This window comes from Balearica regulorum, chromosome 24 (assembly GCF_011004875.1).
Source record: "Balearica regulorum gibbericeps isolate bBalReg1 chromosome 24, bBalReg1.pri, whole genome shotgun sequence".
NCBI lineage: Eukaryota > Metazoa > Chordata > Aves > Gruiformes > Gruidae > Balearica > Balearica regulorum.
In genome coordinates, this window is record NC_046207.1 from 3761740 (window position 1) to 3812314 (window position 50575).

At 56.0% G+C, this 50575-nt stretch overlaps 4 protein-coding genes across 6 annotated transcripts; 1 reads left to right on the plus strand and 3 right to left on the minus strand.

Annotated features, from left to right (window-relative positions):
- Positions 1–568: 568 nt before the first annotated feature.
- Positions 569–21803, minus strand: RND2 (Rho family GTPase 2). Its single transcript, XM_075775115.1, has 5 exons — positions 21573–21803; positions 21345–21432; positions 7039–7148; positions 2850–2984; positions 569–2032 (listed from the first exon to the last, which is right to left on the minus strand). The coding sequence occupies exons 1-5, from the start codon at positions 21672–21674 to the stop codon at positions 1784–1786; spliced, it is 684 nt and encodes a 227-aa protein (XP_075631230.1). The 5' UTR covers positions 21675–21803; the 3' UTR covers positions 569–1783.
- Positions 21804–30378: 8575 nt separating this feature from the next.
- On the plus strand, positions 30379–40060 carry VAT1 (vesicle amine transport 1). The gene is made up of 6 exons (XM_075775445.1): positions 30379–30771; positions 32404–32611; positions 32966–33136; positions 33223–33312; positions 34251–34492; positions 35680–40060. The coding sequence occupies exons 1-6, from the start codon at positions 30439–30441 to the stop codon at positions 35779–35781; spliced, it is 1146 nt and encodes a 381-aa protein (XP_075631560.1). The 5' UTR covers positions 30379–30438; the 3' UTR covers positions 35782–40060.
- A 374-nt stretch (positions 40061–40434) lies between these two features.
- On the minus strand, positions 40435–46615 carry LOC142605123 (uncharacterized). Its single transcript, XM_075775444.1, has 5 exons — positions 46345–46615; positions 46037–46140; positions 42129–45041; positions 41594–41802; positions 40435–41113 (listed from the first exon to the last, which is right to left on the minus strand). Exons 1-5 carry the CDS (start codon positions 46520–46522, stop codon positions 41044–41046), a joined length of 3474 nt encoding a protein of 1157 aa, XP_075631559.1. The 5' UTR covers positions 46523–46615; the 3' UTR covers positions 40435–41043.
- Positions 46616–47005: 390 nt separating this feature from the next.
- On the minus strand, positions 47006–50342 carry IFI35 (interferon induced protein 35). Of its 3 annotated transcripts, none has more exons than XM_075775152.1 (9): positions 50126–50342; positions 49936–49992; positions 49492–49650; positions 49061–49171; positions 48614–48758; positions 48263–48396; positions 47856–48045; positions 47472–47578; positions 47006–47276 (listed from the first exon to the last, which is right to left on the minus strand). In XM_075775152.1, exons 1-9 carry the CDS (start codon positions 50138–50140, stop codon positions 47085–47087), a joined length of 1110 nt encoding a protein of 369 aa, XP_075631267.1. In that variant the 5' UTR covers positions 50141–50342; the 3' UTR covers positions 47006–47084. The 3 variants fall into 3 exon arrangements, with proteins under 3 accessions (XP_075631267.1, XP_075631266.1, XP_075631268.1); XM_075775151.1 differs by having other exon boundaries at positions 49936–50031; XM_075775153.1 differs by lacking the exon at positions 47472–47578 and having other exon boundaries at positions 47006–47471; positions 49936–50031; positions 50126–50312.
- Between the last annotated feature and the right edge of the window lie 233 nt (positions 50343–50575).

Below are 50575 nucleotides of genomic sequence, written 5' to 3' on the forward strand. Positions count from 1 at the left end.
GCAAAGGTTCTGGGGAGCCTGCAGAGTAAGAGAAGGGTTTCGTGGTGCTGAAGGCTGTTCTTGGCACGGCGCCTCGCCCAGTTTCTTCCCTCCCAGACTGCGTTTTCATGTTCTTGCAACCCGCACCCAGCACAACGGCATGCAGTCGTTGCTTGAGCTTTTCCTGTGCTGGTAACTCAGCTGCTCCAGTTCCCCAAATAGCCTTCCCGACGCAGCTGAAGATGGGAGAGTAGACCCAAAATATTAAGTCAAAAGCTGTCTTCACTTGCAGCTACTGACACAGTTAGGACAGGAGCAGCTCGTGGCAGCTCAGACTGGTGGATCGGGCACAGACAACCTGCAAGTGCTCCACAGCATTCAAGGATTCAGGATGGAGCGAGGGGTTATTCAAGGCAGGTGTTTCAGCTCCAAAATGAATACTTGCAGCTCAGTCCTCTGCATTTTTCACTCAAGTGTATGTGTGAGTGTATTTTGAGAGAGACACGTTAGGACACAAATAGAAGTTAGGCAGTAAGACATTTTGAGAGGACGCCTGATCCGACTATTAAAAATGAAGAGTCAAGCACTATGCATTTTCCAACCATGTTTATTTGTTTTCCATAGCCCACTGACACAGCTGGATCTGGCAATGGAGCAGATTCTTTTTTCCTTAAAGTGTCTATGTGACATGAAGTCAAGGCTAACACTGTAGTCAAAGGCATTCAGAGAGGGCAGCAGCAGAAGCAATGAGAGGTGTTGGGAGGAGGCTGTACAGCAAGGCAAGAGGGGCAGGGAGCACCTTCCTTCCCACCGCCACAGTGGAGACGGTGCGGATACGCGTATCATCTTTTTGGTTATCTGCACCAAACACAGCACCATGCAATACAATCTGCAGCTGGAAATGGGTGGAGAGCAGGATATGGATAGTTATTGCAGTCTGCTTTTTCAGGAGCTATGTTCCTCGGAAGCGCAGCAGGGAGCAGCCCGATGAGTAACCAGGCTGTCAGCAGCCGGGACACAAGCTCCCGAGTGGCATTTGCTTGCTGAAGGGAACCACAATTCTCAGGATGTGTCTACTGGGATAGACCTCTCCCTTGGAGCCAGATCCACTCTGCTGCATTTCCAATGGAGTTCAAGTATCTAAAATATCGTGTAAAGAGCCGCCTATCTATTTTCTTCGCAGGAGGTAGACTACCGTGGTGTCTCGACAGGTTAAGGTTCCTTCCCAGGTGCCTTCCCTCCCAGCTCTGGCCCAGACCTGCACCTTCCATGGCGACCTGCTGCCCAGCCTAGCTGAAGGCAGCACTACCTCAAACACAATTTCTCTTCTAAAGAAAGATTGGAAGATTACCTTCTCCTGATCGCACTCTGCCGCTAGCAATTCCACCCACCTCCCACCCTCCAGCCCAGGTCCCACACAGCCCACGGCCCCGCGCTGCGTGTGCTGTACAGCTGCACGCAGGCGCAGAGGCTGGGCCGCGGGTACAGGAGGGTGGCACACGCACGGCATCACTCCCTTTTGCTTTGTTTCACCCAGTCACTGACCTTCCAGCACCTGAATACTCCTCTGCCAAGTGGTTCCTTCACCCCAAGCAATCCGCACAGCAGCACCCAACCCAGAAGTCTCCACAGTGGGGGGTGACTCGTGCACCCCGGTTTGCAGCTGGGACCTTTGCTCAGCCCTAGAGACTGAGAGAAAGGCTTTGGAAAGGCGGGCTGGCTCCTGCAGCCAGCACCATGCCCTTGTCTCAGCCAGTTACTGTACAAAATGGACAACACACACACGTTATTTACAGCCTGTTTTTCACATGATGGAGCAGCTCTTGGCTCGGTCTTTCCTGATCTCTGTGTCGTTCAGTAAGTCCGTCCTGCCAGACATCTGTGATGCCCGCTTCAGTCCCCGTTTGGAGTTGCTGCGCTTCAAGTTCTTGTGCACCCTGTTGACCGAGGCAAGTGTGGTCACGTGAAACACATCCCGTACGCTGTTCTCCGAGACCTTGGAGGAGCACTCTGCATAGGCCACTGCCCCAATCTGCCGCGCCAGCGCGCTGCCCTGCGGTCCAGAGAGAGCGGGAGGAAGAGGGAAGAAGGTTAGGACACCGGCGCGCTGCAGGGAGCGTCCCTCCACGTCACCATCAGCCCTGTCGGTGCTGGCAGCCCGCAGCAGACACCGTGGCACAGCCGGGAGCGGCTCTCTTAAAACATTTACCCGTCACCTCTGTAAATAAATGCAAACGTCTGTGAGAGCACCAGAGGTGAGGGTGGCCTCCCGAGCAGACAGTGCTACCGGGCGCTGAACCGGCACAACACAGAGCCAGGCCCAGAGCGCAGCCGCCCCCACGCTGCACCACAGAGACTGGGTGTCCGGTCCAGCCTGGAGACACTGCTGGGTCCACAGGTGGCCACAGCAGCCGGGCAGCAGACCCTCAGCCCCCCGCCCCGGCTGTGGTTTGCCCTCCCCACCCCACCCCGGGCAGCGTTGCCCCAACACAGAACCCGAGCAGGAGAGGCAGTCATAGCAGAAAGAGTTGCACTGAACTAGGAGATGCAGAAGCACGACACTCCCCTTTAGCCAGTCCAACCTGTCAAATCAGGCATCTCCACCACCTTTGAGGAAAGACTTTTCAGCTCCTAACCAGGAGGCTGTTCACCGGAGCATCAGGAATAAGTCAAGGTCTGCCAGAGCTGGGGAAAAGAGTGCCGTAAGCATGAGCAGCACAGAATCCATGAGCCAAGATCAAACCAGCTTCAGACCGAGACCTGGCCACAGTGGGTCATTTGCTGCTGAGCTTCCTTGTACTAGTAGTCCTGCAGAAAAGTCCCTGCCTCACCTCGCCGAGCCCTGCGGGGACGGCTGCTAAAACACACACCTGCTCGTGCGTCACGGGGATCAGGCGCTGCTTGGAAAGCTCCCGGAGCGTGTTTAAGTCCGTCCGCATGTCCAGCTTGCAGCCGACCAGCACAATCTTCGCGTTGGGGCAGAACTCCTGAGTTTCCCCTTGCCACTGCAGAGGAGACAAGAGGGAGAAGGTGCTCGGGGGCTGCTGGTGGACGAGACACATCAAGGGGCTCAGCGGCACCTCCGCATCAAGTTAATTTTGGCAGCAGGCAGCCTGGAAAAGGGTCAAGGTTGGAACAACAAAGGCAATCGCGGGATCTCAGCTCACCGCTCCCAGCCCCTTTCCAACCAGGCCAAGAGCCCCGTCCAAGAACCCCCAGCACTGGGGGGAAGGACAGGCCAGGCGAGTCACGACACCCGTTCCTACCGTCCAGCACCATCCAGACAAACGTCTCCAGGCCCCACCGCCACGGCAGAACCCACGAGTCTGGTCCATAGCTTCTCCTGCTCCCACCAGCAAGCGGCACGTCCTTCTCCCACCGAGGAACGACGGCTGCGGCAGCCCGGCGTCCCAGCACCTCCTGGCCATCAGCACGCGATGCCAAGCTGCCCTGGCCTGGCTCGTCTCCGCGCAGGACTCGGGACTGGAGCAGTCAGGGAACCAGGACTGCTGCTGGCAGCCACCACAACACCGCTTTGAGGTCTCTTGCCCGGGACCCACGGTGCCCAGTGCCAGCACCGAGGCCGGTTTTGGCCCCGCCGCAGCCTGCGTGCCCAGATTTCAGGAAGAGGGGAAGGGTCGTGGGTGATGGTGGCTACCAAGTCAGCAGGGGCTCTTGGTGAGGACGCGGGCCGAGAGCAGCTCTGGAGACCGTGCTGAAGACGGGAAACACGGGGACAGCCGGCTCTCGGTGTTCTGACTGTAACACGAGGCTCGAATTGGATCGGGTTTGGAAAGCAGACTTCGGAGGCCAAGACCGTACACTCTGGTGTGGATGGCATTTCCCAACGGGGGTCACAGCTGTTCAGAGACCGATTAGCTCATCAGGGCACCTTAATGACTGCCCCAGGCAAGGATGGGAATGCTCGGAGCACCTCTCCAGTAACATTATGCTCGCTTGTTCCAGAAACACCCTGCAAACCTGCTAAACCCAAGCTGCGGTACCCTGCACTCGGCCACGGGAGACCGCTCCTGGGTATGACCGTGGAGAAATAACGACCACACAGTCTGGTGCACACATCTGGGACTCCAAAGGTCAACCTCACTGGGCCTTTTGAACCACGGGGAGCTCTTTGCACAGCACACTCATTATTTATTTATTATTGGGAGCCACATGTTAAAGACATTAAGACCTTCAGAGCGTAGCTACAGCCGGGGAAATAAAGAATTGAAGCAATGGGAGGAGAAGGCCAGGGCAAACATCCACTTTCTTCGCACTAATGGTCCCTTTCAGAGCTCCGAAAATGAATGCCCAATGTGCAGCTAAGTGTCCACAGCAGTAAATAAAACCATCGCCTGTGACCTCCCCCAGGGGAGACCTGTACAGCCCCATCAGCATGTCAACACCCTGGTTACTTATCTAGTGTTTCTGAAGCAGGAGGCAGATGATAAGGTGAGATTAACCCTGGCAAAAGATGTCACTTGGAATTAGCATATACCCTAGGCGATTCGAAGAGGAAAGAAAACCACCCCACAACCCAGTGTCCATAACCTGGGGGGGAAAGGAAGTGCCAAGAAGCACCCAAGTTTCATTCAACCAGTATCAGGCCAAAGCAACTGCAAAATACGGAAAGGCCTTATTTTCCACCAGGAGATGGGGCCAAGTATCTTCACCATGAACCCCCCTTCCCTGCTGCCAGGGACGTTTGTCCACCAAGGACTCACACGCATCCCCAGCACCCGGGCAGCACACCGGGCTGCACAGCTTCTGGGAGATTTCTGGGGCCACAGCCACACAACGTCAAGGGCTGACGCACCCGCCATAGGAGGATGGTGCAGTTCTTCTGGAGCTGGAACTCAAGCACCCTAATTTACCTGAAGGATGAAAACCCTCGAAGGGATTGAGCTGTAGGGTCTGTTCTTAGCAGGCAGAGGTCATGGCTGCAATGACTCAGGGATCCCCGGTCTACGGCGAGAGGTGCGACCCTCTGCTCACAGGAGTGACACCTTAGGGAGCCTAAGGTTTGCTGCGCAATCGAGACCCGACAGAATGAAGGCACCGCCCCGTGAAAACCTGCTTTGTATGAAATGAAGAGCTGCTTGTTTGCATTCCCTCAGATGGCTCCTTCCCTTCAACCGTACACGCTGTACAGGCAGCTCAGGCATCAGAAGGGCAGCAATAAGGAAGATTTCCTCTGCTGAATTAGCATTTTTGCCTGAGGCTTGAATAGGTTATTTTCCTTATTCGCCTGATATCAAAAGCTAAAACCCATTTCAACTTCATGGTGTCTTAGGAATTTTCTTCACCTCCATAGACTGCAAGCCTGCACCAAAGGAAACAAGGCATCTACTCAGAGGCACTTAAGAAATCCCCTGTGATTTAGGGTTTATTTTAAGTCACCGTATCAAAAAGACGTTGCCTAACAGTACTCAAAGCATCTGTGAGGCTGCACAGGGAAGACCTTGCACTGAGCAGTGTGGACTCACATGAAGAGTGTGCAGAGACACATAAATAAATCCCAACCCCAGCTAATTATCGATGGGTTTGCATCTCATTAAGGTCTAAGTGATTTGCTTGCATTATTATTCTGCTGACTCCCAAGCTGAGCAGTGAATTCTTTCAGTCCCCACGAAACACGCCTCCCTCCACCCAGCACACTTGGTACCCGGGACCCGCTTTGGAAACGAACACTGAGCCATTGACCAAGTTATCTGAAGGGTCTTTGTCCCCTCACCAGGACACTTCTGAGACACAGACCCGCTTCTCAGCCCTCCCAGAAGCTGAGTAAGAGGCACTTGCTTCAGCACAACGTTGGGCAAAATGCGGAGAGGCCAAGAGGGCAGTCGGTACAATGCGACTTGTTCAGACAGTGGCCAGTCCAGCCCTGGCAGCCTGGGGCTCGCTGGGGCAAACAGCACCAGGAATCACCATTCTGTAGTGCTTTTCACGCCTCGGTGTCTCAGAGAGCTTCACAAACGAGATGTCAGCCAAGACTCGCTTCTGGGACAGGATGCAGCCGCCAGCGAGCTCTCTGCAACTTTGCTGCGCAGCGGTGAGAGCTCCCTGCATCTCACGGAGGGAAGCCGGGAACGGGCAGGACCGAGGGATGCAAGCGGCCAGGATGCCATTTACCCTCTCCCCTAAGCAGCGTCCTGAGCTGCTGGACTTCATGCCATCTCAGAGGAAAGCCTCGCATGGGAACCTCTCCCTGCCACCTACTCCTCCCAAGCGTGGCAGGCAGGGACGTGCTGCGAAGCCAGCCTGCGGTGCTCCGCAGCGGATCCCCGGCCCCGTGGGGCTCTCCGGGACCTGTCAGACCTGCCAGCTGGAAACGTCTAGCTTTGCTGAAAGGCGCTAACCTGCAGGTAGAAAACTCTGGGCTGTTAATGCAGAGCATGGAGACAGTCAGCTCTGCCAGGGCAGACGGTGTTCAGGGCCCCGCGTCCAGTCCAGTGGCATGGTGCCATTTCATTTTATTCATTCACGGACTTGAAATTCAGTGCCACAGCTCATTATTCTTGTTGTTCAGGCTATAGGGAACTGGTTGCTGTCTGTCTGACTGTGCAGATGCTGAACTGAGGGGACGGCCAAAAAGCTGAGCTCTCTGCTTTCATGGAAACAGGCACCAGGGGCCATTTCTCAACTGCGGCAAGTAATCCGTAGCACACTCACTGGTGGTTATGCTAACAAGAGATGCACAACGCTTTCCAAGGCCTTCATGAAAAACAGAACAGATGCCCTACATTTCTCTCTGTCCCCACATTTGTATGTGTGCATACACACCGACACCCCCACACACACATGCTGCAAGCTACCATGAGCTACACCATTCACTGGGCTCCTTTCAAATGGAAATATCTTGCTTTCTGCACAAAACACGTAGGGATCAGCAGCAGCCAACCGTCCTCATCTCAGCACAAAAACTCCAGCCAAGGCTTGGCCACGGAGCCAGAGTTTTTAGCCCTGATGACAGTCTCGGGGAGCAGGGACCCCAGGGTGGCTCCACGTGCTGCTGCAGAGGACCCACCTCGCCGGCCAGAAGGCACGCCGGGCACTCACCTTCTTGAGCACACTGTCCAAGGTCTCCGGGCGGCTGATGTCAAAGCAGATGAGCACAGCATCCGAGTCCGGGTAGGCCAAGGGACGAACGTTATCGTAATACGCTGAGCCTGCAGAGAGGAGCGGGAGGAAGAGCGGTGAGCAGAAGGTCTCATCCCACCAACTGCCTGTTACCCGAACGGGCAGGCCAGGACCCCCAGCCCTCTGCCAGGCAGAGAGATCTTTAATTCCAGTAGGATCTGGAGACATCTCCACAGGATGCAAACTGCTCTGTCAGAGGTAAAGGCTGTTGACCCAAATTTCTGACCAGACACCATTAGGTTCAGCAGTTCGGTTCGCAGAGGATTTGGTCCCTTTGTTTAGGTGTTGAAGTCAGAGGTTTTGCCCTTGTGCTCTTACATTTATCCCTTTGCAGAGTGGAAAATAAATGCAAGTTTTGCTTCCCTCTCCCTCCTAGGAAGCATCTGGCGAGTAAGAGGCAGCGGAGCTGTGCTGCCGGGGCGTGCTGGCTCGCTGCAGAAAAGGAAGCTTGGAAGGGCTGTGGTTCCGTAGAGCAGCACATCCCTCTCCACCACTCGCATACGTATCCTACTACTTGTCGTGTAGTTGCTCTATCGCCAACGGTGGAAAGGTGTGCCTGAGAGAAGACGGGGAACGCTGCTGCTATTTCGTATCCTTCTCTTGCTATCTTTATACAGGAGAGCTTGCTCACATAGATTGTGAGAATTTAAGACAAGTTAAAAAAAAGCATTGCCTTTTGCTCTGGATTTCTGCTGGAAAAAGGCAAACGGGTTCTTTTTGGTTCGTAAAAGATGTGGCAGGATTTAGTGAGCAAGCTATAAATTGGAGGGGATGGTTCTGTATTCTGCAGGATTTCTCAGCGAGCAGGCAGAGAGCCCAGCCTGAATCCTGCGCAGCTTCTGCCACACACACACATGCGCGCACACACACCTTCGATGCAAATTTCAGGCATTAAAGTCATTGTCCCATAATGTTTTTATTTGAAGCGCATTCTGTCTGCAATTGTAGATGCCTCAGTAAACAGTAACGGAGCGATCAGCTCATTGCTACTTAAAGACACTGTTTCGGTTTTATATTTGGCTTTGCAATGGCTTAAACTTCCTGGAGGGATGAGAAGCAGATGTTTATTTATGAAAAGGGGAAGCAGAGACACCAGAGTCCTTGTTGAATCTGCCTCCTCCAAAAGAAGGATCGCCCACCCCGAGGCCGAGGAAACCGGACGGATGTGCTTCCTGCCGTGGCCCCTCAGGACACCCAGACCGGCACTTTCCCACCCCGGGAGGAGGGTGGAGCACCCAGCCCGGGTGTCAGGTGGCTCCTTGATAAAGTTCAGCACCTGATGAATTATGGATGATGGTGGCTTATGTTTCCGGCAGGATGGGAATCTGCCTGGGATAAGCGTGAGAGGAGAATGGGCTGATTCTCCGCAGGGGCTCTGACCCTGGCTCTTGGCTCCGTGGGGGCTCACAACCGCTGTACAGCACAGAGCGGGGCGCAGCCCCTCCGGCACGGCTCTGCAAACACCCCACATCCCTCTGCAAGATCCAGCCAGGAGAGCAGACCTGGCCACGACTGCTCCTTCCTCTGCCCAGAGCCCACGCGGGGCAGGCTGAGGGCTGAGATTTTGTCTTCCCAAACCCTGCCCGGCTCCAGAGACTGGCCACCCGCTCTCCCCTTGACACCAACTCACGGCAAGATACCAACAGCAGCCACCGCTGGGACCTCCCCAGCGCAGCGCTCAGGGCACGCTCCAACCAACAGAGCCCCAGCCGTGCCCACGCGGCCCCCACCGCTCTCGTGGAGCCTGGGGCGGGCACCCTGGGGTTCCACGCACAGATTCACAGCAAAATCGGCTACAGGTATCTCCGGCTTTTACAGCCAGCCATGCTGCTGCCAGCCCACAGGAGCAAAGGCACCTGCACCCCCTGCTCCCATCCGGGAGAGAAGCCGCAGCCCAGGTCTCTGTCCCTGCAAAGAGAAGCAGTCGGGATCTAACACAGAAAAACCAGACTCTGATCTCTGCAGAGCCCAGCCCTCTTCCCAGAGGGAAAGTCACGTTCCCTGCATGGAAAGGGTCCGGCCCCTGCGGTGCCTCGGCCAGCTCTGGGGACAGGCTGGTGCACAGGGAGCCAGGGCGACTCTGCGTCGCAGGCGTGGAGATTTCTGACCTCGCTTCAGGCTCAGGCTGCTTCAGTTCACGACTGGCAGAGCTGGCACCAGTGAACCGCTCCCTCCCACGCTCCTGCAGCACCAAGGTGACCCAGTTCCCGCTGAGGACGAGGCCGCTTTCGAAGGCGGCACCAAGCTCAGCAGTGCCAAGCTCCCCTTTGAACTGAGTTTTCAGTCTCGTGCCTGGTTTACCGGATGAGACGTGAGATCCAGCACTGATCTGCACGCTTGGATTTGCCGGGTCCTTTAGCCGAGCCATGCCATCTCCCCCATGCACATAAGGGTATCTGCCTCCGGACAGGGGCTGCCAGCACACGCTGGGGGAAAGCGTTCCCACACACATCCTCTCCCTGCAGCTCCGCAGCTTTACATAAACGCTGCAGATAAATCTGCCCCCTCCCAGCCCAGGAATGCTCCTTTTGTAGAGGTGGTTTTGGCTCCGTTCAGCACAGACATTGCCACAGCAAACTGTATCATAGCAACCTGCTGCTCCCCTCCAGCAGCCAGCCAGCTCCTCGGCGGAGAGCCTGCAGCGCCGGCGCGCAGCGGAGCACGGCCCCTCGGTTATCCCGCAGAACCACCACCGTCCCCACCCCGGTGCCCAGAACGGTGCTCTCACCACCTGGGACCACGGAAGGAAAGACCCCCGTGCTGGTGGGAGCTGCTGAGGGAAGGGATGCACTAGGTCAGGAACGTCATTTTCTTAATGACATCAAAATTGCCTTCGTATTCATTAACGTTCTGCTCCGACTAAGCGCAGGAGCAGCCGCTGGAACCTTCACTGGTAGTTCAACTCACCAGCTGCTCTGGCAGCAGGTAACAGCCAGCGCTCGTGGTCTCGGCAGCAGAAGTCTCTGCCCCACCGCAGGAGACTGATGGAGACCGATGGTCAGTGCTGCCCAGCAGAGCAGGAGACCTGCTAGCCTCCAGACTTAGGTAATCTCCACTTTTATTTGGAGAGGTCTCAACTGAATCAGGAAATTCTGTTTGGGGGATTATTAATCCAGTTTTTGCATCTATTACTTTTTCATCGAGTACGATAATTAAAAAAAAAACCCTCCAAAACACAAAAACCTCAGTTCCCTCAACTCCAGGTCTTCAATTTTATTGATTCTGAGCACTCAACACCTTTCAGATCCTCCAGCAAGACACCCCAGAGACCCGGTGTCTGGCACTTCCGAACACACACACTCCCCACACGCACACGCACCCCCCCAAGGCTTGTGTGTCTGCAGCTCCAGCCTCCCTTTACTGCCTGAGTCGTTCTCCCACTTGGCACCCAGGTTTGCAAGAAACAGGACCTATGCGCATCTGTTCATGATTATAGAGAGAAAATTGGAGCAAGCCAAAAAGCAGCTTAAAAATAAAATCCATGCGGTTGTTGTCTGAAATTCAGAGGCGGATAGAGCCATGAGCAGCTCCTCTGCCTCATCAGCTGGCAGCCCCTCGAAATGCCCGGCACTGAGACTCAGAGATGCTGCTCTCAGGCAGGGGACTGAAATGTGCTGTTTCACCTATACCAACATAGCGTTCATCTTCATTTGTTCCTTATTAGCTGTTCTGAGAGATAATGAGCCTCCTCACGTGGGCACCCTCCGTCCAACAATAGCACATTACAAACCAGGAGAGCAAACACGCATGCAGAGCCATGAGCTGCTCTGCAAGGGGCTCCCGCAACCCCAGCCAGCTCTGGCTTGAAACAGAGACGAACGCTGCCAAGACCTAAATTTTTCAGCATCGCACTTGTCTCGGAGGGCTCGCTGTAAACTCTCCCCACAGAGCCAGCAACGCTGCAGCACATGCTGCTTTCTGCAGGGACGGCCAAGAACATCCTTCACAGAATGAAGCAGAAATTCATCCCAGCTTTCCCGAGTGCTGCATCGAAAAGCCCGAAGAGCTTCGGGTTACCTCCCCGCGCAGCAGAGGAGCAGCAGCCTTTAGAGACTACAGAGGATGTCTCTCTGCTAGACAAATCCCACCAGCAGTTCAGCCAAGCCTTGGTCCGGAGGACAAAGCTATCAAAGCAGGACCAAGGTGCAGCTGTCTCAGCATCCTCTCCCCGTGCGCGGCAAGAAGCCCGTACCACCTCTCAGCCAGCATCAGACACGAGGACACTATCCCCTGGGTCCAAATCACCCTTCACCGAGCTTCACAAGCCGCACGGCCCTCCAGCGCTTCCCAAAACGGGGGCTCAAACCCTTCGGAGCTGCTGCGTTACCAGCACAGGCGCTCAGCATTTCCCGAGGTTAAGCAGGGGGTTCTGGAGCTGAATTCACAGCTCCGAGTTGCCTTTTGTTGCAGATAAATTTATCTGAGCAACTGCTTACTAGAGGCAAAGGCCCTTTGTGCAGAGGCATGGCTCTGAGCCCCCTTCCTTCCTCCCCAGGCCAGGCAGGGATTCCTCCGCCCGGCTGCAGCAGAGGTCTGGCGTGGGAGCAGGACGCTCGCCTTCAATCGCCGCACGCTTCCCCCACGTGAGCGTTGCAGACCCGATTAATATTACATGAGGTGCCAGGGAATGTAACGGCTTTCATGATTAGTCGTTCTTCTGCCAGGGCAGATGATGATGAAGGTGTTAATAATAACAATAGTATATTTTATTTATAGCACACCTTAAAACGAAATCTCTGTACAATTCACAGACGTGCTGGGCAGGGAACAACCCACCCGACTGCTCCTGGATCGGACTGCAGCGGTGCAGAAAGCGGCGGCCGAGGAAGGGGACGGCGACAGCCCAGGCAGCTTCTGGCCGTGCCAGCTGGGTGCCCCCCACCCCTGCCCCTCACCCAGCTCCTCAGGGTGCTGCTTTGAAGGGGCTCTCCCAGTGCAGGCAACCATTTGCATGAGAAAGGCACGGCATCCCCTGCTACAGCCCGGCTATTGTCTCCTCCCAGGGCCCACCAAGGGGAAAGCATAAAAATGCTGGATTGAAAACCTGGCCCTGAATGAAAGGCCAGAAGTGGCAGCTGTCCCAGACACCCCGAGCAGAGGCGAGGCCGGTCCCCATGGTGAGCCCGCAAAAATCTCGGCTGGTTTTCTGAGACATCCAGGACACTCCGGAGCTGCCATTTCCTCGGCAGATGCAACAAGAGGGCACGGAGTCACCCTAAAATATTTCCTGCTGCTAGAAAAGGGGAAATCAGCCCAGAGAAACAATGGCAGAGTTTACGGTGGAGGGCGATGAGGAATTCAGCCTCAGGGAACACTGAAGGGCAGCAGTTAAACAGCCCCAAAGGTCATGCCCAGCCCCTTTATCCTACTGGGGACAGACTAGGAAGGAAATTTTTCTTCCGTGGTCCTTTGACTCAACTCAGCTCGGCCACACAACGGCCCAGCCAGCACCTCTGGGAACGAGCAGATCACGGACCTGGCAGAGGAGCTCCCCGACTGCGCACGCAACAGGCTCGGGTCTCCGTTTGCGAGGATGAAGCCGCCTGCGCTCACAAAACACGTCACCCGTGTTCACTGCAGCCACCGAGCCCACGGCCACCTCCACCTCCCGCGTGGCCCGCGGCACAGCTCCAGCGTTGGTCTCCCTGGGGTTTCTGCAGGTGCATCCTGCTCAACACGACACCCCAAGAGATCTCCTGCAAGGCTGGAGCCCGGGAGCTGGCTCTCAGAGCCCAGGAACAGGCGTCTCCACAACAAAGGGCTTCTCAAAGACAATCTGTCACTTTGGAGGAACCACGAGCGTGGTAAACTCTGCAGACACGGGTCCCTGCCTTGATTTTAGTTGCCTTTATAAAGGCAGAAGGCAATGTTTGAAGAGCAATAGTTCAGTGTGCCTGGCATACAACAGACCGGAATATGCCAATGCCCTCCTCATTCCCCGTATCGTTAGCGCTGATGGGTTTTATAAAGAGGAGATCAGGAAATTAGCCATTGCAGCCTCCCAAACTGCAATAGCTGCACATCGGGGAGACAAGGATCTGAACCATCACGAGTTCAGAGACCAGCTTCATCCTCCCAGTGTGAAATCAGACCCTCTCTCCCGAAAGAAAATCAGAGAATTTTTTTGTTGTTGTTTGAAGATTGATAAACTGCAGCAATATTCCTGAGCACCCTGCAGGTCCCCGCTCAGCTGGGGCTCAGAGACAGGTTAAGGATCCCTGCCCCTGCCTGGCTGATTATTGTCTGGAAGGGGAGGATAATGCATATCCCACTGATACAAAAACCATGTTTCGGACATTAATACAGCGCTCATTAGAGTCCAGCCCAGAAGAGTGACAAGTGGCAGAGACAGGAATTAAAGCACTGGGGACAGACTCGGAGACACCAGTAGCGACGGACTCTGGCAGTACCGCGCTCTGAAGCCCAGACCCAACAATTCCAGGGTCACAATTACGAAAGAAGCAGCAATTAGTGACGTTGGAGATTAAAGTGAGTGGCAGTAAGAGCAAAGCAGACCTGGCGACATAGGGTCAAGCAGAGCCGCCATCGTGCCAAGTTCCACCCCGCAGCAAAGACCTGGCTGTCCACGTGTGAAACGCCAGGCTGACACAAACACGTACGCTACCCGTGCCAGCACCGAGGTGCCCCGTGCTGCTCGGGGTTCCCTGGCTCTGCCCACAGCTACAGCCCAGCCAGGCAAAGCCGGCGGCGGACTCTCTCTGAGAGGCCACCTCCACCACAACCCAAGGGGCAGAGCTTTTACCAGCACATCCCCTGCATCTTCCCACCGAAACCCCGCCGGTGGCAGGCGTTGCCCCTAAAGGAGATCCCACCATCCTTACAGGCAAGGCCTCAGGAAGGTTTTACCCAAGTGAAGGTCAGAATTTGTTCTTCAGAAGTTAGGGTATGACAGAACCTCACGGTGGGGAGGGCCCCAACTCTCCGAACCTGACAGGCAGCTAGGTCAGCGTCAGAGAGATGTCTTGAAATGACACAATGCCCTGCCTGCCAGAAAGCGGGCAAAACAAGGAGAGACGAGGCATCCCACCAAAGCTGGAAGGAGACAGAAAGCAGCGGAGGGAACTGCCGGCCACTACTGCAACGACCCCTACTCCAGCCCTCCAAGGGACATCGAACACGGCATGGCCATCGGCCCCGGGACTTCTACAAGCTTCTCTTAGGCTGGACCACGACGTTTCTCTTGCTTGTGCAACATCATTGCAAACCCCTGAAGTGTAGGAAAGGAGGAAACTGTTCCGTGACATGGAACAAGCGATCGTCTGGAAAGTGCGTGACTGAAACAACAGCTAATCAGCTCGGACAATTAACCTCTGCTCCTAATTCTTATGATGCACGTACAAAAATGAGTAAATTACTGAACAGCCCAGCTGGCATACCTTCAGGACAGACATGATCAGGATGAAGGGAACGGTATTTGCAGGGGCTGAGGTGGCATTTCTGGGCCCCTCTCCAGCTCTTATTACTGGAAACCTGTCACTCAGGAGGAGGCTGTTCCGCTGGATTTACCGGCAGAGGAATCCCCAGCTCAGGCAAGGCACAAGGTGCTTCTGCCTTACCCAGATCCTGTGCCCCATCTCACACATGCAGCTCACAGAGGTTCAGAGGAGCTTGCTCAGATGCAAACCTCACTCTGGCAATCGGGTGGAAGCTCTGGAAGCTTCTTGTAGAAGTCCCCGCTGGCACCTCCGGGCGAGCATCGCCGAGTGTCTGGGCTGGGGCTGCAGAGGCAGCCTGAGGAGCTCGCCCAGGCTTCTCACAAGCACGCTGGAAATCACGCCTGTGGCAGCTGACAAGGGAGGTAAATGGGAGCCAGAAGTCCCTTCCTGGCACTCTCGCCATGTCACAAGGGCAGCTGGCATCGCCACAACCCGCCTGTCATCCTTTCAACGGGGTACGACAAGGACTAGGAGTGGCAACAGGTTCCCACAGCACAGCCAGCACGCGCTCTGGCTTTGGGGAACACGTCCGAGGGCTGAACGAACGCAATTATCTTTATGCAATGTTGCACATTTCAGGTTTGCCGTGCATAAGCAGCAGATCCCTCCCTGACTGCTCAGCTACCAGATAAGGTTTATCCCCAGAGGGTGGCTGGGCCTGTACGCTTGTGAAGTTTAATCGAGCAGAGATTTTTATCTTCAGCTTCTGGGGCAAAAGGAAAGCTCCATCCGTGCCCTCACTGCACACACGGGCTCGGGGTGCACGCCAACTGGCTTCTTCAGAGCTCTCCGTCCCCAACAGCCGTCCCAAAACACCCCGGCACTGTTCGGTGGGGCGAGAGGGGTGTCCTTGGCACCACGCTGGGTGAGGGCTGTTAGAAAGGCAAGCCATGACAGGCAGGGGACGGGGTGTGACTGCCCCGCTCCAGGGAGTTTCTGCAGGTCTCTTTATGTGACCGCCTGGATAAGGAGCTTTCCGCTTGCCCCAAACGTGCGTTAAAGCGGCGTTAAAGTGGCATCAGGAGGTGCCACAGAGCAGCCAGAAGAAGCAGGGAGAGCAGAGCGGTGCTGTCCTTGCCCACAGGAGAGAGGAGATCAGCTCCGTGCTGTGGGAAAGGGGTCTGCATCGGCGCGGGGAACAGACCCACCCCACAGAAAGCCCTTCCTTCCCTAAGAGGTCGCAGCAGGCAACAAGGTCAGCCGGTTGTCACTAATGGCACCGTTCCTCAGCACCCCCACCGTGACTCCCAGGACACCCCACAGTCCCGCAGAGGCTGAACCTCCCCGCTCTGTAGGGGAGAAAGGACGGGTGCTGCCACAGGGCACGCTGCCCTTGCTGCAGGGACGTGCAGGAGAAGAACCCTCCGTCCCCGAGCCACGCAGCATCGCAGCACCCCCACAGCACGCCCAGCCCAGCGAGACGATCCTCCCGGGGACTGTCCTGTCCTGTCATGTCCTGTCTTCTCAGGTCCATCCTCCACCCACTCCAGCATAAGCATTTCTGCTGCTGTTTCTGCTGCAACTCTTTAAACTTCAGTCCGACCGGTTACTGACCTGCCTGAGAATGTGACCCAGCTGCACATATTTTTAGGCTTAACTACGTATTTGTGTTGAGGCAGAACACAAGTATGCTGGTTTCAGGCTCCCAGCCTCAACAGGGAGCATGGGAGGAGCTATTTTGGTATGGAAAGGGCAGCTCCACATTTTTTCTCTGCCTCAGAGTGCAAGTGGCATTGAACTCTTCCCAAGAGAGAACTTGCCCTTGCACTTTGGAAGAGGCAGCCATGGCAATCCCAGAGCCGCACACTGGGAATCCGGGCACAGCCAGCCTCAGCATCCATGGAGATGCTGTCGCGAAACTCGGCCCCTTTCAGCGCTCTAATCTCATCAACATTCCTCGGCAGTTCCCCCAAAGAAGGATCCGTTATCGCAGCCCGTAGGTTCCCACATGGGCCATACCAAGGCAGGCTGTTTGCTGAGTACAGGCAAAGAGGGAGGCGGAGGGGGATTTGCAACTCACAGTGTTATTCTTGTCTTGAAAGCACATCTGCTTAAGGGACAGACGCCCCGGCGAAGGACTGTCAGCCGTGCAACTCCCATTGCGAGCTGCAGCGCACTGGGGGGGTAAAGTGCCGCTGCTGAACACGTGGCCGCTGATCTCTGCAATGTCCAGGTTACGGCAGACGCTGCGGCTCTCAGCAGCAGTGCATCCTGCTGGTCCACAAAGGACAGAAGAATCCTCTCCAGGATCTTTCCAAGACAGCAGCGATCGTGTGCAAGGCCCAATGCCAGGCCTGGGCCTCCCCCTGCGCCACTGGCACAGATGCCCCTACCAGAAACGAGCAGCTCTGCTTCACACCGGGATCTGCACCAGCAAAAGATGCACCGAGCAGATAAATGGCCTCAGGTCACATCACTACAGGCAGAAGACAAGCAGAGTCTCCTGGGTGCGGGGTGCGAACCCAAAGCAAAGAACCGAGCCCAGGCGGCCATGCACAGGGGAGCTTCCTCCTCGTTATTACCGGTAACAAAACAAAAAACCCCCCCAGCTACGGGGCAAAGCCTCAGACCTGCCAGCACTGACGCTGTAGCACCCTGGCCTTGCCGAGGCATCGGGCAGCAGCCTTGCCTGAGCCCGTCCCTCCTCCTGCCAGTACCCAGCGCCGGGGAAGGGGCTTTGCGGGGCCGCTGGTGCGGGACGAGCATTGGGCCAGTCCGGAGTTGTGGGCAGTGGGTCCGCCGGCAATGCCCGAGTCACTGTGGGAAAGCACCAAGAGCCAGTCCCTGGGAAGAAGGTCAGCCGGCATTGAGCGCTCTCGCTGCCGGAGACCTGCTGAGCACCGCAGCAGCTCCGCTCCAGGCGCGAGAGCTTCCAGAGCGGTGCAGACCCACGGACACTCCCTGATCCCACGGGGAACACAACTATTGCATCGCTGAGGGAAACCGACCTGCCCGGTGCACGCCTAGTGGTAATTGCACTCCCTTTCACACCTCTGAAGCATGGAAATGAAACTCTCCTACTCTTCGCAAAGCATTGCTAGTAATCACAAAACCATCCACCCTTCCTCCTCCATCTGGCCACAAGGAAGAAAGCTTTTCCTGATGGATCTGGGGCACCGGCACTGCAGGTCTGGGAGGCACCCAGCCCTTTGGGAACAGCACTCCCAAGCCACCAGGCATCCCGTCGAACAGGAGTTTCCCCCCCCCCCGCCATGAGATACCGGCACCGTGCAGAGGAGTTGTTTCTGTGCCGAGCGTGTTCAGCCAACAGGCAGCAAAGAAAGAATTTGCCAGAATGGGAGCACAACGAGCAGCAGAGCACCACGTCCTCCGTACGGCTCAGGAGCAGAGGTGCCCAGGGCACAGCAGCTCCCCAGAGCCAGAGCCCTGGCCACCCCGTATGGCAGGCAGGCTCCGCACCCCTCCCCTCACACACAAAGATGTCAAACTGCATTTTAATGGAGGCTTTAGAAAAGGGCACGTAGCACAGGCTTTCAGTGGGACAGGAGGGATGGGACACCCCTGCTGTGCTGTAAAATGGCACCTGAAGCAATTTCACTCTCAGTGTGCCCGGGGAGGGTGAGACGAAAACAGAAACAAACACGAAATGAAACCAGCACCTGCACATGATGGACAAGGGTTCAAGCTCCAAGTTGGTTCACTTTTCTCCCTGGTAGGTACCCAGACCTAAGGCACTTCAGACGGTGCGGAGTCCTTGCATTTGCCCTGTCTGAGCAGCACAGATTTCATCCTCATGAAGGATTCTTAGTGCTGGAAACTCTCCAGCCTCAGAAAAACTAATCAATGAACAAAGGGTTAAAAGGCATTTAAAGGAAATCCGAGGTCCCGATACAATTTGGGAGCCATTCAGTTCTCCATCACTTCTGTCCACCCTATGGCAATATTTCTCTAACTAGATTTACTGCCTGCCTGCCAGCTGCTAATGTCATCGCCTGCGTTTGCCACTTAGCAGGAGGGGCAAATTCAGCCTGAAAGGCTGCATTTTCCAACACACTTACATCAGCTGGTACTACAAGCCCCAGGGAGCAGACAACATCCTGGTTTGTACCGAGATTATCACACTTCTGAGCAGCCAGGTAGGCTGTGACCACACTCGGTTGCAATAAAGGGAGTTTTCCAGGGAGACTGCTCTTGCCCCAACACCTGGATCATTGCTGGATGATGCTCAGCTGACCCTGCACAGCTTCCAGAGTCTCTGACCACTTTCACAACTAACTACGGTGGGTGAGATTAAAAAAAAAAAATTAAAAAAAAAAATCAATAGTCAGCTCCTCTGCCCAGAAATCTTCTGATTTCTGGAGGAGACCTTCAGTTCCAATTACTTATCTAAGAGATGGCAAGTGTTTAAATATAAAAGGCCATCCTGACAGGAGCAGGGGAGCAGTTTCCCAGCACCTCCCTTCTCACTCTTGCTGGGATGGAATTTATCATGAACAATAAGTCCCTGTATGCGAAGCTGCTTAAAAGAGACGGGAGGTAGCACAGAGACCAGGGAAAGTGCACCCCAGTGCCTGTCATTCTGCATGAGGAGGGCAATTAGCCACTCAATCCCTTCAGCTCAGCTGGCTCAATTCGCTATTGTGCAAAACTGCTTTTATCAAAGCTCCTGTTTACAAATGTCTCCGAAGGGTACTGGAAATTCAACAGCAGCTTGCAGTCTACAGCTAAAAATACCAGTTTGATTACCAGGGAAAATTGCTGTGTATTGCTTTGCAGGACTCTTTCCTGAAGAACTAGCTCCTGTGTATTTCAAATCAAAACTGCAGCAGAAGGGAATTTATCTGGAAAACTATCTAGCAAACTCTATCTACGACAAAGCCGTTAAAAAGGTCTTACATTTTTCATACGGAGAAGGGAGAAAGAATCAGAGTCCATTTTCTCTCGGCTGTAGAGATAAATGTTAGGCAAACTTATATCTTTTGTTGAAAAGAGTAAAAATGAATGTATGACAGCATCAGATGCAGGTATTGGATCCATATATACAGCTTTAAAGACTTTTTATCACATCCTTTTCTTTTAACATTTGTAAGATAGAAGCCAAACATTCGCCAGAATTCCTAGAAAGCAGAAAATGCATCCAACGTGCTGCTGCCCCCTCAAAAGATGGTTTTTCATGTCAAATACAGACACTCGGAGGAAAGCCATTCAGCGCCTAACAAAGATACCCCACCCAGTCCCTTTCGCAGGCTGCAGAAGTCCACGGTTTGGAAACCCCCACAGCCACAGGGGTGGTCAACCCGCGGGCGTACGCACAAGCGTGCCCCGGTGACACGCGCAGTCGGCCACCCCTCACTCCCGGCGCACCCCGATGCAGACTCACCCCGTCGGAGCAGCTCCAGGGAACCCTCTGCAGGGAAGGCCCCTGGGTCGACCAGGATGGCATCGCAGTTACCACATCTGAGGGACTTCACGCAGACACGCCAGCCCAGCACCGTCCACCGTGCAATGACTTCCACATCATAGCCACCATTCTGTGCTTCAAGCACAGCTCCCAGTCTAACGCTGAGAGCCGACGCTTCATCCACGGCTCCAGCACCAAGAGCTGCCCTAAGAGCCAGCATCCTTGCAGCTCACGGCACGCTTCGTGCAGGCAAAGCAAAAGACCCCTTTTTGTCTCAGGGAATAAAAAGCAGCAAAAGCAAGGTGTCCTGGGTCAGGAAGCTCCAGAGCAGAATCAACAAACACATTTTACACATTAGAGGTAGTCCAAGACTCAGTAAAGCCACTACTCTAGGTAGAGCTGTGCTGATCCTACAGCTGTAATGTGATGAATGTAAAATTACAGCAAGGAATTTGAGTATACGAGAGCAAAGAAAGTCCTAGGTCGCATTTTAATTTACTATTGCTCTTGGACACCGACAGGACCTTCATTTGTGATACGGACTCCAAAAATTACAGGGAAAGAGCATCAGCAAGGCTGTGATGTACGTACACCGACAGATCACAGCATTCAGCTGCACCATGTGCATGCAGCAGTCCGAAAAGGTCGTCAGAGGTAAATTAAAAGGTGCGCATGACCTTCGCTGGATGCTAATATTTTTTATGAGCTCTGCATCAAGAACTTCACTTGCAACTCGCACCCCCACAGAAAGACAGCACGAAGTTTGGGAAGGGTCTCGGTGGGCTGGGACAGCTGTGCCTACGGCTTCATGCAGAATAACAACTGAGGACACAAAGAGGCAAAACCAAATCAAAACAAAACACCGCCACACACAAAAAAAAAAAAAAAAATACCACCACCCAAAGAAGCCCAGACGCTCTGTCGCAGTGATGAAAGGACAGCGCATTCCCACAGCGCATTCCTCTCCAAGGTGAGGTCTCCCTTCTCAAGCCGTGCCTTGCCTCCTCCCCGTTCCTCCCCGGCCTCACCTCGCACCCCAGAGCTGGGTTAAGTCCTTTCCCGGCTGCATCCCCGCACGGGCACGGATGGAGCCGCTCTAAGGCGAATGCAGCACCCAAAGGCAGCGCAGAGCCGTACCTGGAGACTGCACCAGGCAGGCTGCAGGACGAGAGCCCAGACCTGGAAAATTCACCCCGGAGCGGCGGTGGGGCTGCCCGGGGGAGCTGCCCGCGATCCCCCCGGGCAAGCTGGCGGGCTGCTGGAGCCCCCGGGGGAGAGCAGCGAAGGGGGGGGGGGGGGGGGCAGCGGCAACCCCCTGCTCCGGTCCCGGGGCTCCGGGGAGGGAGAGACCCTCGGCCGGATGGACGAGCCCGCTCCCACCGCCCCCCGCTCAGCCCCCGACCCACCTGAGGTGTCCCACATGTTGAGCTCGGTGCGCTGCTTGTCGATCTCGAAACTGGCCGTGTAGTTCTCGAAGACGGTGGGCACGTAGTTCTGGGGGGGGGGGGACGGGGGGACACGGACACACGGAGGGGAGAGCAGAGGTGAGCGCAGCCCAGCCCAGCCCAGCCCAGCCCAGCCCGGCCCGGCCGAGCCGAGCCCAGCCCGCCCACCGCCCGCCGCCGCCGCCGCACCTCGGGGTAGCAGTCCTTGGCGAAGACGTGGAGCAGCGCCGTCTTGCCGCACTGCGTGTCCCCCACCACCACGATCTTGCAGCGCGCCAGGTGCCCCTCCATGGTGCGGGGCCGCGCAGACCGCGCCGCCGCTTTACCGGGACGGGCCCCGGCCTGGCCGCGCCCCCGGCCCCGACGGCACCAACCAGGCGCGGAGCCGGCGCTGGGCAGGGCCGCGCCGCCACGGCCGCCCCCGGCCGCCTCCCGCCGGCCGCGGCCCCGGGAGCCGCCTCCCCCCCACACCACACACACACACACACCTCTCCCCCGCTCCACCGCCCCTTCGGGGCGTCCCTCCCCGGAGGCGAGCCGGGGGGGGGGGGGAGGTTCCGTAGCGGAGCCTCCTCCGGGGAACGGGCACCGGGCACCGGCACCCACCGGCACCCGCCCTCCAGCACCGCGCCGCCGAATGCGGGCAGAGCACGGCTCCGGAGCGGCGGGAGAGCAACAGCGGCTGGCGGTCCCTGCACGGAAGGGGCCCCCCCTGCCCACGGGGACCTTCCAGCCCCGGCACTGCTGAAGGAACGGGACTCGTTCCCCTGAGGAATTTGGCAGAAACGGGAAGAGGCGGCATTTTCGCCAGCTCTACGCGAGCGTTAGGAGCCCCGCATCTCCGCTGTCCGTGAGCAAGTTGTGTTGGCGACGGCCGGAGACCCGTCTCTTGTCCAGGCTGCGTCGCTCCAGGCCTGGCTGTACAGCCTTCTGCAAAGAGAGCGGCAAGTCCTGCTTTCCGTTCCTCCCCCAGTACAGACAGGGCATCTATAAATTGCAGGCAGTGATTTTCATTAGCAGAATTATTGAAAAAAAAAAAAGGAAAGGCTCCTCTACTGCTAATATTTTGCTGGCCATACTGCAGACGGATTTACTGTAATGGCAAACTTTTGTTTGCCAGAATCAAGCTGTCTGTCACAAAACGCAGTAAAAATAGAGACAATGAAGACAAAGCAAGGCTGAAGAAGTGGAAATTAAAATGTTTTGGCAGTGAAACCGGATTTATTAATGGAATGAGGGGGCAGTTTGTTTTTGCTGAAATCACAGTCATTTTTCATATATAAATATTGGTGCTGTGCATGAAGTCGGGATGAGCAAAGAACAGAGCCGTGGTGCCGTACGGCTACCCCGTGGTTTTGAGTGCTGCTTTGCTTTCTGCCGGGTCTGCCTCGGCCAGCGTGCGCTTTGGAGAGCCGGCTGCCGACGCTGCTTTGCGTGGTCACGGGCCACACAGGTCCCACGTCTTGGGATACGCTCCCCGGGCAGGGGACAAGTGCAAGCAGGGCTGAAGGTGTGTCCTTAGCACATCGAGCTGGTCAAACCAGAATTCAGGTGTCCCCTCATCTTATCATCGCATACCAGACGAGACCTCGGAGCTGAGGGAACGAGGCAGCCCTGGAATCACGGTAGAGCGTAGCTCACGTCCTCACCTGGTCTGACTCCTGCATCATACGGGCCGGGAAACTGCTGTCAGTCAATTCCTCGCTCCGTAGCTTTGCGCTGTGTATTGCTGCAGCATCCCGGTGCCTCCCAGCCTTGCCTTAAGCAATACGATGAGTAACTGTCACATGCTTGTTTCCTTCCACCTTCCCCAGGGAAAGGAGCTTGTGCGGCACTGTGTCATGTTTCGTGAGCCCTGGAGGGGTTTTTTGCCTTCTTACGTGTTTGCGTGTCGCTCAGGGTTTATGTGGAGGAACGGAAGGAACAGTTCATTGTGCTTGTGACTGTAGGAGTGCTGGGCCGGCATCGGTGTCACCTGGAGCGAGCTGTTCCCCTGGCCAATACCCTTTTTCGCTGAAAGCTTTTCACCATATTTCTCAATAGGAATTAGGTTTTTTGCTTCCAACCAACAGATTATTGTGACCGTGCTTCAGAGGAAGCCGGAAACTTTCTGTAATGAATCCTCAAGAGCCGCATTTGACTTTCCCCCGGGGAGGGAAAGCAGCTGAGAGCGCCTTTTGCTCAGTGCCACTTGGGGCACTGTCACCGCTGAGCCTTGTGTCCCATTTGGTGCAATGCACCTTTTGGCAGGCAACACTTGCAAAATATGTTAGGCAACCTACAGTCACGGTGTAAATTTTCAGAGTAGGATGCAGAGGGAGACATGCTGTGACTATCACCAGGAATGGTGAGGCGACAGATGGCTCCCACACATTTGCTCCTGAAAATGCTTCTCCGGTGGCTAGATCCTCCCTTGCTGATCCATGCTCTCAGGGATTTTAATTGCCATTCTGAATTAGCTTTATTGTCTTGTATTTGTGTTACTTCCTGTACGAAGAAGCCAGAAGACGTCCTCAGGACCTGTACTAGGGAAATGTACCTTTACCGAAGGACGCGCAGCCTGAAATCTGGAGCTGGTGACATCTTGTTCTTGTGCCGGCACAGAGCCTCAAAGCCTGGTCCTCTCCAGGCAGTCAGAGGCTCTGGACCTCCTTTTAGACGTGATGAAGCAGGTGAATGTAATGAGTGAGGAATCTCACCCGTACGGCCGTGCCCCCCTGCGAGATGCACCCACGTACCTAATGGGAGGTGCACGACCATCACTCCTGAGGATACGCACAGAGCTCGTGCCCGTCACATTATGCAGTGACACTTTCTCTGGATTTTTATGGTGTGTGCGTTGTTAGCTTCGTACCTATCTTTCCTGTGCCATTTTTCGCGGTCTGCAACATCTTATTTCCACTGGTAAGCCTCTAAACTGGGACAGAAATAAGGGTCACGCTTTAATTTCTCATCAGATCTAGTCTAAAGTGTCTTTTTTGGACTTGTCAAATATGTGAAAGCGCCAGAAGCATGCCAGGCAAAACTGCAGAGTGTTGCTAACTGTTAACACTCAGCAGTTAAATCATTCAGTCCCAAACGGTGTGTTATTTGATGGTTTCCCCTAGAAGACGAAGACGTGGAGAAGCAGTAGAGTTTGAACACATGCAGCAAAAAGACACAAATCAACAGCAATTAGGAAGGTTAAAAGAAAGAGGAAAAAAAATGCCAGCCAAATCCCCTTTCATGTGTCCAGCCTGTTTACATTCTCTGCTAGAATAATGCTGATCTGACTCACTGCTGGCATTAATGAAGTTTGCACCTCTGGGTGAGCAATTTAATTTATCTCAGCAAGCCGAAGCTCATTATAACAGTCCATAAACGCTATCAGATGAAAGCAGCATCCTTCAGCAATCTCAGGGATTAAAGCAAGGAGGCATTCGACTGACAAGGCTTCTGCCGGAAAGACTGCAGTCGGAGCATGTGTGTTACAGGCTGAGGAGGCACAATACCTCAGTTACTGCTGCGGATTTCTCTGCGTTGAGAAAGTGGTCTGGAGCCTCTGCGACACCCCTCTGGAGGTGAGCAGCTCCCGTTTTACCCCCCCACCTCTCTCTCTGTCTTTCAGAACACCTATCCCAAGGATTCACCAGGCCCAGCACCAGCTGGAGAGATGTGGGGGGGATCTGGGGGACTCCAAAGGTTGGCTGCAGGCTGGTGGCTCTCCTGCAGGGAATGAGAGGCTCCTCGGAGGGACAGGGACTTGCAGCACCGAAGGCGCACAAAGAGGGTCAGGGCAGGAGGAGGAAAATGGCCGAGTCTCTGATTCTGTCCCCTTGGGTGTGGAAACCTCCTTGCCACACACATCCCCTCCCACGCTGGATCCAGCTACTTGAAATGCAGCTTCCACCGCTGCGCCGGCCTTCCCCTCGCCTTGCTCTGGGTGGAGGCAGTGCAGCACGCACACCGTCGTTCCCATCACGCCCTTTCTGCCAGGGCTGCCAGCGCGGCTGCGGCTCCGGCACGCAGTACCGGCTGTTGGGGTGATGGAGCGAGCCCACCTGGATGCTCCCTGGCAGAGGTGCTCGGTGGAAATGGTTTCTCCAGCAGTAGGCATGGTCTCCATCACCTTCGTGTTTGAGATCAGTCGTCAAAATGAAATATTTTAAGTTTTGCAATTCTTTTTTCGTGTGGAGAGTGGTGGAGAGGGGGAGGGCAGGGAATGAACAGAAATGAACCCTCAAAACTTCAGTTTCTTTTCCATTTAATTTCAAACGTGAATTGCATATCCCGAACACAAACTGGGATGCAAGACCAGTGGGAAGGTCCCTGCTGGGATCCAATGGATGGGGTTTCCCATGGAGGCTGCTCCAGCCGGGCTGAGTGCCGGTGAGGGTCTCAGGCTTCGCAGCCCCGCTGCCGTGTCTCGGTACCACGCTCCCTTTTCCTTGCAAAGCAGTTTACGCGCCTGGGGCGAGCCAGGGGAAGGACAAGCAGCTGGCGCTGCCGGTGCGCAGCAGTGCGGGCACTTGCCGGGAACCGGGGCCCTTGAGGAGCAGCAGAGTTTTCAGTGGTGCAGAGAAAACCGTCTCCTGTCGCAACACACGCACCGTGCCACCCGGTCCCGCGTGTCGTGTGGTTACCTAGACCCTCGAAAGCCACGATGAGCGCCCTGAGGGGAAGGTTGCACGTTTTCAGCGAGGTAAGACACGCTGACCAAATAATCGGCTTCGAATGGGCGCACAGCATGTGGGATGTGCTAAGCCTGTAATTTTGGGACTATAATTGTCAGTAAATTATTGATGCTGTGGTAGAAGGTTGAAGTTAAGGAGAAGGATTCTCATTTCGCAGGATTTCTCCAAGGACCGCAGTAGAGAAGGTGCCTGCCTCCAGCGGAGGACATGGTGGGATGCTGGTCCGTGCACACCTGGAAACCAGCCTCACGCCGGCCGTGCCGCTTGCTGGTGCCGCGCTTCCTCAGCCTCTGCTGTTTGGGTTTGTGGAGGGGAAGATGCTGGAGCAGCCTCAGCTCAGCGCAGGCAATGTTCTTTGTGGGAATGGTGCTCTGTGCCGGGAGGATTTTCTTCAGTCTGCTGTCACCATGAGGAGTGAACCGACGTTCTCTGAGCATCAGTTACCACTTGACAATCACCTCCATTGTCTCCGTGATCAAAACAGCGGCGCAGGGAACTGTGGCTGTGAGTGGCAGGTACGTCGGAGGGCTTGTGTCAGATCTCTTCCACCCGCTGCGCTACCTGTCAAATCTAAATGTAATTTACTGTGATACAGGTACGGTGTCATCAGGAGGCACAGCATTCCTGGTGTAAAAAATATAGAAGCTTAGCTGTAAGAAAACTTATGTTAACTAGAACGCTGCTTAATGCCTAGAACTGTTTCAAAGCCTATAATCGTGGGAAAGGGGGTTCTATTCAAGGTAATAGGTAATGAAGCTAACTGACCATGGCAATGTACAGTGCTGCTACGTTCCTTGTACAGTCCCTACCCAACCGGACAATAGGCCCGGGAATATTAATCTTATGAAGTAAGTTGTTATGGATGGGTGTATCCACAGCGAGGATACTGCGCACGCCTGCAAGGAGAGGGTCACCCAGCGGACACGGGTGCGAGACCACTGACGACCACCAGAGACCCCTGAGGACCACCGACTCCAGTCACTGAGCATGCGTGATGGGGAGGAGAATATGGAAATGGATTCTAAGAAATGATTATCATAGGACTGCCTTTTCTTGGAAAAATAATGAATATGTATGTTTTGATTCTATATAACCTGTGTGTTGGTGATCACCTGTATGCACGTTGGGTGGAGCTGTTTCCCCCGTGCATCCAGCACTGCAGTAAAGCAAACCCAGGGTAACTCACAGCTGATAGATTTCTTTAACACCTGGTACACCTGACGCAGCTGGGAGATCTCGCCTGCATCCACCTCCGTGTCCATCCCAACACTCGGCAGACACAGGTGAGGAAAAGGCAGAGCAGAGGCAGAAGGAATCTTTCTTTCTCTTGAGTTCCTGACAAACCCAGATAGACGTATCAAGGTCATCCCTTGCTGTAGGTCCAGGACACCAAAATATGCAAATACACAGGGGTCTCAGGCAGCCTCCCTGGCTGAGGACAAGCTTTTGTGGGCTCAGCCCTCCCAGGGTCCATCCTGAGGGAGCTCTGGGACCAAGGCCAAGCTCCCACAGGCTGCGGACTGCTGACCTGCAAACCGCCGCCAGGCTTTCTTATCTCCTGCCTGTTCATTGTTCCGGTGTCCTTGAGAGCAGTGGAGAGGGACTGTGTGAAAAAAAAAAATACAGGGAGGTGGAACAAAGAGCCGAGCAGGGCGGGCTGGCACGGCTCCTGCTGCGGGCACATCCTCCTCGCCTGCGGCCAGCGGCTCGAGGCTGCGAGAAAGCGGGCAGGGAGCTGGGGCTGAGATCAGGGCTATTGGAAAGCCGAGCGTCTGGGAGAGAGATAATGGGAACGGTTTTCTCAGTGGCCTGTGCCTATATCTGGCTGTAAATTGCAAGTCAGTGCCATTCAGAAGGCCCCGGCGCCTCGGCTGTGTGCTCCTGTGCAGCGAAAGCCCACGTTTGGAGATCCGGCTGAAAAACGGGGTGGAGCGAGCACCGATTCCACTGGGAAAACTTGTTGTTTTCTCTGGCTAACGCTTCCCCGTGCTAGCCCACGCCAGCGTCCCATCCCCGGTGAGCAGCAGCCAGCCACCATGCCGTGCTGGGGACCGCAGATCTGCAAGCTCAGAGCGTGCCAGCTGCGAAAACCCGGCCGGAGCACGTGCACCGGCACCTCCCCATCAGCTCCCCGCCGACGGCAGCACTTCACCCGCACCGACACTCCAGAGCGACCAGCCAGAACTGTCCCTCTTAAATCTGCAGCTTAAATACAGTGGGAAAACTGCCACGGCAGAACACAAACTGAACTGGGTACGGTAAGGTTTACAGGGAAAATGCTACTAAACTGAGCTGATAAGGAAAGATTGACTCAGGAGCACAAAAGAGACAAAGGCAGCAAGAGCAGCCTGCCCAATCAACAGACCTGCCGCTACGCAAAAATACCTCTATCTAATCTGCTTTAGAGCTGCGTACAGCTGGAGCAGTCTAGCAGAAGAGAAGCCTGACTCCCAAATCCCGCTGCCTTCATCTACCGTTCTCGGAGCCTTTGGGAGTCATCTCCTTATCTCAGGTGTCTATAGGGGCTCGCTCCTGGCCGGAGTGTTTCATCCATCACGAGAACCCCGATGACTGAAAATAAATCACTAAAAGGACAAACGCTAGGAAAGCTCCTAGGAAGAGCAGTAGGAGACAGAAAATTGTGCTTTGACTGTTTCATCCTAATTTCGAGCACGGGAGACGCTCACACATCAGGAAGGCACATCTGTATTTCTCAGAGCTGAGCAACAGCAAAGGTGTAAAGTAACTGGCCAAGCCAGACCGTGGTCCTGTCGTGCAACTGGACATGAGCCTCCCCTTTGTTCCCGCCATCCAAACACCCATAAATATGCCACACAGCAGAGCCAGATGATGTGCAGCCTGCTCCAGGCCCCTGCCCTCCGGGCTGCTTTCCTGCCTTTGTGCTCCGCTTCCTGAGCAGCCCCAGCCCGCTCGGCTCGCACGGCTCCGGGACCAGCCCAGCCTGGAGCACAACCCTGCGGGACAAGGCCGTATTCGTGCAAAACTCCTGCTGGCCTCGGTCAGCGGACTGAGTTGGCGTGAAGAGCAGGACTGCTCTCGCAAACAAAGCCCCTGGAAACGCTGGGGTTTGCTAATCCGTGGGCCAGCCGGAGCCTTACATCAAACGCTGTCGGGAGCGGTGGGAGCGCCCTGCCCAAAGCAGGCATCGTGCCGGGTTTTGCTTGGCTTGGGAATTCTGGAGCACTGGAGTCAGACAGAAACTTCCCCAATATATGTTTTGATTATCTTGCAGGTGGTCTTTGCTTTCTTTTCGGGGGTGGATGTTTGTCTTTTTTCAGGGGTTCTTTGACTCCTGTGCTCAAGCAGTCACCCTGCAATGGCTGCGGGTTATTAGGGACGAGGACACGTTCACCAGGCAGGGCCCAAGCGAGGCGTGGATCCGACTGCGCCCTATCACACACAAAACTGCACTGAATCAGCAGTCTGGATGGCGAGCGCGATACACGGGAGCTGGACGCAGATCCCAGGAGTGAATTCATGGAGAGGACTGCTGTCTGCTGGCAGAGGCTTCACGAGCAGGAAGGGAGGCTGGATCCATCGATCCATCTGCGCGCCCTGCCTTATTTATTTGTCTTTAGTCACAGGACTAGAGCTCTACTCCTCCCTCTTGTCTGTGAGCCAGTCCATGCCTCATCTCTGCTACACGCAGCCATTTCAGGGCCAGGAGCAGAGAGATGTTTATTAAACCTCCCCGCAAGTGACATCAGTTACACACAATAAATTGTAGAAGTAACTCAGCGAGACGACACTCCAGCAAAACAGCCATTTCAAACAGGTCTCCAGAAAAGATGCAAGCAGTTTGTTTGCTTGAAAGGAATCATTTGGGGGGGGGGGGGGGGGCAAAAAAAAGAAAAAAAGAGGAAAAAAGAAAAAAGAGGGGAAAAAAAGAAAAAGAAAAAAAAGAAAAAAGAAAAAAAAAGAAAAAAAAAGAAAGAAGAAAACCGTGGTGTGGAGGAAGAGGCGGACACCAGGCTCCGCAAAGCTGCAGATGCCGAGGGCTGCGGCCTAATGAAGCTTTTATTAACTAACGCCCAGGCTGCTGCGGCTCCGCACGCCCCGGCGGCGGGTGTACGAGCAAAGCTCCGCTCTGCTCCCTTCTCCCCCCGGCATCGGCTTCGGATCGTCGGGCGAGGCCCGCCCCCCCCCCCGGGACACCGGGCTGCGGAGGGCCGGCCGCCGTCGGGCCAGGACCGGGAGGCGGACCGGGACAGCACCGCCCCGCCCGCCGCTCCGCAGCTCCGCGCTGGCCCGGCCCGCCCCCCGTTCCGCCTCCCCCCCCCCCCCACCCCCGGCCGCGCCCCGGCTTTTCCCCGCCCGCCGCAGCCCCGCGCCCGCAGCCGCTCCCGCCGCTCCGCTTCGCCATGTCCGCCGAGCCGGCCCCGGCCGCCGCCGCCGCCGCCCCCGAGCAGGCCCCCGGCCCCGAGCCGCCGGCGGACGGCGGGGAGGCGGCCGAGCACCGGGCGCTGGTGCTGACGGGCTTCGGCGGCTACGACAAGGTGAAGGTGCAGACGCGGCGCGGCGGCGGCCCGCGGCCCGGCGAGGTCTCGGTGCGTGTCCGCGCCTGCGGCCTTAACTTCGCCGACCTGATGGCGCGGCAGGGGCTGTACGACCGGCTGCCGCCGCCGCCCGTCTGCCCCGGCATGGAGTGCGCCGGGACCGTCCGCGCCCTCGGCGACGGCGTCCGCGACCGACAGGTGAGGGACGGCCCGGGACGGCCCGGTTCGGCCCCGCCGCACTGCGGTGGCCCCGCCCCGCCGCTCAGCAGGTGCGGCCCCGGGGGGGGGCGGGGGGTGGGGGGGTGGCGGCGGCTCCGGTACCGGCAGCCCCGGCCCGGCCGCTCCACCGGTGGAAGGCGGCGGTGACCGTCTCTTCGCCGGGGTTCCCCGTCGGGGCGGTTGGGCCCCGCAGAGCCGCGCTCGCTGCCCGGAGCCGCTCGGGAAGCTCCGTGGCGATCCCTCCGCAGAGGCTCCCGCGGCGGCCGGGCGGCAGACAAAGCCCCGTGACAAAGGGGCCGCGTGGGCTGCGTGGGCAGAACGCCCTGCCCGAGCCTCCTGCCCCCGGGCTGCTCCCACCTCCCCCCCCACCCCCGAAACCCCCCGGGATGCAGGAGCATCGCACCCCGAGCGCCGGGGGTCTTTGGGGGCTGGAGCCGCGGGGAAGAGCTGGGAGCGGTGGCGTTCCTTGGGTAGTGCCAGGTGTGTTTTTTGCACGTACAAAATTTTCTTGTTGGTGGCGAGTGCTAGTAGGATGTCGGGCTAAAGCATGACTGTGCTGTTTCTGAACGCGTTTGTGACCAAGCTCTTAAACTACGCAAACATGGAAGGAAACGGCTCCAGCTGCTGCAGAGTCGTCCAGAGCCATCGAGGGCGGTGAGGTGTGGGCACGAGCAGGAGCAGGTCGGTGGCTCTTGGTGCTGGATTTGTAGCACCCATGAGCCTCCGGCTGCTGCATTTCTGGCAACTCAGGGGACAGAGCAGTTGGCTCTGGGTGTCCTAGACCTTTGAGTCGAAGGGCAATTACGGTGCTTTAAGATGACTCGTGGGTGCACAACTAGCAAAACAAAGCGTCTCCAAAAAAACTAATGTATCAAAGATTATTCTGTCCCCTCCAGGAAAACATCTTGGTTTATTCTAGTGTAAATGCCAAACCCACACACCGAGGAGCCTTTCTGCTCGCTCCCTTGGCTCTGCCTCTTGTCTGCTTGCTGATACGACTGGTCGGTGTTTTGCCGTCTCCTTCCCGTTGCACAGCGAGCAGATATTTCTTGCCCAGTGGGATAAGAGCAGATTCTGGGGCGTGCCTCAAACTCCAGGCCTGAGGCTTAGACCTGGTCGGTTTTCCTAAGGTTGGACAAGTGTTTTCCAGGGTTGATCATGTTAAGCATCGCCCCAAGCCTCCTGCCTGTTGGCAGAAAGATTCTTGCAAGGGGCAGCAGCAGTACTTCACGGTGTTCAGGTTCCTGCTCCCAGCTCGGGCGGGGGGGGCAGGACGTGGCCCCCCCATCCCTCTTAACCTTGTTGGGGGTCTGTTGGTGCGGGCGGCTGGGCAGCACGCTTGGTGCAAGCCGGAGCCCGTGGCGCCTGCGGTCCCTCCGAGACTCCTGGCGTGTGCCCAGGTCCGTGGTGAGAGATGCCGCACCGTGATGCAGTTTGCCCGACACGTGGGGCGCAGGCTGCAGGCACCTCCCCAAGCCCAAGGGTGCTGCAGACCTCTGCACAGAAGACAACAGGCGTGAACCTGGCTCTGGTGTACGGAGAGCAAAGGTGCGATGACTTCTGCTAGCCTGGGGCTTGTTTCAGACCACCTTGTCCTCTGTTTGGTTTTAGGTTGGCGATAAGGTAATGGTCCTGGCTAGATCGGGGCTCTGGCAAGAAGTCGTGAACGTGCCAGCCAGTCAGACTTTCCTGATGCCTGAAGGGATGAGCTTCGAGGAAGCGGCTGCTCTTCTTGTCAACTACATCACTGCCTACATGATCCTGTTTGACTTTGGAAACCTGAGGCCCAACCAGAGTGTCCTCATCCACATGGCTGCAGGTAAATAGTTCCTGCCAGCCCTTGCTGAGCCTCTTGGCCTCAGCACGCAGCTTCTGAATGGGTGGCACGGGTGAGGACGCAATCAGAACGGGGCTGGACTGACAAAACGTCGCCTGCCAGAGATGCAGGCGTCATGCTGAGCCAGGCGCAGGCAAACGCTGAACCCATTTCCCAGCAGCTGGCGTCAGCGTCCCCCAGTGTGTCACGGGCGTCAGCCTGCCCCGGGCACAGCCTTTATTCCATGCCCTCCCGGCGCTGTGCGATCGATACAAGCAGGGATAATTTACCTATTCGCAACCTTTTCTGACTGCTGGATCTGTTCGCTTCTAAGTCTTTCTCACTGCTGGTTTTCAGGTGGTGTGGGAACTGCTGCCATCCAGCTGTGCAAGACTGTGGAAAATGTCACCATTTTTGGCACAGCATCTGCCTCCAAGCATGATTCACTCAAGGAGAGTGGAGTCGCTCACCCCATTGACTACAGAACGATGGATTATGCAGAGGAGGTCCGGAAAATCTCTCCTAAAGGTACCATGTAGTGAAGGAACTTCTACAACTGTCCTGCATTTCTTTCAAGTGCAAAGAAATGTCTAGTTACTTTCAATTCCTTCTAGGTGTTGACATTGTCCTGGACCCCCTGGGAGGATCCGATACATCCAAAGCATTTAACCTGTTGAAGCCAATGGGCAAACTCATCACTTACGGTGAGTGTGAGCAGCGTGCCCGAATCCCAGCTCCTGCGTGGGAGGGACCGCGTGATGGCAGGGTGGGTGCAGATCTGCACGTGAATGCTCCGTGCCTGGACGCACAGCCGCGAGGGAACGCCGCTGGTGCTGACTGCTGTGTGTGTTGTAATTCCGTTATTTCACGGAGGTCTTTAGGATGCTTCACCTGGGTGAGGCACTGAGGGGTGTGAGATTTGTCCCTTGTCCCAAGAGCTCTGGTCACAGGCTGCAGGGCTCTTGCCTCCCGTGGCGAGAGCGCCTGCAGGGGAAGCTGGAATGTCCTCACGGAGGAATGCTGGCACAGCTGCTTTGTCCAGGCTGACTTAATGCACAGTGCTAATAGAGCCTTGCTTTTCTTCTAGAGGATGTGTGGGTGATGAGGTTTGAGGCTACTGAATACTTATCTCTCCATTCCCCAACCCCGAAACACTGTGATTTTGTCCTGTAGACAAAGCCCTCACACAGCCCTCAGTGGGATTCCAGACACTTGCACCAGTGTGCTGCTTCTGTTGTCCCAGCCGTTGCAGCGTGTGGCTCCCCTGAAGAAGCCTGACTGTAGGAGCAGGGGAGTGCTGTCCTGCCAGCCCGGCTGGATGTGACTTGTAACCCTCTCTTGCCTCTGCCAGCACCCCGGTCTAGCTGCGCCGCCGCCGCCCTCCTAAGAGAGTTGCCGTTCTATATTTTTGCAATATACGGGTGCCGGTAATCCAAATTCTGTGTATCTTGAGGCTGAGGCAGGTACCTGTTTCCATTGAAGGTCGACTGGGCAGATCTTGATGTGATCCAGTTCTGACCTCTTGCCTCCATCACCGTGAGCGGCCGTTACCCTGCGTATTGTCCGAGCTGTTCCATGGGATGCCCGCTGCCTCTTGTGCTGTGGCGATTCCAACTCATCTGTGGCTTGCCTTCTTTTTTAGGGGTAGCAAACCTGCTCACTGGGCAGAAGAAGAACCTCATGGCTATGGCTAAAACTTGGTGGAACCAGTTCAGCATCAATGCCTTGCAGCTCCTACACCATAACAAGGCTGTGTGTGGCTACCACCTTGGATATATGGATGAAGAAGTTGAGCTTGTCGGAGGTGTTGTAGCCAAGCTGGTTAACCTGTACAGCCAAGGCAAAATCAAGCCCAAAATAGACTCCGTATGGCCCTTTGAGCAGGTGAGTCTGAGCTAACGTATAGTCTGGCAGCACACAGAAATCGCTGGGCGATTGTTTTCTGCGCAGTGAGCTCTGGTTCAGCGCGAGCACCTTGTTCATGGGGGCTGAACTATTGCAAAATGCACCCTCCTCTAGTGGAGGGTGTCCCTGCCCATGGCGGGGGGGGTGGAACTAGAGTATCTTTACAGTCTCTTCCAACCCAAGCCATTCTATAATTCTGTGATTCTATGAAATGTTTAACAACCGTCTGTTCTCAGACATTCGGTGCCTTTTTTCCTTTTAAGATATTAAGGGGGAATAAAGTGGCTGGGCTCTTCTGCTCCAGTGCAGAGCTGGGCAATGCCAGACAGCGTCCCTGGGGAGCAGGGCAGATGCTCAGCTCTGCTCCGTGGGCGGCGGCGGCAGCAGCAGCTCATGAAGGGGCTGGGTTATGCATCAGACTGGAGACTGCCCTGAGTCTGCACCCTGTAATTAAGCAGACAGCTGGGAAGGTTGCTTCTGCCCTTTCACGAGTGAAAAAGAGCCCAGGCAGTGAAGCAGAATGAGGTGTTGGAAGGAAGCGACAGGTTTTTCAGCAGCTCTGCCCCACGCTCAGTGATGTTGCATCGCTGTGTCCAGGCAAAGGCTGGTTATTCCCTTGGAAATCCTTTGCTGGGGTAGGGCTTATTGCAGGGGAGCGAAGGGCTTGGGTAATGATCGGTGGGTGTTAGCACCCGAGAACTAGTTTGATGCAAATGCTTAAGGAAAACTCTGTTGATTCCAGGCCTGACCCAGGTGCTGTTTTGCTTAAAAATAATAATAAAAATCCATGCATGTATTGTTCCGTGGTTGTGTAGATGGTAGAAGCATCGTCGTTCTGGGTGTTGGCTGGGTTTCTGCAGTGCTCCCTCTTGTTTGGAGAGGAAGCTGTGGTGACATGCACTTCATTTTTCCAGGGTCTGCGTAGCAGAGCATCCTTGTGTGTGTTACAGTTGGTCTGTGTCAATTCTTGAGGGCAGTTTCCCATGGGCAGGCTGGGGCAGGTGCCCAGCTCTGTCCAAAATGCGTCTGCACGGAGGCTCCCAAATGCTTGGCGCTCGCTTGGACTGCAGGGAGTGGCCCCCAGACTAGTCCGGGTGGACCAGGGGGGCCAGGAAGGGCATGACTGCACTGCGTGGTGGGTCTCACGAGATTCCTGTTGCTTCCAGGTGGCAGATGCCATGAGGCAGATGCAAGAGAAGAAAAACATCGGAAAGGTCATCCTGGTTCCCGAAGCACCCAAGGAAGAATCCAAAAAAGAAGAGAACTAAGGAGATGTGTGCAGATTGTGAATTCATGGTTTAACTCCCTGATCTCTTTGGGACCTGGAAATGGACAGATCAGTAGCTTCCATCTTCACCAGTACAAGAACATCGTGGTTAAAGTTCAGATGAGGTTTGCATGCTCTCGTTGTGACTGACCCTTTGCCAGCTATTCCTCCTGCTCTAGCTCTTTGTTTTGAAGCCTGGTTTTCTTACATTTTTCTAATCACGTGTTTCTCTACTGAATTTCCAAACTAACCTTATTTTTCTCTGGCAGTGCAGCTGAAGCTTCCAGGCAGTTGGTGATTAACAACTGCATAGCCTGTCACTGTAAAGGCAAGATGTAACATACCGTAGCGACTGCCAAGTATCTCCACAGAAACTGAGCCCTGCTGAAGCATTTCCGCTGTCACCTTCTCGAAGCTCGTTCAAGCAGGAGAACGGGCCAAACTTAAGATGCTTCCTCAACAACAGCCAGAGGAAAAGCACAGCTGGCCTGGGATATTTCTAGCACGGGCTACTCCCCTGTTTACACTAACCAGCTCTTTCCCCTCTGCTTTCCTCGACCTCTTAACGCCGGTCAGATAGTAACAGATGATGTTGTCTTTGCCTTGTAAATAACTGTCCTGGCATTTTGGAGTCTATGGCGTATTGCACTTAATTTGCAGTCACTTCTCTCTGCAGTCAGCAAATAACCTGACAGGCTGGGCTGCATCTGAATACAGAAGAAAAGTTGCAATTAGGTAACTTGATCTTGTCCATTTTCTGATTCCAAATGGTACAGGGAGATCTAAACTGTGTCTGATTTTTTTAGAGACCATAAGGACTCAACTGTGTCTCAGATGACTGGAACAATTGATGTTGGCTCTGTGCTTTATTAATGTTGGGCTCCAAGTTGGTATTGTTAAGGCTAAACTTCACCCTCGTGTTTGTATTTCCAAGGGCCGCAGTGTTGAATCGGACTTCAGCAAGATGGGAACAAAATAAGCCCCTGTTAATGCTTGCTTTGGGCCGTGCCCTGTGCGCTGGGGAGGTGTTGCAGTTTGGGAAGCGACTAGCAAGAACCAGTCCTGTAAGCCTGGGCTGGCTCTTTCCGTGGCACGCCACTCAGTAAAGTTATGGCCAAGCTACCAGCGTAGATGGTAAACTGCTCGGCTCTGTGTCAAGCCTCTTGGCTTGGGCATCTTGAGCAGTTTCAATTGTGCTTTTCATTCTCTTGTAGCTAGCTCGTTAGATATCCGCTCAAACCAGCTCTCACCTCGTGGTTCAGCGCTGCAGTAGGGCTTGACTCTTCTCCTGAAACTGCAAGTCTGGGGACCCTCGGGCTCTTCCAGCACCGAGGGTTTAGGAGCTGCCTGAGGTGCTCCTCCCAGACCAGAACTCAGTTTCTCTTCCTCTTTTCTTTCTCCCGTGCATTTGGAAACGTCGCTGTGCAGAGACCCAAGCCTACTTCTGCGAGCACTTCATGTCCTGGATGGTGCCCCCTCTTCCTGCTGGACCCTGTTTTCAGTGACTGTGGTGCTGTTTGTGCTTGCTCTGAGGCTTTCTCGTGGGTAGTAGGTGCTGCCGGCTTTTAGGCTTCATTTTGGATTTGAAAAGGTAAACCCGAGGGCGCCGAGAAGAGCTGCCCATCGTGGAAAAGCTCAGGCTCCAGGAGTAGAACCCAGCTACCAGGAGTCCTGCTTGGCCGAACCCCGAGGAGGGCAGGCGCCTGCTGGGCGAGGGGCCCCGTGTGCGAAGCCCCTTCGCTGCTCGAGAGCAGCCAAGCACTGTGCAGGGTGAGGGTTCCCGTGCGGGTGAGGAGCGGGGCTCCTTCCTTCTCCAGCTCTGTCCTCCAGTGGGGCTCCTACCTATCAGCGCAGCTTGTGTTTCAGGTGCTTGGGCTCAGTCCCTGGTTCTGCTGCCTTGTAGAAATGCGTAGGCATAGCCTTAGGGGACTTGCCCTGGCTAACTTTAAGTATTAAAACAGCCCCGTTCCCCACAACCTCAGAGGAGGGCTGGAGCCCCGTCACAGATCCTTGTCAGTCCATCTCTCACACTTGATACGTGAACTTCATAAACATGGTCTGATGATACTCACAAGCACAACTTTTAACCTTTCTGAATCCAAAATCTTGCTGCTTCTCCTTTCAACCTGCCCCGTCATGCTAATTTAGATGAAATCCAACAGTGTCTAATGCTGCTTTACCAGGTCTGACAACAGAAGGACTGTCTAAATTGCTGAAATGGGAAGTCTGGACCTGTTCCTCCGAGAAACTGGACTTCACCTCGATGAAAGAGCAGCGTGCTCAAACGGCGTACAACCCTGCACATCTTCAGGTTCTGCACCCTCGCAAGGGGGGAAGCTATCAAATTGCGTTTCGCAGTCACATCCTCTCCGTGCTTTACCCTCGGCTAAGCACACGCTCAGTGCCTTACTCGGATGGCCTTGGATTAGGCAGCGTAGCAAGGCTCTCGCAGTCTGTCCCTCCCGATGCGGCGTGAAGGAGGAAAGCGAGAGTCTTGCAGCTTCCCATAGGACACCTCTGACACGCTCTCTTGTGGTACGCCACAGAAAACAGTATCTCGGTGCCTTCTTCTACATGCCTGTAAGGACTAGGAAGTCACTGGAGCCTTTTCCATTCCTTTCAAAGTATTGCCAAAAAAACCCCGTTGCGATTCTTGCTGGCTCTGTTTTGTGAGCACTGGTGATGCAGCCTGACTTAGCGTGAATGAGACGCTCCCTCGCCGTGCGTTACAGCCTTTCCGGGGCCATCCTGGTGGCTCCGTGCTCCCCAGTCCAGGAGAGCTCTTGTAGAGCCCTTGTCCCCTCACCCCAGGGCAGCTTTTTAGCTCCGGCCAGTCCCTCCAGTGAGGCTTTATCAGCTGCCCCAGCCTTGGCTGCACGGAAACAATCCCGGTTTGCTGCTCGCCTATCTTCTACCTACGAATTCCTGAAGCCCTTATCAGGGCACGAGTGCTAAGCAGTTAATATCTGTTAGAGTTTAGCACTGACTGTTTTATGTTCCTCCGTAGCAACAATGTTTTCTACAGAAAGACCGAGATTAAATGTAACCTTGCTCTTCACCGCCTGGCTGATCAATGCTCTGCTCTAGGGGGTTGGTTGGTTTTTTTGTTTGGTTTGGGGTTTTTTTAACTTTTTTTTTTTTATGGACAAACTTTTTTTTTTTTTTTTTTTGGCCAGTAAGTGTAGAACCTATGTAAAACAACTTCAAGTGTCTTAACTCAATAAAGTTAACCAGCAGGTTTGTATACTAAGGACCAAAGCAAAAAAAAAAACAAACAAAAACCCTAGGATAAAAATCATTCCGCTCAATGTTGCTTAACTGTTTAGGGCAAAGTCGTGCTATGGAGGGAATGGGAGGTTCCTGTGCTTACATCGCGTGTGCCATTCCAGCTCTCAGAAGTGCAATTTAATGTTTATTTTCCTGATTGTCTGACTCAAAGGTTATTCCGTGAGGAGTCCAAGTGGAAAGCGTAAGGAGTTTGTGAGCAGAGGAGAGGCGTCCCCGGTCCTGCCCGCTGCCGGGGGCGGAGGGGGCTGCTCAGCACTGGGGTGCCTGTGCGAGTCCCGCTCCTCTGTCCTTGCCACAGTCGCTGTCCCAGACTGGTACTGCTGGTCTTGGACTAAATGCAACTCCTTTGCTATCACCAGGCAGCTTTTGTCATGTTTCGACTCTGGTTTCTGTTAAGCTCGCTTGTGTTGCACGCTAACGGCAGGAGGGGAAGCAGCCTTGGTTTGTGCAGGACTCCGGCCGAGTACTTTGAGAGGGGAGGAAGAAGTTCAGCTGTATATTTTATTTCAGATATCTGTAGAATCGATTGACCAGGGAGCAGTAAGAAACATTGTGGGCCTCAGACTTTAATTGGTGCGGGATCTTGGCCTACTTACAGCTGCTATCATAGGTGTAAAACCACTCTTGCTGCTTAATGACGTCTCTGTTGTGCAAAGCCCTGGTGATGGCAAAGCTTGACTGGCAAGTAGTACACGAGCGTGACGTGAAATGCATTAGACTCTGAGCCTCTTACAACATATGGTCTGGTCCGTACTGTCTGAGTCGTGTTGATTTGCAAATATGTGATATGAGTGATACTCATCCTACAGACACATGGAAAAAATCTTTGTTTAAAAAAAAATGTATTTCGCTTTGTGCGTGTAACCAAGTTGGACAGAAAGCAAGTGTGCCAATGCTGTTTACATGACTATAATGTGTAATGCTCCTCTGTCTAATGTTACCATATGCCTTATGTGTTTCAAATGTTAATTAAAAGCATAACAAAACCCTCAGTGGTGTGCTGCTCAATCTTCTGTTGGGAGAACCCCCTGCTCCCAGCTCAGCCTCTGGGGCACTTCTAGCGCTTCTCCAGGCAGTCGGTGGGTGGACACGTTCAGTTTATAAATTCTAACTCTCCCAGGGTGAGACGATGTCTCTGCTCTCAGGGACAACTGTTAATGGTTGCCTCGAGTGTTGCATCTAATGCCCTGTTCTGGAGGGCAGCCATGGTGATTTTTTGTTTGTTTGTTTGTTTGCAAAGCCCTTAGCTGGCCTCTGCTCTTTCCTGTGCCTGGGTGTCTCCATAGCCAGTTGAGATTGAAATGGGTGCCTGGGGTGACAGCAAGACAAGGCTTGAAGAACCACTACTAAAAAAAAAAAAAAAAAAGTGGGAATAAATCTTGTTTATTTGTTTTTCTCCACTACAAGACTGTCCACGCCTGTGTATTCTCAGGGGAGGCAGCTGTCTGGGCGCTGAAAGCTGTTAGTGCTCACCCCAAGGGAGCAGCAGGTTGCCTGCTGGCCCCAGAGCAGGTGGTGGGGACGGGCTGGAGCTCAGGGCTGTCTGCTGGAGGACTGAAATGTCTGCGGGAACAGCTGAAATTATTGACAGCTGAGCTGGAGGGGGAAGAGACTTCCAGAAGATGGGGCTGGACTATGCGCAGGCTCCTGCCTAGGTTTGGGTTAGGCTGCTGAAAGCCAAGTCAAGGCTCAGCCTGGAGCTGGTGTTGAAACAAGCTGCGTAACTGGCTGGTGAAGACACGCAGCCAGGAGGAGCTGGAGTTTCAGGGGAGCTCTGATCCGTGCTGAGGCTTGCAGGGATGGAGGTGCTGCTGTCCCTAACGTGCAGCTTTCTGGCTACCTCGGGGGCGGGGGACAGGAGCTCCTTGGACAAATGCCTGCTTGTTCCTGAGCTGTCTGTGCTAAGCTGCAGTTTTGTCAGCTGGAAAGGAAGGTGAAGCGAAGGCATCGGCTGTGGCTGCTCAGGCAGGGAGTCTCAGGCGATGCCCAGTTTCTTCAGCACTGTGCAAACCTCGCGGAGATAGTGGGCATCTGGATAGCCGTTGCTGTGGGGCAGAGAGGGAAGCGGTGTAAATCCTGCTGATGGTGCTAAAACCACTGAGGGGAGCAGCAGTTTATTTTTGTCCCATCCCTTCAAGAGGGGCTGAGGGTGGAAGTCCTGCTCCCGGGGAGCTGCTGCTGCCCGCAGGCACAGCTTGCACCCAGCGCTGGCTGCAGAGCACTGTCAGGGGAAAAGCCAGGAAAGCTGTAAGTGAACAGGCCCCAGAATTCTTGGCCATGGGGAATTTAGGGCTGTGGGATGGGCAAGGGCTTTAGCTCCAGCTGGAGGGTGCCAGGGCTGGGCTGCCACACCACAGCTGCCCTGTGAGCTAAAGCAAAGGGAGACATCAACTCCACCATTGTAGGAGCCTGGAAGAGCCACCCATGCCAGGATTTGTTGGGTGGAGCCCATGGTTCTCCTCTTCCAATTGCTAAAAAAACAAAACAAACCAAAGCCTGGAAATTTGGGATGAGCTGGGCCATACCTGGCTTTGCCTCCATGCCAGGAGGTTTTGTGTGGGATAAGGCCCCATGTCACTCTTTCCTCTCCATTGCAGGACTTGATCTGGAATGTCAACCCATGCTCAAAGGCTTTCTTCAGCAGCATCGCTGTCTTCCGCCCTTCCTTGTTGTCAGGCAGGAAGGCATAGAAATCCCCTCCTTTGTAAGGCTGTCCTGGGCGGGGGTCACCAACCTTAGAAGAAGAAGAAGGCATTTTAAACAACAACCTGAGTGCTGTCTGGCTTCTGAGAGTCTGTCCAGCTTGAAAATAGAGACACGACTGTGAACCTATGGGCTGCTACTCGCTTTGAACTAAAACCAGAGGTCACACGCTCTTCAAAAGCAGCAAGTTGCTCCCAAACCTGGTGTGGAGCTTTTTTGCCTTCCACAGGGCAATATCTCTGCATGTGGGACATGGGGCTGAAGCTGCTCCCCCCGCCGTACGTCCCCCTGGCCCCACTGACGGGCCCCATTACAAGTCCTGCAGCGGGATGGGAAGCCCCCGTGGTGGGTACCTACCCCTTGCACGCCATCAGGGATGTTGTAGGCAACCTGGAGCGTTGGGTCTCGATAGTAGCCAGGCAGATTCTGAGACAGGGAGGAGATCTTGAACGTCCCGAAGATGTTGCAGCTCAAGGCAACCGAGGAGGAGTTGCAGCAAGCTGGCTGTGTACTATCTGCTGCAAAACATGTCCTGCACAAGGCGTGACCGCAGGGGGCCTGGCACGTCACCCCTGAGCCCTGACAAGCATCGCACCAACCCAGAGGGGTCTTGTCGCTTTCCTGTCCAAGGCCGGGACTTCTTGTCTGCTGTGAGGAGAGGTCAGGCTCCTCCTGCCCGTTGCTCCTGCCCGTTGGGAGCAGGGCCCGTTCCTGGCCCCTGGGCTCTGCTGCAGGTGACTGCTGGGCTGGAGCCTCAGGCGGCTCAGCAGCCATCGTCCTGTACAGCAAGGTGGGCAGGGAGTGAGGAGCACCGTCTGCTGCAGGAACTGCTGACCGCAGCTGCCCCATTGCTTCATGGTTGCCTCCTCTGCTCTTGTCTCTTGCAAACTGGAATCTGTCTGGCAAAACCTGCTTTAGCCGTGCAATGTCAGGCTCCCCCACAGACAGTTTTGTCTTCGGCTGTTCCTGGGACTCCTTCAGACCACCAGGACTTGGCTTATCCACTACACTAGGGCTGAGAAGGCTGCTACCTCCTTGCACAGCCCCAGCGTCAACATGGTCGTTGGCTTCCTCCTGCCCTCGTGCCTGCTGGAACCTCCAAGGAGTGGGGGACCTCTTGTCCTCAGCCTCTGGCAGCCGTACAGCCCTGAGCACATCTGCGTGATCTGCTTTATCACTGATGTTGAGGTGCTGCAGGCCCATCTGTAGAGATTCCAGACTGCTGGGAAGGGCTGCCCCTGGCACCGTGTCCTGGCTTCTGCTCGGCTGTATGACACTCGAGTGCCCTGTACTCTCTGGTCCTGGGGACAAGGATGAAGACTTCAGGGCACGGAGCCTCCTGGAAGAAAACATGCGGAAGGCCTCAGTCACTCCTGGCAGCGTCTCCTTGGGGCAGACAAGACACAGCTTGTACTTGTCTTTGCTGACTCCAACCTGGAGGGAGTTTCCTCGCAAGAGGCTGCACAGTTCACTCAGGGCACTGTCATCCGGACCATCTACAGCGAGCTCTGAGTAGCTCATACTCTGACACACGAGGTCAGGACACTTCTGCACAAGAGCTTCCACCTTCCATTTAGCCTGGAAAAGCTTGCTCCTGTCTGCCGCCTGTAGCGTCAGCACAGTGCCGTCCCCAGTATGATGCTCTGAGATCTGCACGCCTCCATCCCTGCACAGTTCATCGATAGCAAAGCGGCAAACGTCTTTCAGGTAGGACCACTGCAGAGAGTCCAGGCTCATCTCTTCCCTCACCATACTGCCTCCACTGCCCGCCCTGCTGGTGTCTTGGGGCTTGTCGCTTTCCTTTGACCTTGGCAGCGAGAAGCTGTTGGAACGTCGCAGCAGAAGCCTGGATTCAGAGGGTTTAGAGTCTAAAGCAGAAGAGGTCCTTGTCACGTCAAGGGTACTAGACGTGCTAGCGAGGGGGTGGTGCTTGATGGGACCTGAGCCTTTAGAGTCCCCAGGATGCTGCCAAGCGCTGTTTTCTTTGCCCTCCAAGGGAGACAGAGCTTTGTGCCTTGTCAGCTTGGCACCTTCTTTCACATGGTCCCGTTCTTTGGAGTCCTTCTGCTGAGAATCTGCTGCTGACCCCAAAACCGCATCTGTGGTAGAAACATGAGGCTGGTACTGCTGGGCCTGTGCTGTTGGGTCACTTGGACCTAGAGCATCTGTCTCTGGTAAGCGCTTTCCAGAAAGCTGCGCCTGTCCCGCTGGCGGAGAGTCCTGATTCAGCGAGAGGCCCCGGCTGGCCTGAGACCTGTCAGCTTTCAGAGCGCCGAAGTTGGCAGCTAGCTTGAGCTCACTTTTCAGCTCCAGCCTGCCTGGGCTGAGCCCTGAGGTTGAGGTGTCCACAGGCACTTTGGGCTTGTGCAGCGCAGCCTCTGTGGTGTGGGAGGTTGCTGGACGTGAGGGCAGGGAGCTGCTGACCGTGCCAACCGTGTGTGCGGCACCTCTTCTGGTGCTGGAATCTTGAAGGTACTGCTTGGCCTGGGAGACATCAACAAGGTTTCCAATAAGATAAAGCTGCTTCTCATCCTCGTGGCAGAGCAACTGGGGATACAGTTTCTGCAGCTCACGTGTCAGAACCCTGAGCGTCTGGCTGTCCATATCCAGTCCTTCCTTGGCGATCTTCTCCTTGCGCAAGCTCACCTCCAGCTGCTGGTAAAGCCGCTGCAGGGCCAGACGGGCCTGCCACAAGGTGTCCATATTGCCAGACATACCTGCAGATGGTTGGAGGTACAGTATGGCGATGCCATCGCTGCTAACATCCACCACATCCACATGATGCTGGCGTAGCACACCTTGGTACTCGGCACCACAGAACCTCTGCATGTACAAGTAAATGTCAGAGTCCATCACAAGCGAAAAGTCCTCCAGCTGCTCCACACCTTCCCCATCCACTGGGCCCCGAGGTGTTGGGACTTGAGCTGCCTTTTCACACACCTGGTCCCAATTCGGCAGCTTTGCCGTCTCTCGTGCTGACTCAGCAGAGTCAGGCACTTGCTGGTGATCACGCACTCCGCTCTCTTTGGCCACATGGCTGGAACCTGGCAGGAGGATCTCTCCAAGGGCTTGGCTCTTGAGGTTCAGGCTGCCCAGCAGGTCTCTGCTGAAGGCCTGCAGCTCGGTGAATGGTCCCTTGACTACGCAGTGTGTGTTCTTGGAGTCAAAGTTGAACTGCACATTGCTGTAGCCTTTATGCAAGTTCCTCAGGAGGGATTTGCCAGCAGGAAGCTTGCCGTAGTCAACTATCATGCAAGCACGTATGAAGATCTGCAAGTAGACAGCAAGGGAGTGAGAGAGCAAGGACCCAAAATAATCCCCCTCTAAGGCACAGGGGGAGGCAAATGCACCTGACACTCGCCACAGCCCCACGTTATTATGACAGAAGGGATGACATGATCCACCACCTCTCTCTCTCAGCATCACGCTTTCAAATTAGATGGGAGGATAACACAGGCAGGACTGAAAGACCCTGGCAGCCCGAGCAACTCTTGGACCTTGCACCCACAGTCAAAAGCTTTCTGCAACCAAGGAATGTGAGGGGCAAATCGCACAGAGATGCGGCCCCACTTCTACACACTGGGAGCTCTGCAAACAGCTCAAAACCAAGAAAACCATCATCCATTCTGCATCTGAAATGCAGTTGCTCTCTTGTGCTCCTAGAGCTTCAGCTGCAGATTTTCAAGCAGTCGGGCACCACAGGCTTGCAGAAAGGTCTGCAATGCCAGGCTAACTCCCATGCCCTTGTTTTCAGTGCTCTGACACAAAAACACGAGACATGGCTACTGTCATACTCTCTTGAAACTGGAGGAAGAGGCAAGAACCCTCCAGTGCCTCCTAGACACCAGCACGTCTGTCTCCTAAGCTCTCCTGAGAAGGAGAGAGGAAAAATACACTGTGCATGTCCAGATAATGACACGGCATCCAGCTAATGACATGGCAGAGGCATTAACAGAATCCCCCGTGTGTCACCAGATGGGCTGGCGAAAAGTGCCCCTTCCCTCCGCTCTGACTATTCTTCTTTGCTTTGACAGGCACAAATACCAAACAACCGAGTGCACAGCCTGCCTGGCTGTCCCTGTGTTATTAGCACAGGAAAAAAAATAAATAATTCCTCATTTGAATATGAATAAAAATGGATTTGCTTTAAGTCTAACTAAGATCAAAGGAGAGAGCAAAGTCTCCCTTCCTGAGCGTCTGCCAGGCACAGAGCAGGTCTGGGGGTGTCACGGACACGTGGGCAGGAGCTGCCTGCTCCTCGCTACCTCGTCAGGGCTCAGGTCCGCGACGTGCGCCGTCACTTCCAGTGGGTATTTCTTCCCTCCGATCGACAACACATGATTCTTCGCCTTCAAGATCCTCTGGGCCACTGGGTGGGAAAAGCCAGCGGCCGCCCGCGTCAGCCCAGCCCGGTGCCGGGGAAGCAGGAGGGAGCCCCGTCCGTGCCCTGAGCACGCAGGGACACGGGGCAGGAGGGCAGAGGGGAACGGGGCTGGGTGCTGGGGCACGGGCAGAGCCTACGGGCCGGGCCGCAGGGGGAAGCGGGCCCTCGGCGGGTCGCCAGGGCCATTACCTTCCAGCGCCTCGAAGGTGATGAGGGCGCAGGCCTGGGGCCCGGGCAGCACCTGGACGTCCGCGATCTCCCCGCCGCCGTTGCGGGAGCGCAGGAAGTGGATGGTCAGCTTGTCGGCCACCCTGTCAGGAGGCAGGTCGGCGGGGAGGCCCCCCACCCGCACCGTGCGGGCCGCCATGCCTGCGCAGAGAGGCCGCGGGCAGCCGGGCCCCACACCGCCGGGCCGGGCCGCGGCGCCCGGGAGCCCCGGCGGCAGCTCCCCCCACAACCCGCCCCCCCCCCCGCGCCCCGCGGGGCTGGGCCCTGGCCCGGGCCCCTTCTCCGCGCCGGGCCCTCTCCCGCCCCGTCCCACCCCCGCAGCCCCGGGGCACTGCGGACCGGACCGGCCGGCCCCGCTACCTGCGCCCCGCTCCGACCCCGCTGCCGCTGCTGGGAAACGAAAGTGAAACCGGGGCAGCCCCGCCTCGGTCGGCACCGCCCCCGGCCCGGCCCTGGTGCTTTCAAAGCCCGTTGCGGGGGCCGGGCCCGGCCCCGGTGCCCTCAAGGCCCGTCGCCCCCCCCCCCCGCCGCCGCATCCGTGCCCCGGAAGGCCCAGCGTTGCCCACGGGCCTTGCACTCAGGGCCCATCCCCGTCCCGTCCCCAGCACGACAGACACAGCGCTCCCGACAGAGGCTTTAATTCCCGCTGTGTGTGCGGGGCCGGTGGCCACGCTGCATCGGGCTAACAGGGCTGGCCACGGCTAGCCCGCATCCTCCATGAAAATGGCCACCCCTTGTCGTCCCGCCGGGACGTAGGCGATGGCATCCACCTCTCCCCCGCCGCGGCTGGCCTTCTGGAAGTGGATCTCCAGGGTGTCCCTCATGGGCTCCTCACCCAGCACGTCTGGGATCCCCGAGAGCAGGACAGTCCTGGGGCAGCGGGAGGGCTGGAACTGTGCAGAGCAGGGGGTGAGCGGCAGCGGGCCCCGTGCCGCAGGGAAGGGGTTCCCTCGGGGCACTTGCTGAGCAGGGTGGAGCACGCGGTGTGGGCTGCACGGCACGGGATGCACGGCGGTGCGGGGAGCGGGTCTTCAGGAGCCCCCACCCGTGCTGGCTTGTGGTGCTTGGCCCATGGTTCGTGCCCTTACCTGCAGGTTAGTGATGTGTCCGGTCATGCACGGTGATATTTTGATCGTGTATTTTCCTTTCCCGAGAAGCACCTGGATGTATCCTTTCTCAATTAGCGGCTCAGCCACTGCAGATGGAGACGACAGCCCTGAGCCGCCCAGGCCCCTGCTGAGCTCCAGGGAAGGTTATGGGCCCAGCACAGATGCCAAGGCTGGCACTGCCCACCCCAGCTGACCTGCACCAGCACAGTCTCGGGGGAGACGGGACAGCCTGGGCTCACTCTGCCTTCCCAGTTCCCCACAGACACAGTTCCATCCACTCTGAGGAGACCACCTGTGCCCCCCCAGAACCAGCTGGGCTGCTCCCCCCTTGCAAGCAGCCTGAGCTCAGCACGCCCCACGCACCTCCGTCCTGTGCGAAGGTCAGCATCACCTGGCCAGAGTCATCCAGGAATTCCCTGCTCTCCACCTCACCACCCCCATTCTTCGTCTTGCTGAAGAAGAGCTCCAGCTTGTCCAGCAGTATCTCCTCAGGGATGCCCAGGCTGGGCAGGTCAGACACGAGGATACTCCTACTGCTCTGAGCCAACCTGATCTGCGGGTGGCATAGACCGATCAGTGCCACGGCACGACCCCAGAGCTCGGGGCAGCAGCAGCGCAGAGCTGCGGCACTAATGAGCTGGGCTGGCACCGGCCTCCGGGCAGAGGCAAGCTCGGGGAGTGATGGAGCCGGGCACAGCAAAGCCAGTCTGTGTCCAGGGCAGCTCTGTGGTTCTCCGAGGTATGATGAGCAGCGGGCCCTCAGGACCTACCTCCAGGTCAGATGGCAGCAGTATATCCACCGGCGCTGCCTGGACTCGCATTCTGCACCGGTCGAGCTCCTCCATCTCCTCCCCGCAGCTCAGCTCCACCATGTGCTCCTTCGCCTCTATGATCCTCTGGGCCACTGCAAGCAGGGAGAGCCCCCAGCACAGGGGATCGACCGCCTGCTCCCAGTGCCCCACAGGACGGGACATGGGGCAGCTAACGCTTTGGGGAGGGGGCGTAACCCCGCACAACGCCGGCAGAGGGGACAGAGCTCCGAGCCCTGGCCCAGGGAGGGGACGTAGGGCAGGCCCCAAAGCCGATCAGCCAAGCTGTGGCAGTGCTCTTCTGGCTCTTACCCTCTGCCTTCTCAAAGGTGATGAGAGCTGAGCCCCCCAGCAGAGGGTAGCGGATCAATGGCGTGAGCGTCAGCTTGTTCCTGTCCTCCTTGGTTGTCACAAGTCCCTTAAACACCATCTTCTTCTCTGGCAAGGCAGGCAGCATCTAGGTTTGAGTACACAGACAGCACCTGGAGGAGACTGGACCCCACACAGGGCCTGTCCCTGCCAATCCACAGACTAGAAACAAGCTCATGGCTCAAAATAAACAGCTGGAGAGCCTCAGCAGACTCTCTCCTAGGGTCTGTCTGTGCCTGGAGTCCCAAAGCCACCACTGGAGCTTCTGGCTCTGGCAGAGGAGCCACCCGCTAGCAGGAGCTGTGCCAGTCGTCACACAGTGCCCAGCAGTGCCTCCAGCCAGGCTCGCGCCCCTCGCCAGCAGACCCAAGTGCCCACACACACTGTTACCATCGCCGGATCCTCCCAGACCATCCTCTTCCTTGCTTCTTCCAGTTTCTTTTTCAGCACCTGCTTCTCCTGCTTCAGTCTGTCGTTCTCCTTTGCTAACAAAAAGCCAACCTGGAAGGAAAGAAAGAGGGGCCAGTAAGGGAACCACCGGGACGCGAGGGGCTGCAGCACCCTCTCTGTTTTAAGCACAGCACTGTTCTGGACATGGCTGCATCCACTCCGCTTTTCTGCTCTGGACTGCCTGCAGCCCTGCCCTGGCTCCTCGTGTTGCATTACAGCCCTTGCTCCACTGCCGCCGCACTAGCTCACTTCTCGGCACCGGCCTGATGCGATGTCCCGTGAAACCTCCACCGTGTCCGGAACAAAGTGATCTCAGCCCCACCACCCACTGCCACCTTTCCAAGCCCAAGACAACTCCTCCGACCACCAACCTGGCAGGATACGTCTTCGTCTCTGTTTAAAGACATTTGTTGCTCAAGATTTTTATGAAGAAGTTCTCCCTCTTTCCTCAGCTCTTGTGTCTTTTGCTCTACAGCTTCCTTGGCCATTTGTAGCTTTGCATGGTCTTGCTCCAGAGAACTACAAAGCTCCTGTGAGAGGGACCATCAGACAGCGAGACCCTGCAGACATCGCGCCACCCCCACTGGCTGTCTGGCCCCAGCACCCGCTGCTCGTTCAGGAAGGAAACGAGCTGTTCCCCACGCGGAGCCCGGACCCCTGTACAGGCTCTTGTAACCGTGGGATTCCCCATCTGCCATTCCTGGCTCGTAGTGCAAGAAAAAAATAATAAGCTCACAGCCTGGGCCGGCTGGGAAGGGTCCCAGGGCGGGTCAGATCCCACCCGATCCTCCTCTCAGGGACGCAGCAGGACGCACCTTGCAATGCTCGATCTCCTGCCGGACTTGCTCGGGGGTCACCTCCGGGAAGCCGTCCTGCAGGCCCTCGGGCAAGGGCAGCTTGATGAAAGAGTCCTAAAGGCAGGAGGGGTCCTCAGCCGTGCCCCGCCGCCCCCCTCCCTCCCCGGGCCGTCCCGTCCCGGGGGTCCCCGGGGGCTGAGCCACTCACCTCCTCCAAATCCATCTCGGCGGCAGTGGCGGAGGTCAGGCCCCGCCGGAGCCCCCCGGTCCCGCGGTGGCAGCAGCGAGGGGAGCCGAGCCCTGCCCGGCCGAGCACCGGGGCCGTGCTGAGCACCGGGGCCGTGCTACCGGCTGGGACCCGCTGCGGTGGCCCCCGGCGCCTCCTCCCGCCCTTCGCTTTCGCTTTCGCTTCCACGGCCCGGCCCCGCCCCGAGCGCAGCAGCCGGCGGCCCCGGGGCGGCGACAGGAGCCCGGGCCCGGGCAACCCCGGCCGAGACAGCCCACGGGCAGCGCTGACCCGAAAACCGGAGCTTTCCACTCATTCCCTGCTGCCGCCTGCCCCCCCACACCACGTCCGCCCATACCCTCTCTCCCCCGTGGAACTCACTTTGCCAAAGCATCCCCCATCCTGGCCGGTAAACCGCCGTAACGGCCCTTC

What these genes read in the sequence shown, in the direction of transcription:
- IFI35 (XM_075775151.1), bottom strand. An exon ending in AGGAGATCGAGCATTGCAAG is followed by an intron (nt 49,651 to 49,935) that starts GTGCGTCCTGCT and finishes TCCCTCTCACAG; the next exon opens with GAGCTTTGTAGTTCTCTGGA. An exon ending in TGCTGCCATCTGACCTGGAG is followed by an intron (nt 48,046 to 48,262) that starts GTAGGTCCTGAG and finishes TGCCACCCGCAG; the next exon opens with ATCAGGTTGGCTCAGAGCAG.
- RND2 (XM_075775115.1), bottom strand. Translation starts at nt 21,674, where the DNA reads ATGGAGGGGCACCTGGCGCGCTGCAAGATCGTGGTGGTGGGGGACACG. An exon ending in CAACATGTGGGACACCTCAG is followed by an intron (nt 7,149 to 21,344) that starts GTGGGTCGGGGG and finishes TCCTCTCTGCAG; the next exon opens with GCTCAGCGTATTACGATAAC. An exon ending in TGGACAGTGTGCTCAAGAAG is followed by an intron (nt 2,985 to 7,038) that starts GTGAGTGCCCGG and finishes TCTCCTCTGCAG; the next exon opens with TGGCAAGGGGAAACTCAGGA.
- VAT1 (XM_075775445.1), top strand. Translation starts at nt 30,439, where the DNA reads ATGTCCGCCGAGCCGGCCCCGGCCGCCGCCGCCGCCGCCCCCGAGCAG. An exon ending in CCGGAAAATCTCTCCTAAAG is followed by an intron (nt 33,137 to 33,222) that starts GTACCATGTAGT and finishes AATTCCTTCTAG; the next exon opens with GTGTTGACATTGTCCTGGAC. An exon ending in CCGTATGGCCCTTTGAGCAG is followed by an intron (nt 34,493 to 35,679) that starts GTGAGTCTGAGC and finishes TGTTGCTTCCAG; the next exon opens with GTGGCAGATGCCATGAGGCA.
- LOC142605123 (XM_075775444.1), bottom strand. Translation starts at nt 46,522, where the DNA reads ATGGCGGCCCGCACGGTGCGGGTGGGGGGCCTCCCCGCCGACCTGCCT. An exon ending in CACCTTCGAGGCGCTGGAAG is followed by an intron (nt 46,141 to 46,344) that starts GTAATGGCCCTG and finishes TTTCCCACCCAG; the next exon opens with TGGCCCAGAGGATCTTGAAG. An exon ending in CGGACCTGAGCCCTGACGAG is followed by an intron (nt 45,042 to 46,036) that starts GTAGCGAGGAGC and finishes GTCTACTTGCAG; the next exon opens with ATCTTCATACGTGCTTGCAT.